Genomic DNA, 72089 nt, shown 5'->3' on the forward strand with positions numbered 1-72089 from the left:
GAAACCATCACCACAATCAAGATTATGTACACAAGTCACCCCCACAAGTTTCCTCCCTCCCCTTGGCAGTCTTCCTCTCCCCTCTCCGTTACTATCCCTCCGCCCACCCCAGGCAACCACTGATAGATCGCTATAGATGCATTTGCATTTCCTTTCTTTTTTTTTTGAGGAAGATTAGCCCTGAGCTAACTACTATCAGTCCTCCTCTTTTTGCTGAGGAAGCCTGACCCTGAGCTAACATCCGTGCCCGTCTTCCTCTACTTTATACATGGGACGCCTACCACAGCAAGGCATGCCAAGCGGTGCCATGTCCACACCTGGGATCCAAACCAGCGAACCCCGGGCTGCCAAGAAGCGGAATGTGCAAACTTAACCGTTGTGCCCCTGGGCCAGCGCCCTCCGCATTTGCATTTTCTAAAGTTTTACGTAAATGGAATCACACAGTAGGTACTCTTTTGTCCTCTAGCTTCTCACGTCAGTGTATTTTCAGATTCACCCATGTCGTTGCATGTATCAATGGTTTGCTCCTGTTTATTGCTGAGTAGTATTTTACTGTACAGATATTCCACATTTTGTTCATACATTCTCCTGTTGATGGACATCTGCGTTGTTTCCATTTGGGGCTCTTACAAATAAAGCTGCTATCAACATTCATGAACACGTCTGTGTGGACATGCTTTCACTTCTCTTGGGTGAATACAGAGAAGTGGAGTGACTGGGACAGAGGATACGATGTTTAACTTCTCAAAACCTGCCAAACCATTTCCCATCAGCAGTGTACAAGGGTTTGTTACCCCACACCTTTGCCAGTAATCGGTGTTGTCATTTTCAGTCATCCAATGGGTGTTTAGCAGTATTTTGTTGTGGTTTTAATTTGCTTTCCCTAATGATTATATTGAGTATCTTATCATGTATTTGTCAGTTTTTGGGTTTTTTTGGCAGTGCGTTCAAATATTTTGCCCTTTTAAGTGGGTCATCTAGTCTTCGTATTGATACATTTTGGGAGTTCTTCATATGTCTGGATACAAATCCTCTTCTTCCAGTCTGTGGTTTGTCTTTGTATTCTAACAATGTCTTTTAAGAAGTTCTTAATTTTAATAAAATCCAATTGTATCCATTTTTAGACTTTACATTTAGATCTATGATCCACTGTTTTTAATACGGTGTGAGTCTGGACCCAGGTTTGGTTGGTTGGCTTTTGTATATGGACGTCATATGGATGTTCCAGCTCCACATTACATTATCCTTTCTACCCTGAATTCTCTTTACACCTTTATCAGAAATCAACTAACCATATATGTAAGCGTGGGTCTATTTCTGGACTCCATCCTTCCATTGATCAAGTTCCCTATCTCTATGCCAATTGTAGGAAGCTGTTTTTTAAACTAATTTTTTCGATTTACTGACCAGCTCATGTCTGGGTTTGTCAGAGGGCTTTTACCGTATTCCAATGGTTCAGGAACTTGACACAACAGGAAAGCAGGAGAAAGGACAAGGTAGGAGAGAGACAGGCACAAGAGGTAAGAAAAGGATTAGAAAAAGCAGACACTTCTGAAAAATGGCCTTTCTCAACTCTGCCATCACCAAAGACCACCCCCACCTAATATGACTTAGGCTGTTTTTTGAAAGGCTGTCTATAAGATAAACAGCATTTATTAGGTAATAATTCGTGTTCTCATATACTATTCATCAAAGGCATATGCTACTGCCAGTGTTTCTGAGCAGTGTGAGATAACCAAGGTTGCTCTAACTCCTGCCCAAAGTAAACTGACCTTTTAAGTGTCCTGGGCAATGTTATGGTCTCCATTAAGCTTTCTGACGCAGTCACAATAGCTCCCAGCACTGCCACCATCCGCCTCTCTGCCCAAAGCCTCTCTATTTTTAGAGCCATGGGGTCCTGAATCCTCAAACCCTAGCCTGGGGGCTCACTTGCCCTTTTTTTTTGTTTTTTTTTTTTAAAGATTGGCACCTGAGCTAATGACTGTTGCCGATCTTTTTTTTTTTTTTCTGCCTTTTCTGCCCAAATCCTCCCAGTACATAGTTGTATATGCTTTAGTTGTGCGTCCTTCTAGTTGTGGCATGTGGGACGCCGCCTCAGCATGGCCTGACGAGTGGTGCCATGTCCCTGCCCAGGATCCAAACCAGTGAAACCCTGGGCTGCTGAAGAGGAGCCCTCGAACTTAACCACTCAGCCACGGGCCAGCCCAACCTTTACTTATCAACCACCTGCTGTGTCATCAGAGCTTCAAAAAATACGTGATTTGTTAATGTGATGAAAATAAAGTGTAAGGCATTGATTGCCAGTGCCTGGTTTTGCATTAACTTGGATTATCACTAATTATTAGCTCAAGAGATAGCCCCTAAACCATGAAAAATCTTAATTCTCTGAAAGAAACACATAACTAGCACCTTTTCCCCCTAAGGCTGTGTGGAATTCACATAACCAGTGATAGGGTTTAGCAACTCAAAAAGTCTGATATACCAGAGCTTTAGTCAAAATAGTGAGAAACTGAAAATGAAACACTCCAAGAGAAACTGTTTGAAGTTAGCCAAAAAGGAAAACCCTGTCCAAATTAGATGGACTGATACCATCAAATCTGACAGCTTGACGTGTCTGAAACCACAAACATCTCCAAGTTAGATCGCAAAGTGAATAAAATGATGGATTCTTAGCATAGACTGTTAAAAATGTCGCCTTACACTTAGGTCTCTTCAAGCAATGATCTCACTTAAAAGGGAACAGATGTCAAAAAATTAATGCATGAAAAATGAAATAAAATACAAAATTATTGGTTTCAAATATTATTTTCCCCTTTTAGAAAAGTGCTGTTTTTTTCCTGTCTAAAACTAGGGGATCCTTTAAAATCTGCTCGTCAACCCTACACACGGGTCCCAGCAGAGCCTCTCAGAAGGACTTCCATTTTAGCGCCTGTGCTGCTGCAGCGAGGGTCACTCTACCTTTTAACCCTACCGTCCTGTCAAAACCAACCCACAGCTTCCTCTCGGCTGAAAACAAAGTGCCCATCCACGGACCTCATTCTGAGCACTAGGAGAGCGAGTCCATCTAACTCCCAGTTAGCCATTAACTATGTGAACTTACTACGCAGATTTAAGTTCCCTGAGCCTCAGTTTGTTTCTAAAATGAGTACAGCAATCAACGCAATTTAACAAACATACTATGTGAATACAACGAAAAATGTGGTCCTTCCTCTAAATTCTGGCATTCCTAAATTCTGATTGTTATGGCTATGACTTTCCCACTTTCAGGTTTCTGAGGAATGTAATTAGAGAGTTCTAAACCTGATTTGAAGGTATGATCTACATTTCCAATCAGTACCTCAGAAGCACTTGGCACGGTGTCCATCCATCACCAGGAAACGGTGCCATGGTGGCCGATTTCATTTGAACACTGACAAATGTACTCAGTGTTGTTCTACTGAACTCCGTAAGACAAAGTGCTGTGTTTATTTTTATTTTTGCTGTCCCTGAGGCTTAGCAATACCAGATGAGGCTTATAAAGTCACCACCACAATGCTAAAGGTTGCCATTAGATGAAAAATATTCTGTAAAACTGTTATTTCAAACAGTACGTCTGGAAAGCGCTTTACTATCTTCACAGATATTTCACAAACATTAGATAAGGTTTATCCCAGGTGTGGTGAGCTGAGAGAACACAAGAACAAAAGCTCAAGACTAGCATTTTAATTCCAAAATTTAACTCTTTACTAGAGAAAACAGCCTACACAATTAGCAATTGCTGCTAAATTTAAGTCAAAACAATAATAAGATTTAAAGACATGGAAACCACTAAGAACAAATAAGATTTTTCTTTCAATAAACTTAATTCCTATCAATCACTGTTTAACTTTGGTTTTTCTCTTTCTACTAAAGTAGGAACTTTACTTTCCTTATAATTACAAAGGAGTTTTGTTGATATAAATTACAGTTGACAGAAATCACAATGTCCTGAGCCCTTAAGCCTTTAAATAAAATAAAATGTATGTGTCAGAGCCTGTAGTAAATAAGTGGCTTTGAATCTACTGGCAGACTGGACACACATCTCCACATCTTACCCCGTGTCTAATGTTTTGTCGATTTCAATCCATTGGCTGAGACTACCTGAAATAAAGGCGACACACAGATTTGAAAGATAAACTGTACTTGATCACAGTGCCTAAAGTCAGCAAGAAGCTTAATTACAACTCAGTTTTCATTTTGGTATAATGAAGCAGCATATAATCAAGTCTCATCATTATGAAAATTGTTATAGGTCTAGGAACCAAAGAAAACACTCGTAGAACAGCATTATCTATCTTTTCAACAGATTCCCCTATAACCAGCACGGTAACTCTGGACTCCCCACAGGGAAGCAGCCTGGTTCCACAGAATGCTCCTCTGGCTCGTCTGGCTGCAGGGGGTTTGCAGGGGTACGTCCCCCTCCAGCAGCACAAAAGCTCAGCTTTCATTAGCTGCTGCAGTGACTTTGGAACAGCTGCCTGAATGGTGATCAAAGCCTCAGAAACTCTGCTCTACTATCTTTTTGATCAAACAAGCCCAAGCTCAAAAACCTTGAATCCCAACAAAAAATAAAGTGACACAATAAAGAGAGTACAATGTTAGTTTCTGAAATTTTATTATTTTAATACAGACATTTCACAAACAGAAACCTTCTAACACCACACACAATTCCATAACCAAATGTTTCAATTTTATCAACATTCTTTAACTATTTACACTGTTTTCCCTCCACGAAAGTGCAATCCAAGACATCTCAACAAGAAATCTTTACTGACAAGAATATATTTTTGAGCTGGTTTTAATGACGTCCATCCATTTTCTTTTCTTTCAACTACCCGGAATAATAATAAAGTCAACAGGACATTGAGATGAGCTGGTTTAGGCAGCGTCCTAGCAGAGGAATCAAAACCCCGAAGAGCACTTTCTCCTCAGCTCCTCTCCAACCTCCAACGAAAACGACCAAGGCTGCTACCACGAGACCGAAGAGAAAAGCAAACTGGAGCCACCAACTGGGCTCAGGAGAACAGACGATGTCAAGCACTGGTCTCACAGGACAAAACCAAAGATTTCAGCAAGTTAGTTTCGGTGATCTACTAAGTTATGCATCAGTATATGTTTGTTTCAGGGTTTAAACACCTAATAATATTCTTTCCTGATGCGTTAACTTCCCCCAAACAGATATGAAAATACTTTTTACTCCAAAAACGAACTTCTTTTACAAAAACTGGAAATTAGAGACTATTTTGGGAAAGCTCTTTCTTAATTAGAATGGGATAATTCACCCCACTCCCCACTGTCATGGCCAATGTCTCTCTCTTAAGGGCTAAATCCAGTCTATCAACTGCTTCAGATGCAACCAGAAGAGTGGAGAGCTGAGCTGGTCTAAAGAGAAAATGACAAGACTGTCAGAAAGTCTTCTCACTAAACTAAAGCATATAGTTTTGTTTGTTCAAGTTATGTAACTCCTTAAAATAAATGATAAAAAAAGTTAGAGATGAAAAATCACATTGACATTACTAGTCACTTATGAGTGGTTCATATTATTGAACACTGCTCATCAGAAAATAGATCTCTTGGGTGACTAATATCCAAACCACATCACAAATAATTTTCTTTTTTGACATATTCCAATTCCCATTAAGGTACTCAGAGCTAAGTACTTTGAGAAAACCATGAGGAAAATATTAAGGTCATCAGATTTCCAAAATAAGATTTATTCTTCACATTGTTGCACACTCAACTATATTTTATTCTAAGATCAGCCAAATTATCCCTTTTAGATGAGAATGCAGTGCCTTAAAGGCAAAAGATATCCTCAGATATGATACCCAGGTCTCTCCTTTTACATAACTGCAGCATCCAGAGAATCCTAATTTTATCATTAAAATAAAGGCCAAAAGCAAATTTCACCCAATTACAGTGAAATCTCATCATATTTACTTTTCAGGGAATAGCAAACAATACAAGTAGAAAATACTAAACGCATCATACACAACACTCACAGCGGTTTTAGACTGAGGAGCTTGCTGAATGAGATCTTTGTGGAAACTTTAAGTATGAGGACAACAATATTAGCAGGCTTCTCTATAAAAATTTAGGCAGGTTAAAGAACAGCATTACAAATATTTTAATATTCATTTTAAATTCAGAAATAAAATCCTAATGGTACTCTGAAGACAAGAGAAACTTACCAATTTTTATACTTGGGTACATGAGAGAATCAACAGGGAAACAATTCAATTACAGCATTGTGTATTACAGACAAATGTGCAAGGGTCATGTCCATGGAGCTCTTTCAGTTGCATCAAATATTGTCAGACCAATAATGACTGTCTGCTTCTTCCAGGCACTGAGCATTGCCCTCACTGTGAAATATTTTTCAGATCATCAAACACCAAACTAGATGTGGTAAACTGAATTACAACCATCCAAACTGAAAGATGAAGCATATTAGTCAACAATACTGGTTCTTTAGTGCTGTGTTGCTTCAAACAAAACAGCTAACAGTTCATGTAGCAGAACTGAAACTCACGTGCAATAATGCCTAAACACTTCTGAGAGGAAAAACAACTGTTTTTCCCAGAAAAAAAATTACATAAACAAAATGAGCAATATAAAATGTTCACATAACCCCAAATTTGGCTACCCATAATTATATTTGCAGCATTCTTTTGGCACATATGCATATTATACTTGAAATTATCAAATTCATTTTTGAGAAATCATATTCCAACTCCAATTCTATAAGGTATGGGGTGTCAATCTATTAAAATCCTCAAGATCTAATGAACAGAAGGCTGTATTTTGGAAGCCCAATGCTCTGGCTAATACAGTTACATAAATTATCATCTTGTTTCACCAATGGTAACGTACCATGGGGATCTTTAAAATGATCTATTTTCAAACATATTGTTATACATTGCAATCAGTGATTTTCCAAAATGAATACACTTAAAAAGAAAATATTAAAATTATTCTTTTCTTCATATCCTCACAAACAATATTTTCCTTTCCTTCCCAGGGTCAAATCATAAGATTTTGGAAACTCAATATTAAATGGGTAAAATGTGGCTGTGAGCAATTTTGGGGAAGATAACGATGGCAATGACTGTTCTGAAACTCCCCAGTTAGGGTCTGTGCTGTGAGTACTGCCCGGGAGGAGTTCACAGGGCACTTCAACAGTGCAATCTATATAAATCAGTACCGCCCAAATCGAGTCATTCCCGATCTTCCTTAAGAGCTAAGGAGACCAACTTCAGACTCAATTCAAATGACGGGGGTCTGCGCTTTTGCCCTCTTGAGTCAGTGTCACCATTTCCACATTCATTTAGTATATTCTCTCTGTTCTAGGGTGGCTTAGCTACAGATATTTGCAACACCAATAGCTTTCGTATATCTTATAATTTGGATATTATTTTCAGTATGAAAACAGACAAACTACAACAGTGACAGAAACAGCACTCGTGTCCACTCAAATAACCTGTCTGTGAGGGTAAACTGCAGGACAGTGCGTGCGGCCGAACGCCACAACAGGCCAGACTAACACCGTCAGCTCTCCAGGCACAGGCTTACATTCATGTGTCACATGGTTTTCCAAGGCCCAGAGAAGATCTAGAAGTGGGTCTTCAGACGGTTAGCACTTCAGTAAAAGCTTCCTCGCACTCCTACCATGCTCTTAGTTTATAGCCACGTAATCCCTTCCTCAACTCACCCCATCCCCCCATCACCTTCAAAGCTGCCTGAGAGACTGACTCTCAGGGATACCGAACTGCTACCCCAGACTCACAGGGGACCCATTTGGGCTCTGGTCAGGACCACGGACTGACACTCAGGAGTCAAGAGAGGGCAAGGGGCAGCCCCATTTTAGTGGCACACACACAAAGGAACTCTCTGTTAAATTAGAAAAGAAATTAATGTCACAGAATGTTTCCCTATAAAAGATATGTAATAAAGTAATAATATCAATAAAATAGCTATTACTAAAGCAAAGCTTTCATCAATAAGCTTCAAGAACTTTGAAGGAAGAAAATGGCTTCACGAAATGGTAGTCCAGGTTCCCACAGTGTGGACACTGCTGGACGTTGCTGTACTCGGAGAAGTACTGCATCCCGATCCGCACGTCGATCACGGGCTTCCCGCAGTGCTTGCAGTTCAGGCGGGCCTGGGGGAACACGGACACCGTCAGCCACCACCCTTCTGCCCCACAACACTATCAAAGTCACCCCAACCAAAATGCCAGTCTGTCACTTCTGGAGAACTGATAAGAGTTTAGCGAAGAGTCCCCTTTATTACCAAAAACAGGGTATGCAAGGCACAAGATGTACATTCCAGGATGCAGGATGAGTCTGCAAGACTGACAACTCCTAATTTCTCTTCTGATACGTAGCTCCACTAGTAGTTTCATCTACTGGTAAGAAGAAAATTCTAAACTTGTAAACTTCTCCACTAAAGTCCCCCTAACAATTGGAAACCCCTTCCCCCTGGATTTTAAAGAGTGGCTGAAGCTGATGTCCCTCACCCAAACCTGCAGGAAACTTTTTTGAAGATTCTGAGGTTATTTTAAAAATTCATTTTTCACTCTACTCCTTACTACACTTGTGTTTTCTTTGATGTAAAAATAAAATTTGCCTAAAATATTCTAGTAAAATTAATAATCCAGGAAGAAGTGCTATGTTTACCCTGAGGCTTCTGGACCCACTAGCAGATTCTATCTTCATTCATGCCTGGCCTTTCTCTCACAGCACAATATTAAGCTTGGAGCAATAAGCCCCAAGACTGAAGTAAATAACCAGAAATTATAAATACAGCAGACTCTCAATTTAGATTCATTCTAAAAATGTATTGGGAAGTATAATCCCATTTCGTCCTCAAAACACTCCTCTGAGGTAGGCAGTAGCATGTGACTTTTAGATGATGAAACTGAGGCACCTGGTGAGAAAGGAGCATGCCCAAGACCACAGGTCAGGAAGCAGAAAGGCTGCAATTTGGACCAAAGGAGCTTCCCCAGGGCCAAACTCAGTTATTGCATGGACAACCTTTCTGTAACTGGAAAGAAACATCCTTTAACAGACTGATCTTTCTGAGCAAAGCTCTCTCTTTATCCTGTTATTCGTTTCTCCTAACTAACGACTGGTTATTGTAGACTCTTCTTATTCCTTGGTGGTGTCTAACCCTAACCCTACACAGTGAATATAGTTAAATGACTTTTTTTTTAAAACTAAACAGTAATCAAATATGTTTTCCATTTCAGTAGAGGATCAGAAAATAAAGGTCTGGGCTTCAACTGTTTTAAGGAAGAAATATACAGTATGGCAATAGGCTGAGTGTGGCAGGACGACATTCTGCTTTCCTACCTAAAGACAGCAAATAATCCCACCATCTGTCAGTGCCGTAGCAGAAAGAACACCAGACTGGGAGGCAACAGGCTTTACTCATGGCTGTGACACATCTGTGTGGACATGGTAAACACTGCAATGATTTAGGCCTCTGTTGTACGTGGGAAATAAGGAGCTGGACTAGATCTCCAGGGCCTTTCTGGTGCTCACAGTCTATGAGGGACAGACCCAAACATTCTCCTACTTCCTCATTTCTCTAAAAGATAACTGTTTGTGGTGTGTGTGCAAAGGGAGGGAACCATTTCGTTTCATTTCTCTCATCTCAAGAGCTGGCATTAAGGGACAGTGCATATTATAAAATGCTCCAGTGAGGGGGCTGGCCCCATGGCCGAGTGGTTAAGTTTGCATGCTTCGCTTCAGCAGCCCAGGGTTTCATCGGTTTGGATCCTGGGCGTGGACACGGCACCACTCATCAGGCCATGCTGAGGCAGTGTCCCACACAGCACAACCAGAAGGACCTACAACTAGAATATACAACTACATACTGGGGGGGCTTTGGGGAGAAGGAGGAGGAAAAGAAAAAAAGGAAGACTGGCAACAGATGTTAGCTCAAGTGCCAATCTAAAGAAAAAGAAAAATGCTACAGTGAGTAACTAAAAGACTATGATATCTCATTTCCAGGGCTAAGTTTAAAAAAGGGAATGTGGTCCATATATTAGAACAGCATAAAAGTTGTCAATCCTATAGCATTAAACGGCAGGCTACGAAGGACCACTGCAGGGTCTCGGGGCCATAATCCTCTTCTGAGATCATTAATATAGACGAAATAGAGCTGAAATACTGACTCTGCCCACCTTTTAATTCAACCGACAGTTATCTTCTGAATAAACTGCTAATAGAAGGATATTCTCTTTATAAAAGTCAAACCATAATGCTAAAGATACAAAACTGGAGTAACTAATGAAGTGTTTGTCAGTTACTTATATTAAAAGCCGGGCTTGGTCACTAAAGAGTGAAGGGAAATCTCTCTCTTACCCATGAAAATCAGGGAATTACAGAACAAGTGATTTCCTTTCCCCAAGCCGTGGAAATAAACCGAGACATTTCCAAGGATTTTGGTTTTTCTCCTGTGTTTCTGTGGACTTATGTGACATGCCTTCTCGCGTCACGCTTCCCTTGCCTCCTGAGGGCAGCTAGCATTCAGAGGCTCTCCTAGCATCGGAGAACGCCTCCTGTCACAGGGATTTGGGGACTGCACCTCTCTCGCGTCAATCACAAGCACCTCACACGGCAGGCCGTGCTGGGCAATTGCACTGTCCCTCAGAAAGGAAGCAAAAAGAAAATCCTGGCTATTAAAGAAAGTAAAACCTTATTCTTCCCTTTAAATAATAACTTTTTCTTACTAACAACTTAGTATATATTAACCATATAAAACATTAGAAAATATAAGCAAGCAAAAAGAAAACTAAAGGAGCCACTCAGCATCCCTCCATCCAGAAACCAGCTCTGGGAACAGCCTGGCAGGTCCCTTTCATGTCCACTTTTTACAAGCGGAAGCATACTATTACGCCATTTATAACCTAGTTTTTTGACTTAAAATGCTGAAAATAGTTCCAAAATAGTTATACATTCATTATTCTACACTACTTCTTTTTAAGGACTGCATAGTATTCCCATAACAGCTGCACCATCATTGCTAGACCCTGGGGGAGTTTTACGACTGATCCTTACTGCAGCATCTTCTCTGTGCCCTCATCCTCCCCACAGCAGGACCACAGTTCTGCCTCTAGCTCTTCCACACTCACTTGGGGACAGAAGCCAGGGATCACCCACTGCTCATTCCAGGGGGTCAATACCAACCTGACAGCATGGAGAGGCAGCCAGGATGTCATAGGTGTACATGGTGCCCAGCTGGTGCCAGCTGCCGTCCCACCGTGACTTACACTTGATGCAGATGATCTTGTGAACCCCTTCCAGGCAGTCCACGCACACCGCGTACAGGTGCATGAGTCTCCCTGTGCACAGAAGACACACGCTGAGAGTGCTCATCAAGGAAATCACCTTTCGTCTCCAAAGGCAATACAGAAATGGCTCATCTATCAATTCTAAGAAAACATTTTATCATTTGGATAAATACAAAAAGCAAAATAGATGATATTTATCACATATCCCCCACCTATCCTTTTAGAATAATGATGAATTACTAACTATTGTTAACAGGACGTGTACTCTAAGTTCAGTCTTACTAAACAATTCCCTCAGTTCACTTCTCTAACATGAGCAGCCAGGTTTATAGTGGGCGTCCAAGTGGCCAAGCCACAGGAGCTCAAAACCAGCCTGTGAGATGCCGGACTTCTGCTCAGAAGTCTCTGTGTGGTACAGTGAGACTGAAACAGCAATGCTGGTCCGCAGTCACCGGCTCTCAGCCACCGACAAGTCCCATCAAAAAGAAGTCAAAAGTCTGTCTTGGTATTGGTGGCCCAGAATTATACCACAGCCAAAACTACTAGGTTAACTGTCCTGGTCTCTAAAATTGCTCAGCCATTACCACATCTAATTTAGGAGCCAGAATTATAACTTACTTGTAAGTGGTTTTTTAAAAGGAGTTCAATGTCTTGTTATTTACTGCGCTCCTAAAAGTCATAACGCATTCCTCCATTATTTATCAAGATCTAATGCTTGTCAAGGAAAGATGTGTCCCTACTTTATATGGAAGGGTTAGGGTTCAAACAATCGGGAAAGAGTGGGAATGTACAGGATCAGCCTGGGCAATGCGTAACAGCAACAATGCCCTCTGTGCGGAGATCAGGGACCTCCACTGTGCTAACACCGTCGTCAGAACACACACTCCTCAGGGGCTTCTTACTCAGAAGGTGCTGTCCGCTGCCATTCGCCAGGCCATGGCTCTTTACCTTTCAGTGGTAAGGACCAGCCTGCTCCGTACAGTGAAAAGCGGTACACAGTACTTAGAGGGAAATCTTTTATTGCATTTGCTCACAAGACTCTCTCCCCATCCCTGAGGGCAGGAACCATGTCTTATTCATCCTCGTAGGCTGAGTGTCTAGCACAATGGCTGCCACATGGAAAGCACTCCATACTGTATGTTGGATGAATGGATGGGGCATGTTAACAGCCAAAGACACTGGGGGCCTCTATGTCAAAAATGGGATAGGTGACAAGAGCTTCTTGTGGTACTGCCCACCTCTGCTCTAGGGCACTGAAATAAAAAGGTCTCACATGCCAGGCCCACTCAGAGTGGCCGGGTGTGTTTCAGGATGTCAGCCCAAGCATCCAGGAGCCACGGGATTTCCAGGGGCTTCATTTCCTAGACTGACTTGCTGCAAATCTCAAACATTCAAAGACATCTGTGCGCCGGCTAGGAACGGCAGGGGCAGACACAGACACAGAGTGTCAGGTGTTGGCAGCAATGACCACGACGACGAAGTTGACAGGGAACTCTAACTGTGTGCTTGCCAAGGGTCTGGCACTGTGCTATGAGGCTACGTGAATCCCTTCAGGAACCCTCACAGTAACACTATGCAGGAGGCATTCTTGTTATTCCCATTGCAGCTAGGAGGAACTGAGGCTGAGGGAGCTGGAGTCGCTTGCCCAAGTTGAAAAAGACAGCAAGTACAAAATGCAGACGTAACTTCATGTCTGTCTGACTCTTCACCACCAGGCACACTCATGGGAACTCCTGGCCTGGACTGAGTCTCTAGACTGGTTTCATTACTATTACACAAGGTCCTAAACACAGAGATTTTTAAATTTATAAACTCTAGGGTTGTGAGTTCAAACAAAAAGTAGATTCCCAAGAGAATGGTCACCTGTGGTTCTAAGTGGTAAAGAAGCCTAATAAGAACTTCCCAATTAGATCAATCTTAACAAATTATTAAAACCAAACAAAAACATCTTCTCTGAGGAGGAGTCAGAGAGCAGAGGCTGGAAGTGGAGGCCGGGGAGGCTGTGAGGGGTGGACGGCAGGGCTGGGCGTAACCATCCCCACAGTCCACCACTGGAAGTCACTGGCTGTTCCAGCAGCAATGTGAGCAGCTTCAGCTGGGATGCTGGCCTGGAACACGGCCTTTCTACTGGAGCTGAAAATGCTTTACAGAAAACCTGGCTGGGACACTGTGATGAAAGAAATGATTTATACTGGCTTGCTAGAAAAAAGATTGCATGGACTTCTCTGAGCTGTGGCAATATAAACACTGATGCACGTCAAGGCCCTGCCTGTGGCACGCACTTGTCTGACACTCGATAAAACACTCTGATCTTCAGATTTTATCATCAACAGCTAAACTTCTCGAGACCTCCGCAGTGCATGCCTAACACATCCACTATCTCTTCAGGGATGCATATGCACTTGTGTACACACACAGTTCTCAGGCCCTTCCAACTTTCATCTCTCTCCACCTTCTCCAGCCATCCCTTCAAGATGTGGTCTTGGGCTCCGCCACACACTTCCTTTTCCTTCTCCTCTCCCCCCATTCAGGAGCTCTCCCACTCTCAAGATTTTAACCATCACTGCTATAAAACATGCTTTCAATGTTCATCCCAAATGCTCATCTCCAACAGCTTGCAAGACACCTCCACACAAAAGTCTCAACATCCTTCAAACCCAACACACATCAATGCCCTCATCTTTTGTGCCCTGAGATTAGGTCCCTTTCCCAACTTTCTCTACTCCAGTTTGTGACAGCATCATTTATCTATCTGGTCTAGAAGCAAGTGAGTCAACAAGGACACATCTCCATCCTGTACAGTCAAGCGGTCCCCAAGGCCGTAATCTTTCCTTTAAAATAATCTCTTGCAGATATTCCCATCTCTCAGTTCCCACTATTATCACACAGCAGTCTCTCACCTCCTTCTGTCTACATTAGGGATGTAAGTCCCAACTCTCTGTACGTAGGTTCCACCCCTTTCAAACAACTTTTCTCCCAAGTAATCATCTGCTTTAAAATGTTTTTAAAACCCTCCAATTCATAAAAAACATGGCAAAGCTCCTTATTATGGCTTGAGAAGACACCCACAGCCTGTTCTCACCTACCCTACTTCTCTTCCACCCTAGAGCTCTGCTCCACCACACGGTTCTCTCACTGTCTCCTGGCTTGTTTGAGCCACCATTCCTTTGCTCACATAGCTCCCTCCCCTCATCAATAAAGACCTGATGTGGCTCGACCTCTGCTTATCAAAATCTAGCCCACCTTTGGACATCTGCCTTCACGTTGCCTCCTTTGACCACCCAGGCCAAAGCGGCCCTTTCCTCTTTGGAAATTGTAGGATACAATTAATGTACATAATAATATCCAGGAGTTACTAATTCTATAGGTGGTACTAGTACTTTGGCCTGACAGTTACATTTGTATAAAAGCATCTTACATCCTAAAATTATAAACTGATGATAGGCAAGGAGTGATAGTACCCTGCACATGTACGAAATTCATAAGTTTGACTGGTTGATGAATAGATTGAATGAAAAGAATTTGTCCATCATGAATAGAAAAAGAACAGCACCACTCTTATGTAGCCGATACCCTTGTACACTCATTCATCTTCACAAAGAATATTTCCAGTCTTACAATGGTGAAGTAAAGGTGTTTCCACCTACTTCCCTTTAAAATGTCCCCAAACAGTATAAAGAACAAAAAACACACAACTCCATCTTTCATGAAACTATGAGGTACCTGCAACCCTGAACCAAAATACGAGGTCAGACATCAGATGGAGGAATGGTAAACGGTTTAGCTCTGAGACTGGACACAAGCACTGGACACAAGGGGAGAGTGAGATGAGGTGCTGAAAGTGAGATGGAGGCAGTACAAGTAACCCTATATTCTATGCAACTTTTCCATCAAGAAGCACAGTCTATCAATCGTCCCCTGAACCTGGGCTAGCTTTACAACTTATTCTGAAGAAGAGAATGTGAGAGAAGTGATGCTCCACAGTTCCAAACTTACACCTCTAGAGAGAGAGCATGCAGCTCCCACTCTCAGCCTCTTGCACAGTGTCCTGAGAATGCCATGTGAAAAAGCCCAGCTGGCCTCTAGGAAAATGAAAGACTATGAAGAACAGGAATGAGCCATTCCAGCTGAGGCTCCCAAGGCCAACCAGTCGACCGACTGTTAGACACATGTGAGAGGCCATCCCACAGAACTGTGAGAAATTATAAATCACCACTGTTTGAAACCACTAAGTTTTGGGTGGTTTATCTTATAACAAAGGCTAAGATATAAAGGACTAGGTGAAACTCCAGACAATGAATGAGACCACTCCCTGCACCTTTATAGCTCCCTTTCCCTGCTGAGAAAGGTAAGACAAGAGAGTGCAGCCCTGAAACAAGAACAGGACACTATGAAAAGGAGCTCTTGGAAATAATAAATATACGAGCAGAAAATCTTAAACTCAGTAAAAATACTAAACTGTAAACTCAAGGAAATCTTCCAGAAAGCAGAATAAAGATTAAGAGATGAACAATAGGGCCAATGAATAGTACAGTATATGTATACTATACAATATATATATAATATACAATGTATATGTAAAGTAAAGGATCCCCCCCACCTCAAAAAAAGTATTAATCTAAGAGGTCCAATATCTAACAGTTTCACAGAGTATGAAAATAAAAATGGGAGGAAATCATCAAAGAAATAAATCAGAAGAAAATTTCCCCAAACAGAAGACCCTAAGTATACAGTCATATAGCCAAGCAGGTGCCCTGCACAAAGAATCAAGGAAAAGACCCCCATCATGGTGGAACTTTGGAGGGCTGGGGGAGAGAGACAGTCTCCCAACCCACAGGGGATGGGAGCAGAGCAGGGGACAGGAAAAAGAGTAACATTAGACTCTGCAGCGGTGACACAGGAGGCACTGAGGAAATGCCTTCAAGATTCTAAGAGGAAATTATTTACAACTTGGAACACTAGACCCAGCCAAGTAGCAACCAAGTGTAAAGACAGAGTGAAGACATTATCAGACTTTCAAAGCCTCCAAACATCTACTCCCATGCTCCTTTTCTCAGAAAGCTCCTGGGGATGTTTCTTAACAAACTGAGGAAATAAACCAAGAAAAAAACAAAATATGGGATCTAGGAAACAGAAGATAAAAATCAGGAAAGCAATTCCAGAATTTCTAGAAGGGCAGCTATGGAGCAGCAGGTACTGAGTACACAGGACAGACAGCAGCACAAAGATGAAAGGCTCCATGAAGGAAATTTCTAGGGAAAAAATTCATAAAACGTCTGACAGGTATGTGGGAATGTTTCTGAAAGGTGGTTTGTAGAGATGCTGGAGAGTGAGAACCACCAAAGTTTTGAAAAAGGCTAAGCAAATGAAAATGCGAAGCAATTAACTTTAATGAAATCAAAAGACGTCCCAGAATATACTGTAGTCTATGTAGGAAATACATTCATACTTCTTGGCTCAACACTAAATATTTCCATAGTCAGAATAGTAAAAACATTAAGGATTTAACCAAGAAGTGTGATATATTATCCTGAGAGAAAGGGGAAGATGCAAGAAAGCATAAATAGCCATCCACCTTAAAAGTCAGTTAATAGGTAATATCTAACATTAGAGATGAAGAGAGCAGTTTTGAAATGACTGTAATTTCAAGTAGAAACTTGAAGAATCAGTGAAGATTTGAAAGTGCTTATCTCTGGGAACCAACACAGCAGGGTTGGTGGTAAGAAGACAGGTGGGGATGTATCATTTTTACTACAGGCTTTTTTACCACACTTTTAAAGTTATAAACATGCTATATATCATGTATCCCATCTTTATAAAAATTCAATAGTTTTATAAGAATTGACAGATTTCTCACTTATTCTGACCAACCCCCTGTAATTCAACTTACGGCTGAAACATCCCCAAGTCCTTGAATGTTCCCCACAGCATGCATCAGCTCCCCACACTTCAGCACCAGGGCAATGTCTGAGCTTTCAATAATCCTGCATTTCCCTTTTGCTGCTTATCAAGAAAGTCTCGTCTTTCATAAATTTCAAGATTAACAGCTTGGCCCTCTCTGACCCCTACTTTCTCTCACTCTGTTATGTTTACAAGGATCAAAGGGAATACACAGCTTGCTGGGCATACTGACACAGGTTTCAAAGACAACTATTTTACAGCAAGTGACAGATTTATGCAACTCCTTCTCTATATTTCCTCCCAATTATGGAAAACTATACACCAGGAATCCTCTCTTCAAATTACAGCAGAACAAAAACGTGAAATTACCCACCATGACAAATGTATTTGGTACAGCGACCTCAGTTAAAAACCCCACCACCACCTGCACAACTGCACTGGGCCAAGCTGAAATATTCAAGTGTCACCCAGCACCTGACTAGAACAAAAAGTGCTGGCGGTTAAAATTCAGCCAAAGCAGGGCCATGACGTTTTGTTCGCTATTCGGTTTTTAGCAAACAGAAAGCTGGCAAGGTGAATTAACACCTGTACCTTGAAGGTGACAAGGAACATCGTATTCAATCTCATCGTGTCTCGATGGGCTTAAGAACAGAGTTCCATCCACCAGTGGGAACTGTTCGAATACAGGGAGGGCCCGGTGGCACAGTGCACAGTTCACGACGTTCCTGTGGCTGGCACTGAGGGCCGCCAGGATGAACTTCCGCAGGTCCTCGCCCTGGCCCATCTGGGCGTCGTCCTCCATGCGCACGTGGAACGTGTTCAGCTTGTGCCTAGGGATGTGAGCGAGCAGCTCAGAGAGGTCCAGGCGCCGTAGAAACTGCACAGGTGCGTCAAAGTGGGCCCCCCTGTGAACCGACAACCCAGGCGGATTGTAATCAAAGTGGGCATTCCTGAACACGTGGCCCCCTGCCACCGCCTTCTTGTGTGGCTCCAGGTGGATAGCATTCTTTAAGAATTCCCCAAGGTACCTGGAAGCACGGGGGCCGCTGAAGTGGGCAGGGGAGAGGATGGAGTAGCCAGTGGGTGGCGACTGGCCTGGGGAGGCACAAGGGGAGCGGGCCCCATAGGCCGCGGTGGTACCCACCACCTTCTCTTGGGAGTTCTGCCGGTCCACGGAATGCCGGCGGGGGAGGTCGTGGTTCAGGCCTTTCTGGGGCTTGTTCAGTGGCCTGCACTTTTTTGCCTCCTCCACTGCCTCGCCGGGAGGCCTCCCCGTGTTCTTCTCTGCCCCAGACTTCTTCTTTTTCTCATCTTGCATCCGCTTCACCTGGTACCAGTCTGTGTCCTTCTTCAAGTGGCCCTGTCCACAGCGGCAGGAACAGAAGCGGAAGGCCAGGTCATAGCCCTTCTTTGTCCACATGTTCTGGCGGCACTGCTTCTCATTCCAGCTGCGAGCCCGGCCGATGCAGTTGAACTGGACCAAGATGCTGCTCTCCCACTCGTAGAAACACTGCAAGTGCATCCAGGTACTGTATGGGCACTGCTCATTATTGCACACCACCTTCTGGGAGTCATCCTTCTCCAAGTCGACCGGCCTCCCAAAGCTGCAGATCAGGGGCGTGGCACAAGGCGCTTCTGGAGAGGAACATAAAAAGAGAGATTCAGCACACAGGCTATGGGATTCCAGCTGACACTAAGTCAGAGATCAAAGCCATGATCTTGCATTAACTCATTCATGCCAAAGGTACAATTTTTCTGGTGTCAAGATTTGTGCCACTGGAAAAACACCAGACAGGATTAGACAATATTTACTATTTTTTCAGGTATGATGTTGTGCCAAGAGAATCTATTTTCTGATATTTGTTATCTGCTGAGAAACACACCATGAGCTCTGAAAAGTTCAAATCCCTCACAGTGCAATCAGCTGTACGGCAGTGCTTGAACGGGGTAGCAGGGGCTTTCCTAAGCCGTGGGCGCAGGACAGGCAGGTCCAGGCTCCTTTAAAAATGAATCACCCCAGTGAACTAGGAAGAGCAGGAAGGAACTTAACCAACCAGTTCAGTGGTAGCTCCAAAGGGCCCTCAGAGCCCTTTATCATGGGGTTTAGGTGATCCCGAATACCAGAGAGAAGCTGGTTTATCCCAAATTTTCTTCTAGAATGGTCTGATACCTAATGGCAGGGATCTTTGGTCAAACTACTTGTCAGTCTACACAGAATCACACTGCCAGGTCGTGAAGGAAAAAATCAGAACTCTCCTAAAGCTGTGAGGCTAGAATGCAGGAACACCGAGACATTTCTACCCTATTTAATGATGTGCCCACAGGGCATCCAAAAGGCCAAGCAGGTTCCCAGAAAGGAAGGAAAACTTGTCGACACAAAGTAGAACCCATTTCTTAAGAAGTAAATAGGATTTATGGAGGCTGGGATTCCACTGGATTCCTGTTGCTTCAACGTCCATAACATTTTCAAAACGCTCCTTGGAGGGTGATACAGCTGCCATTTGGGAACCACTGGGCTTGATCACAAAGGTTCCATACGCCATGCTCAGTTTAGACTTTATCTGTTGTAGCTGAGAAGCTAAATGAGGCCTGTAAGCCATAGAGGCCCTCAGAGTTCTGCTTTAGAAAGTTCACCCTGGTAGCAGCGTGGGACATGAGGCTGCAGGCAGGGAGGCCTGCAGAAATCCGGGAGAGAAATGACCAGTGGCTGAGCTCCAGTGGCAGTGTAAAATGACTCTCAGTGCCGGGGGTGGGTGATGCTGAGGGACAGTGAACATGGGAGGGGCAGGTTTGGACAGAAGACGACTTTGGACAGACTCTATTTTGGACCTGCTGAGTTAGAAGTGCCTGTGCACCACTGAGGTGGAGAAAGACAAGACTGGAGCTCAAGGGAGCCACAAATACAAATGTAGAGCCATAAAGCCAGAGACAGAGGTTAAACCCCTAGACTGATGAGCTAGCTGAAGAGGAATGTGAGGAGCAGAAAAGAATCCCAGGAAGCAACGTTAAAGGGCTGGAGGAGAGGAGTCCTCCACAGAAATCAGTAAGGAGTGAACTGAGAATTCACCGGGAGACAAGTCAGGAGAGAACTGTATCAAGACGGTCAGGAGAAAGCTGTAGAACAGAGGACTGTGAAATGTCCCCAAGTGCCAGGTAAGATCAGCATTTCTCGGCCCCTGCACTGCTGACTTTTTGGGCTAGAAAATTCTGTTGTGGGAGCTGTCTTGTGCACTGTAAGATGTTTAAAATGCCAGTAACACCAACCCCCTCGATAGTGAAACCCAAAAATGTCTCCATACATTGACAGATACCCCTTGGGGGACAGAACTCCTGGTTGGGCACCGCTGGGTAAGATAAAGACTGAAAGGTCCTCCCTAGAGGGAGCAGTGTCCAGTCATGGACACCTCAGCGAGGACCGTCCCCACGGGATGACAGGGACAGTCAGAGGCAGACGGGGAGGAATGGGTGGTGTTAAGAAGGTAGATGCAGTACAGATGACCCTCCAGAAAACTCTTTCCAGAAGTACAACTGCAGAGGGAAGGAAAAAGAACGGGCAGAGTACAAGGGCTGAGACCTGAGCATAGTCCTCGACTGAAGAATGCATGCCAAAACTCAGGGCAGCTTGAAGACGTAGGAGAGAGAACATGCAATGCAATTCCCCAACTCAAAAACCTGCACAACCCCACCACTGCCCACAGAATCACAAATACTACATTCCACCAAATGGAACAGCACAGGTGATGGGACCCTCAGAGTCTTTGCAACTATGAGTGATGACTTTTGTATGTCACAATCATCCCTTTTAGGGTGGGATTCCACGGCCTCAGCAAAATGGCCTTAACCGGCCTGTCCCCCTCCATGCCTTTGATCCCTGTGGCTTCCCCATTACCTCCTGGGAGTCCACAATCCTTAAGCTTCACTTATCCAAACTCCACTCACCTAGTGGAGAAATTCACAGCATGGACTCTGCAACCACATTGCCTGAGTTGGACTCCCAGCAGCCCCACTGATAAGCTGTGTATTCTTAGACAAGTTACTCAGTTTCTCTTTGTGTCAATTTCTTCTGTATAACATGTAGATAACTAACTGACTGTACCTAATATGGTTGCTATAAGGATGAAACACAGCAGGGCCTGGTACATAGAAAGCATGCTCCCCTTCCTCCCACTCCTTCAAAGCCCACCTCCAGACACCAATTTCACCAGGACGCCCTGCAGCATGGTCTGGTCTGAACCTTACTTGAGTCCCCATCGGGTCCCCACCAGTGATGACCCAGGAGAAGACGCCTCTAACTCACATCTTTGTTGCTGACACCACTGGGCCCACCTCCGGTGCTGAATAAAGTTGCATTAGAAAGACACTGGCACATGAAACCCACAAACAACAAGCGGAGCAGAAGGGAGAAAGCGTTGTACTCGAAGACAAAAGGACCTAAGGTACTGAGGCACACGGCAGAGAAGCAGAAAAGGAGAGTGATATGTAAACGCTGAGTAAATTAACGTAGTCACCTGGGCTGTGACATTCAGTGTTCCTTAAAATGTTAATTAGTCAATTAAACAAAGCTCAGCTACTTTTATCTTCAGTCCTTCAGAGGAATGGCCTTGAAAGGAAAGTCTCTGAAATGTAACGGCAATAACCAAAATCATATTAACTCAGGACTAATGAAACCAAATTAAAGAATGGTCTAACTATATCTTTGCAGTCACAATATCCAAAGTTTAAAACTTTAAATGCTGAGATTGATTTGGTATTTCTTTTAAAAGTACGTTCATATTAAAGAAAAGCAGGCTAACAAGGAAAAAATCCTATTTATATCTTTACAAGAAAGCTGTAAATGCATCATTTAACCAATTCTGAGCACTTCCTACGTACCCAGTCGTTGGAGCTGGAAAGATTGGCAAATCGTGCTAAGAGCTCTGATAGAAAGAAATGCGTGCCTGGATCACAGAGCAGGGCGCACAACTCCACATTCCTGGCCTCTGACATCACCCATAATGGGCACAGCCATTCTCACCTGCTCTCTCCCCTCAAGACTCTACAATGAAGAGGTCCCACTCCACCTTGCCAGTCCTGCTAGTTTACATTTCCAGCCACTTTGATGTGGCCTTGTGGTTGGGCCTCAAAAACAAGTACAAAGCCAAGGGCTTGTTTAATACCAAGTAATATGGGCAACAGACACCTCACACTATTACACACCTCCAGCTGGAGGGCGAGGCTTGAGGGAGTCGGCCACTCAGAAACAGGGTAACAAGGCGAGCTGTGGGAACAGGGAGGACTTCTGACAAGGCTTTTACATCTCACGTAGCCTTTGGAGCAGCTGGCAGGCTGGCCTCTACACTCAAAGACATGATGTCCTTCAAGGCCTGCTCAAACTCATCTCTCTCTCTGCTCACCCCCTCCCTCCTGCTGTCCACACTAGAAAGGCAGCTGGGAATAAGGAGCGAGGGGTCTGGGGGCCAGTTCTGCTAGTGACCAGTTATTTGAGACGGAGCAGTTTCCTCATCTGCAAAGAGAGGCTAAAAAGGCTTGCCTTCACATACCTCAAATATATGCGGAAGCACTTTGTAAAGTTCCATAAAACTCTCCAGGACCAGCTCTACCATAACTTTCTATCTGTGTGCTTAGCTCCCCAACTAAATGCAAGCTGCTCCAATATATTTCCTACATTTTCTATCTAATGTTTTGGACACACAATAGGTATTTAGAAAGTAAACAAATGGATAATGCCATGCCTCTTTTTCAATTTCCTAAGTCTAACAATAAACCAAAACACGTAGGAAGAGATTTTATAATCCAAAAAGACAGCACTGGTGGCGTTCAAAGTCACACCTATAACAAATGAGCAATCCAGTATCACAGAAACGTATTTGCTTCTGAAAGCTGTCCCTCAATATACAAAATCCCCAGCTCCTGAGAACAGCAGTCCCACGAAGGCACACACAGAATACAGACTGATGCAACTCAACCTTTAAGGGGCGCAGGGGGAATCGGAGTCCAGTCACTGGGGGCTTGTGTCCTTCAGGATCTTAGTCTGGGCCGTGATAGCTTGACTAACAAGCAACATGGGAAACCTTCCTTTATGTAGAGTCAGCATTGTTTTGAAAAATATATACAAGCCCTCCGCTGCCTGTTTTACAGCATCATCATGGAACATTCAACACTCAGTTTCTAGTTCTCCCTGCCCAAGTGAGAAGAGTCAGGGCTCCTCTCGTTCTGGGCAACAATCTCAAGCAGTTATCAAGTCTGGATAGCAGGATAACCAGGCTAAGCTGACTTCAGCAGTCTGTCACTCTACCCAGCTTCTCATCCTGTGTCCCTCCTCCCACTGAGGTCTCCACGCTGCCGAACTATTAAAGGGAAGGATCTCACAGGAGTCATTTACAAGGGCTGCCCAACAAACCCAAACCCCTCGAAAAATCCATTCACACTCACAGGAGCCCTGTAAATCAGGCACTGTCACTTTAACTGTGAAAGCACCTGCTTTTTAACTGTGAAATAAAATGTTTTCATCCCTCTTAAAAAACTCCCCAGCAGATAGGGAGTTAGGGAGTCTAGAAGTCATCCCAGGCTTTCTAGGCAAAGCCTCAGGCAGGGCCTGGTCATCTTTTTTTCTTTTTTTTTTTGAGTTAATGATAGGTTACAATCTTGTGAAATTTCAGTTGTACATTAATGTTTGTCAGTCGTGCTGTAGGTGCACCACTTCACCCTTTGTGCCCACCCCCCACCCCACTTTTCCCCTGGTAGCCACTAATCTGTTCTCTTTGTCCACATTTTTAAATTCCTCATATGAGTGGAGTCATACAGAGATTATCCTTCTCTAACTGGCTTATTTCACTTAACATAATTCCCTCAAGGTCCATCCATGTTACTGCAAATGGAATGATTTTGTTCTGTTTTACAGCTGAGTAGTATTCCATTGTATATATATACCACATCTTCTTTCTCCATTCATCTGTTGATGGGCACTTAGGTTTCTTCCATGTCTTGGCTATCGTAAATAATGCTGCAATAAACATTGGGGTGCATAGGACTTTTGGAATTGCTGACTTCAAGCTCTTTGGATAGATACCCAGTAGTGGAATAGCTGGGTCGTATAGTAGTTCTATTTTTAATTTTTTGAGGAATCTCCATACTGTTTTCCATAGTGGCTGCACCAGTTTGCATTCCCACCAGCAGTGTATGAGGGTTCCTTTTTCTCCACAACCTCTCCAACATTTGTTACTATTAGTTTTAGATATTTTTGTCATTCTAATGGGTGTAAGGTGATGTCTTAGTGTAGTTTTGATTTGCATTTCCCTGATGATCAGCGATGATGAACATCTTTTCATGGGGCCTGGCCATCTTCATCCTTTTAAACCTACTACTGTGCAAATCGTAGTGGGTGTTCAACAATGTCCTGTTGAAGGATGGCTCGATCACTCAGTACTGGGTGCAGACTGAGCGCTGGACGATGGAGAAGGGGTGACCCCTGGGGGCAGAGGCCCACTGCCCAGCTCTGGGGAGCTCTCCATAGTCTTTCAGACTCAGCCCAGGACCTTGTTCTCAGGGCAGGGCCCAGCCCCATCCTCACATCCTCAAACTTACCACAGCCTACTCTACCCTCCTTCAGCATCTGTTACCAAAAGCAAAGATGAGGGTTCTGAACAACGATTTTACCACACAGATCTCTTACATGCAATAACTCCTCTTACAGGGGAACACATCCCCTTGCTTGCAGAGCAAGTTCCCCTCAGGGCATGAAGTTTCTGACATAAGATCCTCATCTCCAGCCTCCTAAGAGGCCCCAGAGCATGGTGACTGAGAATGCAGATCTCTCAGTTCTGCAGCTTACCAATTTTAAGACCTCTGGCAAGTCACCTAACCTCCCTGTGCTTCTGTTTTCTTACCTGTGAAATGCCAGGAGTAATACGACCTACCTCAAAGGCTTGCCATGAGGGTACAAGGAGTTATTAAGGCAGTTTGAACAGTGCTTGTCACATAATAAGCACCATTTAAATACAAGCAATTGTTATTAAAAGTCCTATCACTTTCTGTCATGATGTAAAAAACAAAGGACTTTGAATGCGTTCAGAGCAAAGCTACAATGAGGTGACCATTCTCACTTCTCCAAACCTAAGCAGGTGGAAGAAGTGTATTTCTCCCCACAACAAACAAAGCAAGGGGCATGCATAAAATAATCCCCCAGGGGCTGGCCCCGGGGCCGAGTGGTTAAGTTCGCGCGCTCCGATGCAGGCGGCCCAGCGTTTCGTTGGTTCGAATCCTGGGCGCAGACATGGCACTGCTCATCAAACCACGCTGAGGCAGCGTCCCACATGCCACAACTAGAAGGACCCACAAGGAAGAATATACAACTATGTACTGGGGAGCTTTGGGGAGAAAAAGTTAAAAATAAAATCTTTAAAAAAAAAAATAATCCACCAAATATTTACTGACAAGTTCTAAAGAAGTAGAAGGAGTGACCTTCAAAATTCTCTTCTTCGAAGCCCTTACAGATGTTCTCCTCAATGTCAGACAAATAAGAACCTTGTTGTGTCTTTCTCAACCTAAGCAATCTTTTCCGAGGCACGTGACAGGGATTCACGAAGCACGGCTGCACGTGATTCACAGATGTGTTCCTGCAGACCTTACCTAACTCAAGACCAGCTATCCCCCGGCTGGGGCAGGATGCGGGAACGCATCCTGAGAACACCTAAGTCTGAAGTATAGTGCTGTATTTTTGTTTTACTGGTGCTTTCTAATACCAGCATTATGTCTAACATTTCTCAGTTGCATCTCATAAATTGACAGTGTGGCATATCACAGTGTTTTATCACATTTCTGTTTCAAAGTTACTGATTTTCAGCATGTTTTTCAGCATCAGTATTAGCACACTTGGATGTTATTTTGAAAGCCATAATATGGATTTAAGTTATAACAGATAATGTTAAAATAATAACACAAATGTCACCAAAATCCTTGAAGAAGTTCTATAAAGAACAGGAGCTCACATAGTATTGCCAAGGGTTAGTAGGCATTTCTAAGAAAAGGTGATGCCACTGGGTAACAAAGCATTTCTATAATTCAGCTGACGTACTAGCTTTAAAAATATGAGATGGCTTGATGCATAATTTGGGGGAAGGTGTCCAGGGAAATTTTGCACGTACTGTGAAGCTTTCATTAATATTATGTCATTAGTTGAAACCTGCATAATACAACTTGCATATAATGGGATCATACTGTACTAGGAAATAAACTGAAGGGCTGTCTTTTTTCTTGCTTAGAGATTTAGATTTTAAGGGTGCTGGGTCACTGAGAGCTACACAACACCCTCGCATCACAGGCACTGCAACCACTCACCCTGAAGGCAAGGGAGGTCCAGGAGCTCTCAGAACCAAGTCACAATACTTGAAGGTACGAACAGAACTCCAGACCAGGGGTGTGTGTGTGCATATGTGCAAGTGCATGTACATAACTGCAGAGGAACTGCCTGGACAGCTGTTCAGCCATGCCGTGTGAAAGCCCCGGAAGAAGATGCGAGCTCGCCCTCTGGTGCCACACCTCAGCTTTAAACCCTTCTCCTTGCTGCTTCTGAAACACTACAGAACTTGATTTCGATCATCCTTGTCAATATCCTCCCTCGCCAGCACAAATATTCAAAATGTGGCCATAATCAAAACTCCCAAATCATATTCTTTACATGTGATTCACATTTATCATCTAAGTTCTAGCACAGTGTCCCCAAAATGTTGGCCTGCTTCCCTCTTCGTGAGCCCAAAATGGTACCTGGAGACCCAAGGCCAGAGCACAGCTGGCCTCTCCCCTCCCCTCTGGATTCCCAACGGCTGAAAAGACGAGTGACTTTACCTCCTCCCTAGTCTGTCCAACAGGTAAAGCATATGGCTGCGTGTTAACTGGCAGCATGGGTCACCTGCAGACCAGGTACCTGTCAGAGAACATAACCCGTGACTCACTGTTCTTCAACATCTTCCAAAAGTTCAACTGAAACAATTTTTAAGAGACTTCACGGATGGTGTGCACACATTCCTCTAGATCAGAGTTCCAGTGGGGCTGTGTGGCCTGCAGCGTCTTATTAAACCAGTACAGGGTTTTTCCGTTACAAAATGTAAACCCAAATGCCTTTTAGGTACATCATGCATTCTCCGGTCAGCCAGGGCTCCGCCCCAGCCCCACCCAGATACTTACTATGGGCCAGGACCCTGGAGGAGTCTGGGTGTGTGACTCTGGTGCTAGATAAAATCTACCCCTCAGTTACGCCAGGCATCACAGAGCCGGTCACCTGCACCACTGTTTCATTCCCTGGACAGACTGCTTTTAATGACATGAGCAGACCTAATAAATCTGTCTTATTTATGAAAGGATATTGCCATGGACATTGCTCAGTATTTTACAATGTCTTACAAATGGCTAAGTGACTGGTTTGGGGTTTTTTTTTTTTAATCTGATGGAGACTGTCGAGCACACCACTACTTCTGTCTGCCTCTGTGTGCAACAAATCTGAAAGCCAAATTTGTGAGTTACCTCTTGTAATGATGCAGGACGTCCATTATTTTTCCTAGCAGTATTGTCCCTACTAATAATATCGTCACTTATTTACTATTTATCTTATACTATTATATGTATTTTGGAAAGCCACTTTATTTTTGGAACAAGGAGCGTATAAATGATGAAAACATAACCCATCCACTACCTCTTCGCATAACTTGCAAGTCAGTTTTACCCAGTACATATTAAAGTCTACACCTGACAGGTGCCAACATGCCCCTTCCTCGTGACTTTCAAAGTCAGCCAGAGAGGGGAGTGAAGTGAGAGGGATGCCGGTGCTGACCTACTGCCCCCAGGGGCCCTACAAACATGGCTCCTTTCAGGAAGGGCTCCTCTCTCTGCCACACCCCTGCTCTGCTTCTGAGAGGCACCTGTGGCACAAGCACAGGAGCGCTCGGTCCTGGAGCCGCTCGCCTCACCCATTCCACACTTCTCATCCACCTCCCCGTGGCTCCTCCCTCAGCTTCAGATTTGGCTATTCACAGCACCACAGCCTCTACCTGTTCCCATCTCACTGGTTTCTCACTCAGCTCCTCTCAGACATCTCAGGCCGGCTCCTGTTGCTCAGTGCTCTGCCAGCCAACCCAGTCCTCAGTCCGCCTTGCCCCTCTGGTCCACGCAGGTGCCTCCCCTGCATCCCCCCGTCCCCAGCTCACTGTGAAACAGTGACACAGTGAGCTGGGCTGGGATTCCTCCCAACTCTTCCTGCCTTGTCTTCTCCTAAGGGGTCCTTTCTGCTTGGCTCTAACCTACAAAGCCTAGATTCCTCCGGGCACTGTCACCCTCATGTGGGCCCAGCTTTGTCTCTCTGTAGCTCTTCTCAACAGCAAATCTCCTTCCTCACCTATCAAACTTGGGAATTCATTTCTGGCAAATACAAAAATGAGAGTCCCATATTTACCTCAGAGACTAGATGTATGCGGAGAGGCAGAGAAAAGAGCAATGAACTAAGAAACAACAAGTGACAAAGATGCAGTCACATAATCTGAACCTGCTGCTGGATCACATCACCACGGACAACTACAAGAGTCCAAGTGATTCCATCTTCTTGGGATGGCTCCTTAAGAAACGTCAATGTGGGGAACAGCCCCATGGTCTAGTGGTTTAGTTTGACACGCTCTGTTTCAACGGCCGAAGTTCCCAGGTTCAGATCCAAGGCGTGGACCTACACCACTCGTCAGCCATGCTGTGGTGGCAACCCACATATAGAGAAAGACTGGCACAGATGTTAGCTCAGGGCTAATCTTCCTCAAGCACAAAAGGAGGAAGACTGGCAACAGACGTTATTCAGGACTAATAATCTTCAGCAAAAAAAAGAAAGAAAGAAACGTCAGTGTAACAACTTAATAGCAACAATAACAGATTATTGTAGTTATCTAGCCTTTATTAATGGCATTAACAACTATAATGGTAACTTGTTTTAATAAGAAAAAGTCATGTTCATGGGTAATCAGATACACGAACTTCATATATAAGAATTATAAGAAAAAATGTTTATAACAGGTGCCAAGTGAAATGAGACACACACTCATGTACGTACAAGAGCTTATCTATGAGTAACCAGATACACGCCTTACCCATGTAATTTTATACACATGCAAACACATCTACTCCAGAAGCAACAGTATTATTTCCACAGTGAACAAGAAAAACCTGCATTTTACTTTCACGTACTCTACAGAAAACCCAAAATGCTCTTTCAAAGGAAATTGCTTATTATGTTCTTATACATTTGCAAACAGAAATCGATGAAACACAAAGTAGAAAAGACAAGGGGCTCTGATTTCTTATAAACCCAAACTAGGCCTTAAAAGGGAGTTATGGTTTTGCTAACCAAGTCCTTTCACAGTTAAATTTTAACCTCACGACCCATGTGAACCCAGTCAGTTTCTGGCCTTGTTCACAACACCCAGCACACACTGTTTACTTTATGGGTTGCCCTTTCTCGTGTCACTCTTGAGTGCTGGCTTGCTCAGCGCAGGCTACTGCAGGAACCTCACCATGGGGATTCTGACCACGCTCCCTACGATCCTCATCAGCCCCTGCCTCCCTGCATGGCATCAGCGTGGACCCAGCGAACCTCTTCTCCTGCAGCAACATGACTGTGAAGCCACCAGCGTGGCAGGGTTACTTCATCTTTCTTCAGACACTGCAGTAAAAGAGAATGATGGGGAATACAGAAAAATATACACAAATGAGTATGTAGAAATAGGAAATATTGATAACACACTGTGCACAGGTGTGATGACGTCAGCATTTCCAGTTTCCTCTTTTCGGCTCCTGGAATAAATCAGGGAACATCAAAACAGAACATGACAACCCTGAACTTCTTCCATCATGATGATGGATGATGAAAATGGTGAAAGTCTGTCATCTGCAAACAGGATGGACTTGAGGCCAGACTTTTTTAATCAACATGCGCTGATGAGCAGACTTTACACCAACTAATTAAGTCTGACACACCAAACTCCTCTGAGTTGTTACAACAAAGAAGTCAAATACAGGAGATTGTGAGTACTTGACTGTAGGTCACTAGAGATCTGGACATCTGCAAAAATGTGTAATAGTTGTATTCTGAAAATGCTTTAAAATCTCAAGCTATAAAGATAAACTTCCTACAGGAAACACTTCAAAGTGATCTGGTCTCTGAATAGGTCAGTTTTCTTAGTAAGTTTATTGTATGTAACTGCCTAAAGAACAAGCCTTCAAATTTTCCAGGACACTAATAAACACTCATTTGAGCAAACCTACAGCTTTCTTTTTAGTAGCTATGGTTTACTAAGGACAGTGTTCTAGGAGGCATAATAAAAACACCAGGTTTGCCTCAGGATTAAACACTTCCTACAGAAGAAAATACATGGAGTCTCTGAAAATCAGCTAATTATGACCAGCTGCTATTCAATGCAAGTCACTTCAAATAATGTTTCTGAACACCTGTTAGGTGCCTGGTGCAGAGTGCAACACAGGGGATGCAAACAATAAATAACATCATAAGCCATACTTTCCTACTTCTTTGAGTATCTTATACTTTTTTGTTGAAAACTGGATCTTTTAAATAACATAAGGTGGCAACTCTGAAAATCAGATTCCCTCTCCTTGCAGGATACAGTGTTGCTGCTGCTATTTGTTTGTTTGTTTAGTGTCTTTCCTGCACTAATACTGCAAAGTCTGTATTTTTTTGTCATGTGCAGGCAATGAAGTCTTTGCCGAATTAGCTTAGTGGTCAATTAATGACTAGACAGAGACGTCCTTAAATGCTTTGAACTCACAGGTCTCCCAGCCTTTGCCAAGGGCCTCTGTGTGTGTTTGGGCATGCCTTCAATGTTTTACCAGTTTACAACCCTGTTTCAGCCTTTACTTTCTGCTTGTGCAGAGCCTCAAGGTCAGTCAGAGGTGAGAATGACGGCCTCCTCAGGTCTTCCCTGAGCACACATGGTCTCCTAGAGCACCAGGAATATATCAGAGCTTTTCAAAGCCCTCTGTGGCAACCTCATTCCCAAGATATTCTTTTTAAGTTTTTTGGCCCACTTCTTATTTGCCCCAACTGGTATCACTGCTACAGGGGAACTGAAATCTTAAACAACTGCTGCTGACTGTTTTCAAGAGATGCCCTAGAACACGGCTTTCACCACTAGGCCATCTGTGAACCAGGCCAAGTAAGAACAAGCCCTGTGAATAAGGCTCTACCAGGGGCTTCCACACAAGTCAGACAGTGACACTTCTCTGGGGCCAGGGCTTTTGGGGGAGCTCCAGATCTGTTCTCCCCCTCCAGTGTTGACTAGGCTGTTTGTTTTAAAGCTACCACAGAGCTAGGGAGAGGAAGTGGGAAACTGAAGACAAGTGCAAACGACAAAATTCACCATTCTTACTACGATTCAGTCATTTCCCCTGAATAAACTCTCCTAGGATTATTGCAAGCCTTTGGTTAATTTCTAGAGTTCTGAAAAAGTTGATTTTCATCATTTTTGCCAGTGTTCTCATCCCTTTTATGGAGAAGGAAATTTCTTGAGTCCTTATTCTGCCATTCTGGAAGTGCTTAACATAAATTTAAGTTTATATACATATTTTGTTATAGCAAAACATGATAGGATGATCATAAAAGAATTTCAAGCAGGACAATACTCTTAGGATCAAATTCTGGGTAAAAATGAATAGAAATAAAGAAAAATGTAAAAATTTCTGTTTTTTTTAAATGGCTGATAATGGTTAATAAGTTACCATATCTGGATTCTGTTTAAATACATTTAAATGACACTGTTTACAATAAACTGTAAACTGTATTCCTCTGCATTTATTTATACCTTTAAAAAACTGGGTGTGACAATGTTAAATGTGCAAGGACTCTGTTTTTGTAAATTCTTTTAGGGGATACACAAGCAAAAATGTTTGATAACCACTTTCCAATCAGCCTCCTGAAAATTGCACTATGATTACATCATACATACATTCAGGAACCTCAGAAGCTCCCAGACTGAGGTCCCAAGTCCTTTAGATATGTTCAAGGAGCTCCACAATTAGGCCTTTCCCCCTGACTGCCCACCAGCCGACATGCAGAGCCTCTGCATCAGGTTCGTGCTCCCTCCCCATGGCTGCAGCACGGAGTGTGGATTACAGGGAGGGGGGGACACAGGTGATCAGAAGGCTAACTGCAGCCCCCTGGTGCCCACACAATGCCTCAAGTTCTCCGAGTGTTTAAAATCACTTCTTGATTAACTGGTGGGTATGTGTTTGAGTGAAAACTCAAAAGGTCTTTAAAGAAATTTTCTCAAATATTTTGAAACCCTTTCTCTACTACAAAATTTCAAACGACACTAAGTCCTATACAAAAAGGGAAGCTAATACTTACAAAAATATTTTGTCAACTTGTTTTAATTAGTCCAGGAGCTATAGTGAGCTCACTCAGCATGTCTGACTGACCTTCTGATTGAGTCTATCCTCGCTCATGTTATTTCAGCATGTGAGCCTGCTCCAAAGTGGGCAGCACGTCGAGCACATGGTGATTACATTCAGTCAAACATGTTTTTACTCTCAGAGTTTAAACACAAGGCTTTCTCTCAAACCACTCTATCCAAATAAACGTGGGTGCTTCACATACCCCCCTCCTCAAAAACACGAGCTCTTCAACTACATTTAACAACCTGGGCTTTTAATATTCTCAATATGTTCAGTTTCTTCTCCTAGTCCACTCTTTTCTTACTTTCAATTAAAACCCACAAGCCTACCCAGCCTTGAGGTCAAACTAAACAAAGCTACAGGCTTCTATTTTATCTATTTTTGATTTCCATTCTGGTTCCAAAACTCTAATATTGGTAAGAAATTTATATCAATAATGACTGTAACGTAGAAAATTCTTATTTTCTTTGTCTAACAGAGCCCATGTCAAGACCCAAAAGGACATGGACCCAAAATATGCCTGGTTTAGGCTGAATGTCAGGATGAAGATGGTGGTTTCATAGTTTTTCTGAGTGTTTCCTAAAAATACCAAAGTTCCAGACAACAGAAATAAGGCAATTCCTTGGTTCAGAGTCTACAAATGCTCCCTGAGCCCACAAAGGGTCCTGCAGCGACCTGCCCCGGGTCAGCCAGCTGGTAAGCGGCTTCCCTCTTCCATTCCCACCCATATGCACACAAATAAAGAGCACAGGGCCAGTCTACACAGAGAGGCAGTGACCAACAGCTTTATGTAACAAGATCATAGTAAGTAGGTCTACAATTTGGAATAGTATCTTACTCAAAATTATAGAACCACTTAATACGATCTGGTTACACAAAAGCCTATTTCAAAACATTCAATACCCACAATAATCCTCAGAATTACTTAAAAACTAGGCACAAGGAAAACCAAGTTAAAGAAGCAAGTGCTCAAGCCTGATTACAATATAAAGGTTTCCTGACCCCAATCTTTGCACTCCTCAAAAACACAGACAGACAGACAAGAAGGTAAAGCTACTCTAGTTAACAGAATCGCTAAACTCAAAAAAAAAGAAAAAAAAATTAGCAAAGGCTTACTTGTCATTCAATGAGAATAAAGCAATTTTCCTTGGAAAGAATGTGAAGAAACACCATTCTATCAGTATGGAGACTACCGACTCAGGCAGCAAAAAGAGCCCTGACAGTGAGAAACAGCTCAGCCTGCCTCGCCTCACCCTGTGTGGGTCGACACACTGGGTCAACATAACCAACTCCCAAGACCATTTTAAGATTACTGTATTTAAACGAATAAAACCTCAGCACGATGTAGCTAAATTCATCTCCCCACCCTCTCCATAACCCAGACTGCACTAAATCCTTATACTTCCTTTGTTTTCCATGTGACTCTTCTGCTATGCTGAACTCCCTGAAAAAAACACTTTCTGCTGCCTTGCCTTCCCTTTAACAGAAACCTGGGAAACGCTTTATGAGCAACCCTTCCACCCTGGCAGACACTCTGCTGGGATCTGGGGAGAAAAGACAAAGCTTTTGCCCGGGGGCCACACTGCTCAGCCTATTTCTGAAACACCGCATCAGCAACCAAAAAGCAGGTTACAAAATCTGTTGCAACAAGGAAAGACTTGTCAAAGGAGAGGGTGTAAGTCTTACACATACCTCAGTGGAAATGAAAACTAGACTCAAGAACCAGTCACATCATGGCCCAGCAGTTCACCCCACACACACACTCAACACAGCTTACTATTATGATGACTTGTTTTCAAGAGAGTATTTCATAAAATTTCCTGCCGCAAAGGAAACTCAAAGTTTACACCCCAGTGATAGTAAGCCAGTGATGTCATTATAACTAGACAATGATTCCTTTTCCAATTACTAACTTCTATGGAACATAGATATGGCCATTCTCAAAGACTCAAAACTGTTCATTTCTAAACTAGATGGAAAAAATAATATACCATTTAAAAACGTTACCAAAAATATCTAGAAATTTCTTTTTGCCATAAGAGAATTTGTCGTAATAACTATAATTAAAATATATACATATATACATATGTATATATGACTATACTCCAAATGAATTCTAAATTGTATTTCCAAATCTGTCAAGAGAAAAACATTTCAAATTAATTCATTAAAAATTCTTAGAAGTCATCTTTAGATCACATATTTCATGGAACATTAAAAAATAAGTTATGAGGTAAAACTGATTTATTCCAAAGTCAAATTTCAAATTCGAATCTCTCAAAGATGAAGCTTACAAACTGTTTTTAATTAACCGAATCTCAAGAAAAACAATGATGCGATATAAACACATTAAAACATTTATAGATATACACTAATACATATACATACTATCATATGCCTATACAAGTTATTTTGATAAAATTCATAATACAGTTTGAAATATTCATAATTCTCTAAGCTATTTTAAAATGTGAAATCTAAAAGGGAGGTAAGGAAACAAAAGAAAGTCATATGCAAGCATTTCAAGTGCTTCTACCACACTCACACTCCCTGCACAGGACCCCGGAGGCAGGTAAAGGGCGGGAAGGCCTAAAGCGCGAATCAAGATACACACGCTGTGAGTCGTGATGACAAGCAGAGGCACCCATAAATCCTGCAGTACAGCAGGCCATGCGCAAGGCTCTGCTCACTCTGGGCTAAAATCACAGTGGGATCTGCTGTGACAATGAAACCTGGGGACAGGGTGATTCACAGATCACAACAAAACCATCTCCAATCTCTCTCCTCACCCTGGTGAAAGCACCCTCCCCAAGGCTTCAGCTCCACAGAGCCTCCCCACAGTGGGGTCAGAAAGGCCTTCTGCAGACACTCCAGAGGAGCTCCCTCCAGGAGCCGGGCTCGCCCTGAGACCAGCAAGCAAGCACTGCAGATTCTCTGGCAAAATCCCCACAGCAAGAGACGCCAGATCTGAACTTGCAGAGAAACTAAAGGCTCCCCACTCCTCCAGGGAAGTGGAACAATTCTGGAAGAGTACCGTTCACGGCCAGCTTTGTGAGGGAAAGCCAAGGTCTGCCCTGGGTTCTCCAAAGTGGAACACGCACTCATCAGGAGTTGGGAAGCAGCCACACGACCACACGAAAAACTAGGAACCAAAACCTGAACCAGAAAACACCAAAAATCCCAAATCATGACACAACTGTTGGCTTTTTCAAACAGTTGTACAGTTTGTTTGCAGAGTTAGTCACAAACAATATCATGTTATCCTCACTTTCTGCAGGTAAGAACATCCGGGCTTAGAAAACTTCACTGACCTTGGAAAGTGGTAGATGTCAGGCTACGACCTGCGTCTCTCACATCTCAAGGCCCTTTAGCAGAAGCAACGAGTCTGGAAACCTCTTCGCCATCACAGACACTTGAGAAGGCACAAGGGCTGACTGGATCAGCATGATGCACGGGGTGCAAATAAACTCTTGTTTCAAGTGAGTGCTGTGTCTTCGTTTTATTAATATACAAATGTAATTTCAATCCAAGTGCCAGAATGAGAAAAATGAGAACTTTCTTATGACTCGGCATTTAAGTTTGTTATTACAAGGAAGTTATGCACGATTTAGCCTTAAGAGACCTCATGTTGCAGCTTGGTTCTCGAGAGGAAGCAATAAATAACGGGCCTTTATCTACAAGTTTCCAAGTCCTATGCAGCTGGACTAAAAACTGCAGGGGATTTTAGAAATGTGCAAGAAGCGGCAGGTGCTGGACATGCAGCTCAGCTGTCAACTGGAAAGCAGTGGTCAGGGAAGCCCAGGGTCAGGGAGCACAGCAGGAGTTGCAACCAAGCCTGTAAAACAGAGCCTCGCAAATTTAGAACAAAAACAAAACAGAAGCTCACAAGATGCCAGCATCGCTGTGCACTGGCATGCACAGAAACTCAGTCACCAGCCTTCTGTCCAAGCTGCTCCTCCTACAGGCAGTTCCACAGAAGACTTTCCCCACTCTCGCCTCTCTTCCTCCTGAGGTTCTGTCTCTACGCGGATGTTCTGTGACCACACAAAACTAACATTTCTAACCAACAGAACATCCTACACAGAGCGAAAAGACAAACAATAAACCAGGGAAAACGTAGATCAAAACGTATCCTGAATAGGGGCTGGCCCAGTGGTGTAGCAGTTAAGTTCATGTGCTCCACTTTGGCAGCCCTGGCCCGGGGTTTGTGGGTTCAGATCCTGGGCGCGGATCTATACACTGCTCATCAGGCCATGCTGAGGCTGCATCCCACACACAAAATAGAGGAAGATTGGCACAGATGTTAGCTCAGCAACAATCTTCCTCAAAAAAAAAAAAGTATCCTGAATATACAAAGACTTTGTGTAAATCAATAAGAACACAAATATCCTATTAGTAAAATGGACAAAAAGCACAAATAGGAAAAAAAATATAAAATGACCAATACACACATGAATACACATGAAAAGACATTCACTCACTGACAATCCAACAAATGCAAACAAAAATAACAATGAGCTGTGATTTCTCATCTATCTGATTGGCAGAACTGAAAGCGGCTCTCAAGCACACTGAGGAGTGACAGGACTGAGCATGCTGCGGGCAGGGTGGCGCTGCAAGCGGGAGCCGGGAACCCCCCTGGAGAGCAGTCTGGACACACATCAGAGCCTCAGAACCAAGTGCCTGTGGCCGCAACTCCATTTCTAGGACTTCAGCTAAAGATGATCACAGCTCAGTCACGAACTGTGGTCCCCCCAGAATAGGCAGCGCCACTTCAGATGTGTAGTCTCCACAGCTCCAAGACCAGGAAGTCCTGTCATGAGGAGGAGTCAGATCAACTGAGTTTACAACGCGTGAGCGAAGTGCTCCTTGGTCAAATGTTTTCCTGTCTGACAAACTTAATTCCAGTTCAAGTACCACAATGATAAGCATGAGGCCGTTGAGAAGTAATTTAAATGGCTCTATTGCTTCCTTGATGTTTTTATACTGAATTTAAGTCCTCTACTTAAAAACTTGTTCATTACGTACGTGTGTGTGTTGGTCAAGATGGACCCAACAGCAAGCAGGACTTAACTGTGGCATCTCCCTAACCCAAGAGTGCCTTTTCTGCAAAAAGGGAAGGAGGCCATCTCTGGAGCTCACTGTCCTCATCCTCAAATGCAGACTGTGGACTGCTGGGTGTCACACCTGGCTCCTGGTGAGCACTCAATAAAGGGCAGCTGCGCTATCACTGGCTCCCGTCTCTGGGAAGGGATGCTTCTCCTTTCTGTGGATTCTATGAGTTCTGCAGTCCCAACACACCTACCAGGAGCCTTACCTAATTTACTTTTGCTGCAAGGCATCACTTGCACTTCTAAAACTAAATGCCTGATGCAGTTGAGCTGCATCATCCCAAGGCTAACCTTTGTGCAACACGTAAGTATGCCCAGCAGGAGCAAGTCTGAGGAGGGGGAAACCGTCTGGAAGAATTCTTGGAGCTGCCCCATGGGTCAGACATGCAGGTTTCTCCCTCCACCACTGAAGGGCGCTTTCTGTTTCTCAACGCCAGGCTCCCTCCATGGCTTCTGGCAGCACAGTGTCTGTCCATTAACAAGGGTCACAAACCACCCCAGGCCCAGACTCTCAGATTACAGACTCACCTGCTGCCAATCAAAAACAGCCACAACTTGACTCTGTACACTCTCCAGTTTCCACTTCTGCCCAGACAGTGAGCTTTGCCAGGTGTAACAAATAGTGTGTCACTTTAATAATGTTTTGTTTGAATAGAATTCTACTAAATGTTATACTGAGATAATCCTTACATTCAGGAGTGCTCATTTAGAAACCCAAAATAGAGTTTGTGATTCAGTTTCAACACTAGTGTCCAAAGACTCTCCTGAGATGCTTTTATAACTTGAAGAGACATGATCTAAAGTATCACCAAACTTACGCTTACCTCCAGGGAAAAATATACATTTTAAATTTGGCAAATATCTCCCTTACTTATACGATCAATTTGATCCCCTGCTAACTTTTGCCTAAATTCATCCACTTTATCAGTTTTGTAAAGATATATGCCTTAAGGCCATCTATTTCTAATAAATTACCAATAAAATGAAAAACAGAAAACCTGAATTATGACACTGTCTTTTGCCAACTGACTATCTGTAATTGCTATTATGGGGTGATGTGATTTGATCTGCAACATATTTTGAAGGGGTCCAGGATATGCCACTGTGGCCTTAAAATTATTTTGAGCTGAAGGCATCTGAGTTCATGAAATCTCTTATCTGCCTAAAAGCAGAGCCTCTCAAAAGAACTCAATTGTCACAAATCCCCTCCCCAGGAGGAACCAGGGAAGACCGACTCTCACCAGCAAAGATAAGTCTCCACACCACACCTAAACAGGTATTGTCACTAAACTATCGTTTCTCCCATCTATTCTCTAAGGGCTCATTTATCTTCCAAAAAAGTTGTTTTCCTTTAAGTACCTTTCTCCCTTCCTCCTCTAGTAAAATGGTATCTATGCCACAAATTCTAACCTCCCCTTTGAGTCACATTTTTTCTGTGATTAAATCTGTCTTTTCTCTTGCTTATCTTTTATCAGTTTAATTTGCAGGCCCCTAATACTGAAGTTACGAGTGTAGAGGAAAAGCTTCCCTCCCTGACAATTTAAATCTATGAAATACACTGTATTATAAGTGCATATGAGAACCACACTGACATTCTTATTAACTCCAGTCTAAGGAATTATCTGATCAACACTTCACACTTCCTCTTCAAGTCTTCCACTTTTCTCATTTTCCTTTAAACTTCTAAATATCCTTCTTGCTTCTCTTACACTGTTTTCAAGCATAATCCTCCTAATTTAGCAGAAATAATTTGTTTTCCTTTTATACTTTTGATAAATCAGAATAATTTTTAAGTATTAGAAATGCTACTCACTTTTTGCCAGTTTATAAAAACCTCTCAAGTACAATCAAGATAAAACACCATGTTGATTAAATAAAGCAAGTTGCTATTTCACCAACCACTGAGAACTGGCAGCTTTCTGAAATAGACAGAATTAAAACACACACAGTCACTTTGTACAAAACAATGACACACCCCTCACCAGAGTTTACTGTTTTAAAAACTGATTTGAGGATGATAAAAATAAAATGACAAACCAAGATAATTAGTTCAACCTGGCAGAGAGATACATACTTTGTACCAACGTATGAAAGCAAACCACAGGGACGGCCCCTCCCTCAGAGAAAACCCTTCTGCTCGGATGGCCCCTCCCTTGGCGTTTGGTTCTCTGTTAACCTCAATTAGCTCACCTCCCATGGCTCGGAAGCACAGGGATGCTGTGCCCACAATTAAGACAGACTCTCCACACAGCAGGCTTGGGCACCGCGACACTAACATCCTGATGCACAGGAAAGCAGCATGTGCAGTGTGCCCAATGCCCTATCGAAAAATCACAACTGAGGGTCCATGGCAGGCTGGATGTTGACTAGCTGTATCTATAGAAAAACTGCCAAAAGATACTGATTCTGTGAAAATATACGATAATTTCACAAGCTTGTCAATAACCTGTGATTATCCCCTTTTGCAGGTTTGGCTGAGCAGGTCCCAGCTTACAAACCTCAGGGATGGTTCTGCATTGGCTACAAAACATCTAGATTTGACTGTCTGGCTCCACTCCCTTTCCAGCCTTGAGTCCTTGCACTGTATCTCAAACCAGCCACAAACTCCTGGCAGCCACCAGAACTCAAGGCTGTTTCCCACCTCCCACTGCTTGAAACAGCCTTCCTCTGCTTTCAGAGCTAACTGCTTCTCTTCCTGCAGGACTCAGCTCAAAAGTCCCCTCCTCCAGGAAACAAATCACTTTTCCCACCAGGCATCCACAGCACATGATCATTGCTCCTGGTGTTTCCATGTCTCTGTCTGAGAGCTTCACCACGAGCCTGTGAGGGTGTAGATTCCGATGCCTCTACGTAGAGTCCAACACTACTTCCAGCCATAGAAGGCAGTAAGCACATAATAAACACTGAGTAGATGGATGAGTGCATAGATGTACAAAATAACAAATAAGCAAACAAATGAACGAATGAGCTAGTACAACCCTTCTAGCTGCTGCCTGGGCAACGGAGGGTCTTTGTTCAATTTTCAGTAATATGAAGCCCTGGCTGCTCCCCAGAGAACACCCTGAGCTCCTCACCTCCTTTCAGCTACTCTTCATCCCCCCATGCTTATTTGACTTCCCCAGATCTTCAAATCCAATCCCCAAATTTAATCCAACCTTTTACCACCTCACATCTCCTGCTCTTTCTTTCATAGCTGCCCTCGTGTACAACAGGTAATAACCTACTTGCACTTGTTTCTAGAAAGGCTCCCAACTAGACCATAAGCCCCTTGGGCCCAATTCTTTTGTCTGTGTAATTCCAGAACCTAACAGAGTGCCTGACAAACAGCAGGCACTCAACACATAGGAGATGGAGAAATGAATGAAGGCAGGAAGATGTAACAGTTGTCACACTTTACTTTTTACTTTCTCTTTTTCTCATTTTTTGCTAAATCATGTGATTTAAACTATAGTCAGAGAGAGACAATGAGGAAAGATCATTGTAACAAATCAGTGCTTGAATAAAAAGCTGTATGACAGTGATCTTTTTCCATATTAATACTCACAGACCCTTGCCCACCATCTTATTGTCTCAGTGTCTGTTCTCAACAGCATAATGGTGTAACAAGTTTTGTAATTGGATAAGGTGGAACAAATCACAAAGCTACTGTGGATGGTACCCATATCTGCCAGGCACTGTGCCAAGATCTTTCACATATGTTTTTCTTAATCTTTGAACACACTCCAAAGGGCTGCATCTAGAAAACAGGAGGCTGAGAAAGGTTAAATAACTTGCCCCCAAAGTCACTTTGCTAGTAAGTTATGGTGCCCAGGTTTATACCCAGTTCTGTTCAAACCTCAAGCTTTTTGACTAAAACTCTAAAAATTCTAGGCCTTAATTCTTAAGAGTAGAATAATGGTGCAGACAGAATTTCAAAGGCCAATGCTTTCATCTTCACTATCACCGGTTGCTAAAATACCATTCACCATTATCAGGTACTTTGTTGAATCCTTGTTAGCCACCAAATCACTAAAGATCACAGAGGTCCCCAGTAGAAATAAGTGCAGGAATGCAAAGTTCCCTTAAGTGTGGCAGCGTCTGCTCCAGGCTCTCAATCCAAACAGGGCCCTCCTACTGATGAGACATGGGGTACCAGCGATTCTCAAGCACACTTTTCAAACAACATCACTAGGGACTGGCAAGGCCACTGTGAAGAGCCCTCCAATCACAGCAGGGTCTCACTGGCACACCTCCTTTCCTATAGGGCAGTCTGTCAGCATGTCTCAAAAGCCAAAAATACACATATCCCTTGACACAGCAAGTCCACAGGTAAGAATTTATCCTAAGGAAGTAACTGGATAATGCCCAGAGATGCATTAATAAGAACCTAAGGACCAAACAGATCTTTTTGCAGAATGATCAAATTATGCAAGATGCAGACATATGATGGCAGGCTATGCAATCATTAAAAATGGTAATGCATCTGCATATTTACTGCTCTGGTAAAATGTCCATAAAACAATGCACATGTGAAAAGCAGATTATAAAATACACGATCCTCTTTTTCCAAAAACTGTATACATACTTTTAAAAGTTTGTAAGAAAACACCTTAAAAGGCTCCAAGAATATACTGTATTTCAAAATGCTAACAATGGTGACCTAAGTGATGGGATTATGTGTTTGACTAGAAAGGCAAAGAGAACTTTGCCTATTTTCTTGATTTTAAAAAGATTTTTTTCCCACAATGCCTATTTTATTACTGATAAAGAAAAAATATTTTTAATTAAATATATCCCTTAAAAATGCCAAAGAGCTGGTGATCAAAATCAGGACAGATTTCTTTTTCCTAAAGTCTTCCTTCCAATACCTTCTAGTTCTTTAAATTGCTCACAGCTAAAAGCCTGAAGTAAAGTCATAGGAGGGTTAAGCTGCCAAGAGTTTTCCCAGTTTTAGCTCCTGTTTTCAATTTGGTACAAAATGACATACATTTTCAGACTTACAGAAGAGCTGACATTGAAGGTTTAGTTTCCAGAATTTTAGCTCAGGTCCTCTAACAAGTGAAGAAAGCGTAAGGACTGTGCATGAAACAGCGTGAGCAGAGCGTAGTTTGACTGTAATATACAAAGTGCACACGGGGAATCTCTGAGGGAATTGGCAACAACTCTATCAATCCCCATCACAAAGGCTGATTTCAAAAGACAAGGTCCACAAGTAGCAGATATTTTTAAGGCCTGACAAAAGTAACTTCTAGATAAGGCAAGAAAATGTCTTCCATGATGACAACAGGGCTCTACATACCTTAAATCCCCAATAAATATTCCTTGATTTGAAAATAAACAGCAGATAAACACACTTCATATTCCTTCCAATGAATACAGGTAATTTAAATGTAGTAAGAATTTAAGTAAACACCTAAAAAGAGAAACTACTTAAAGTATACTATAAACCTGGGGTTATAGAAAGTGTGTTCGGTGGCCCAAGCATGTTGAAAAATACGAATCTTGTTTATAGGGAATAGGTGACACTCCAAAAATCTATTTGTAAACAGATGTATGGAACTCAGAACACATTTTCCCATCAAGACAAAGCTACAATGGTGGTTAGCTGCCAGCCTGGTCCACGAAGCCTACTGAGTCGTTAGAGAAAACCACTGAGCCCACACCTGCAGTTCGATGAACGTAGCAGGAGTCTAATGAAGAAACCACAATGCCAGAGGAACAGCTCCCCTCCACGCGGAGGCGAAGGCTTTCAGCCGAGTCCCTCTCCACAGAGCTTCTCCAGCTAAGAGATGCCACCCCCTGGGTCACACCGTTTTCCTGGTATGTCCAGCCCATGTTCATATGAACAGTCGGGGGGCGGGGGTGGGGGGGGGCAGGTTAAAGACCCTGCCTCCAGGTGAGATAACTCTTCAGGGCCGTCTCAGCTGTAGCACTCTCAGCTACAACTGCATCACAGCCAGTTCCTCCCTCTGCCCAATCCTGCTTCCCTCACCCCCACTAGTACTGATGCCAGGACACCTCCTGTACATCAACGTCTGTCTCAAAGCCTATTTCCAGAATCTAAGACAAATAGCTAACACTTAGTAAGTTCATATTACAAGTCAGGCTACAGACAGGTATCTTACGACATATATATGGGTAGGTACTACAATCCCATTCTAAATATGCAGCAACTGAAGCTCAGAGAAGTCAAGCGACTTGCCCAAGGTCATATGGCAAGTAATTTGAAGAGCCAGCACGTGAATCTAGGTCTACCAAACGCAAAGCCAATCATTCTGTAAACTAACTCTGCCTACGACAAAGAGTTGTTGAATAAACTAAAGGAGACTCGGGGCCAGGGATTCCGGTGGCAATGAAGAAGGAGCAGAGTGGTGAAACATAGTCACCCATAAAACAGGAATTTCTGAAAGGACTTGGGATTTAGGCCCATTAAAAACTAGACACTATGAAGAAAGGTTCAGATATTTTTAAGCCTTAAGCAAAAAAAGCAGTGGCCTAATGGAACCAGAATTCCAGAATGAGACTACACAGTTATAATATACTGCATTACTAGACCCTAACAATACTGGTTAGCAAATCCTGTCCACCTGCAAACAAAATGCTACAACGTGTGCAGACAGATGTTTACTATGTAGGAGGAGGATGGTGCTTCCCCATCTTTCACTCCAATCCCTGCAGAAAACTTCATAAACTAGTATCTAAAAAAGTACTAATAAATTTCTTACTAGGAGTACAAAGTCCTTAGAATTAATATTTAACCTACCCAAGATGCACAACTACAACTAGTTCAATTTCTTCAACTACAACCATACCATAGCTTCCCCAAGTTCTCCCTAGCGGCAATCTTCTGTTATAGAATGAGTAGTTATTGACACCTATTGACAAACAGCAAGCAACTAAGAACTAACAGTACCCTGCCCTCGTGGCCACACTGCCCAAGAACTATAAGACCATTGTAGTTCTAAAACCATTCTACAAATTCCAAACAACCACAAATACTACTAACTTTAAGTGAAGTGATTAAGTGTGCATGCCTGCAGATGGAGATCACAACTGACTTGAACAGTGAGAACCAACCATTTAAAAGTTTAGTAGAATGTAGATTTACTACATCCTTGGAATGATGTTTGACTTGTAATATTTATAATCGCAAAATCTAATGTCACAGCTAAGTAAAAAATTGAAATATACTTAAAAATACTATAATGGTCCAATTAATGTCATTTTAAAATTTCAAAGTAATTGGTTATCAGTTGATTCTAAGAGTTTGCACATATCTATTGCCTCTTCTTTTACAAAGTTACCAATGCCACCTCTCCCACCCTGACAGTATAAAGCACAGCTTTAAAGGGCAGGGGGGGTAAAAGCATGTGTTACTTCCTTATTTACCAATATTGCACACAGGAGGCTTCAGCATCCATGTTCAGTTATCAACTGCAGTGACAGGTTCTTGATATTGAGGTGGATCATTCACTGAAACTTCACACTATGTCAGAACCAAGACTTTGTATCATCAAATTCAGCTCACTGCTCTAACAGAAGTTTGTACCTCCTCGAACCCTGATCACAGCAATGTTTGGCCAATTCTTCCTCCCCCGCCTCCCATTCATTTAACAAAACAAGCTTCAAATCAGAAATACATAGTTTCACACAGATACATACAGAACTGCTAAATATACCTGATTGCCACTTCAGAGGAGAGGAATAGTAGGGACATCATAACCAGGTTGATGTTTACGAACAAAGGGATACCACCAGCCTAAGAAAAAATTTCCTCATGCCACCTTAAAGTGGTCTAATCCTTTGGAGAAAGAAGAAAATCAGACAGACAACTTGAAGCTTCCAGACACACAAAAGACAGCAGGGTAAGCCAAAACCACCACCAGAACAAGAATTCAAGCTTCCTGAGGACCATGATGTGCTCTCCTGACTACGCAGCATCCTTTAAAACTCAATACAGTCCCTGCAACACTGTTAAGTGCTTAGTATTTTTAGAGTGAATGAATGATTCACTGATCACTTACTTTTCTTGAGGAACTTTACTAAGCTTATTACAAATGTACTAAGCCTTTAAAACAACAACTGGGCACTAGGCAGGGAAAGGACACACTGAGCCTCACAATAACCCTATTGGGGGGCTAATAAAAATCAGCACAATTCTTTTTTTCAATTTCATAGGCAAGGAAATTGAGGCTCAGAAAGACTGACCTTCCCAAGATGACAAAGCTCTAAATGGCTGAGCCAGGAGTCTTTTTTTTTTTTTTTTTTTAGATTTTACTTTTTTCCTTTTTCTCCCAAAGCCCCCTGGTACACAGCTGTGTATTTTTTAGTTGTGGGTCCTTCCAACTGTAGCATATGGGACGCCGCCTCAGCATGGCCTAATGAGCAGTGCCATGTCTGCGCCCAGGATTCGAACTGGGGAAACCCTGGGCCACCTAAGCAGAGCGCACAAACTTAACCACTTGGCCACGGGGCTGGCCCCCACAAGTCTGTCTTCCTTTCCCTCTGCCACATCAAAACCAAAACGAAGTTTAGAGCTGGGAAAACAGAAGAACTTGGAGAAGACAGTCTGGCCAAAAGCTGTACTATCATTCGCAAATGGGATAAATTTGTTCCTGGAAAAAAAAAATCTTTGATTTCAGTATTGCAGAGAGACAGCCAAAGGGACCCACGGTTGTAACAGGCTACACTTCAGTCTCCTGCGCCCAGAGCACTGTGGGGTTCTTCCCAGCACAGGTGCCCTGTTTAGGAACTGACTGGTATACAATAAAAAATGGGCTTTGGGGGCTGGGCCCTTGGCCAAGTGGTTGGGTTCACACGCTCCACTTCAACGGCCCAGGGTTTCACCAGTCCAGGGCCTGGGCACGGACATGGCACCACTCATCAGGCCACAGTGAGGCGGGGTCCCACATAGCACAACTAGAAGGACCCACAATTAAAATATACAACTATGTACTGGAGAAACTTGGGGAGAAAAAGCAGGGAAAAAAAACATTGGCAACAGTTGTTAGCTCAGGTACCAATCTTTCAAAAAAAAATGGGGGGGAGGGGCGCTTCAAAAGCTGAAAGCTGGGGCCAGCCCTGTGGCCCAGGAGTTAAGTTCACACGTTTTGCTTCGGTGGCCCGGGGTTCACCGATTTGGATCCCAGGTCGGACCTACACACCGCTTGACAAGCCATGCTGTGGCAGGCGTCCCACATATAAAGTAGAGAAAGATGGGCACCGATGCTAGCTCAGGGCCAGTCTTGCTCAGCAAAAAGAGGAGGATTGGTGGCAGATGTTAGCTCAGGGCCAATCTTCCTCAAAAAAAAGATGAAAGCTATAAGTTAAAAGCCAGATATAAGATCCTAAACTCCCTTCATTAAAATATACCTATATTCACTTCCCTGAAAAACTGCCCAAGGAAGCAAAAAGTGTTTGCCCAGCACCCTAGAGTGAAAACATGTCTCTGCAATGACACTGGCCATCTGTCACATGGTCACTGTTCCCTGAGTGCCCCCTCCAAAGGTGCATCCACGCACCGCCTAAGATTACTGGGCTTCCTTCTGAAGACATGAGGCAGAATTGTATAGGGCACGATTTTTTTTCCCTCCAGGCTGAGAACGGAAGTCAAGTTCAGATTCTCTTCCTTCCTCCAGCAAGCAAGAGAATTCAAGAGCACTCCCCCTACACACACACACTCCCGCTACCACACATTCTCCCCCTACACCCTACACACACACCCCGTCTACACACACACTCCCCCCCAAACACACACTCCACCTACACACACTCACTCCCCCTACACCACATATTCTCCCCCTAAACACACACACACTCCCCCTACATACACACATTCTCCCCGTACACTCATTCCCCCTACACACACACACACTCCCCCTACAACACACACAGTCCCCCACACACACACTCCCCCTACAACACTCACTCCCTCTACACACACACGCTCCCTCTACGTATACACACTCCGCCTACACACACTCCCCCTACACATACACTGCCTCTACAACACTCACTCCCTCTACACACACACTCCCTCTACAACACACACTCCGCCTACACACACACACACTCCCCCTACAACACACACTCCACCTATACACACACGCTCCCCCTACAACACACACTCCACCTATACACACACGCTCCCCGTACAACACACATTCTTCCCCCACAACACACACACACTCCCTCCACACACACAGTCTCACTCCCCCTACAGACACGCGCGCGCGCCCCACAGGAAGCACGCCACCTGTGGCATCGGACCGGAGAGCCCTCCCCGCCGGGGAAGGAAGGCCGGCGCGAGAGGAGCGCAGGAGCAGGGCCCCGGCCCGTCCCCCTCGGCCGCCCCCGCCCCGCCGCGCAGCCCGCCTCACCGTTCCTGGCGTCGCCCGCTGCCGCGGCCCCCGCGGCGTGGGCGGGGTGGGCGGCGCCCGAGCTCGCGGCCCCTGGGCCGCCGGCTCCCCCGGGGCCCGGCGCTCCCGCCGCCGCCGCGCCACCCGCCGCCACGCCGCCCGCCGCAAGGGCCGCGGCCCCATTCTCCTGCTCGTCCCCGCTGCTGTTGGCGCGCTTGTTCTTGCGGCCGCCCTTGCCGCTCCGGGGGTTGGGCATGGCGCGGCGCCCCGCCGTGCGGCCGCGGCCCGAGGCTCGCGGGCGGGCGGGCGGGCGGGCCGCCGCGGGCGGCGGGCGCGGCTTGTTTTGATTCGGCTCCGCAGACTCGCTCGGCCCCGCCCGGCGGCGCGGGCGCCCGGCCTGGCCGCGCCCACCGCTGCCCTCGCGGCCGCCGGCCCGCGCGTGACGTCACGCGGCGCCTCGAGTGACGCCGCGGCGCCTCGCCGGAAGCGGCGTCCCCACCGGAAGCGGCCCTCGCGGCTCCTGGTCCCATGTATGGGCGGCGCCGCGGCAGTGGCGGCCGGGACGGCGGCCGGGTTGGCGGCTGAGGGCGGCCGCGCCGCAGGGCGTGTTGTGCGCTCTCTTTCCTGCAGCGCCGTTCTGCCTCTCTCGATTTCAGTGTCAGCAGCGTTGCTTTGTGGAGCCCATGTCTTCTGCCTCTTTGCTAACCCGCTCCTCCCGCCGCCCGGCCGGCTCGGACGCGCTCTTCCTCAGGAGGCCGCCGCGCGACGCGCCCCGGAGCAGCTGTCGCCAGCGCCGCCCGCCCGTCACCTCGTGGTGCCGGCGCGCGTGGTCCCCCGCGGCTGCGGGAGATCGTACCTGCCCTGGGCGCCTCAGGGAACAGCTAGCTTACTACTGCTGCATGTTGAAATTAGCTTCTTTTCCCATGAACTACGGAGGAAATCTGTTAGCTGACACTTTACGGTCTTCCTAACTAACGCAGCTGTTCAGTAGAGGCTCTGTGGCTGCGTCGTGAAGCAGAAACAGACGGAACAGCAGAGAAGGGCGCCCTTCGCGTGCCCACCTAGTGGGGGCTTCTGATCGGGAGCTCCGCGTTCGTAGCGGAGGGCCCAGCCACGGGGGAGCCTGGATGTTCCGGAGCGAGTGCTGGTTGGACTTTTCGGTAGGAAAGTGGTGAACCTTTTAGTTCTCTCCTATTTGTTATATTGGATGGATGGACAGATAGATAGACATTTTGTCCCTGCATGTCATTTGTTTCTCCCCCACCCCGACACCCTCTAAGCACTGGGAGAGCAAGGACTGACACTATCTTTCCGGCCAGCTGCAGAGCCGCGCCGAAGGCCCGAGCCACAGTAGGTGTTCAGTAACCATGTGTTGCATGGAGGATGCCTAACGCTCTTCTTCTGGCTACATGTTTCTGAACCTTAAAGTCTCAGCTAAGTCATCAGTTCTCTAGGAAGTCGTCTCTGACAGCCCAGAGCTAGACTCGTCGTCCTCACATGCTCCCTGTACCTTCCCTACCACAACAGCTTGCTCACACGGTATTGAAATTGCCTGTTTACTTGTCTCTTGTCCAGTCCCCAGTAGACCATCAGCTCTGTGATGGCAGAAACTGTGTCGGTCACAGTCCTCATTGTATCCTTGGTGCTTAGCAGAGTGCATGGTACACAGTAGGTGTTTAATAAGTGCATGACAAATACCTGAATAAATAAATAAATGTTTTGAAGGCAGGTGCAGCAGGATTTCATGGCCACTTGGATGTGAGGTGAAGGGGAGAGAGAAATCAAGAAATTTTGGAAACTGGAGGAAATGATGATGGTAGTTAATTAAATGGGAACTTCGGAGGGAGGACCGTGCAGCTGCGGAGGAAGATGGGTTAACTCGGCCCTTTCTGACAGCGCTTAATTTCATTACTGATATCGCTCACTAGAGCCGACTGAGAGATCTCAAAATATTTTGGTGACCTGGGCTTTGGCTTTTCTTTTTTCTTCTTGTTTTTTTTTTGAAAGTGGTGAGAATGAAGAAGCTTTGTGTTAGAGTACAAGAAAATTGAGGTGATTATTTTCTTGAATAAGCAATTTGTTGCCATGCCATATTGGATCAGAATAATCGTGCGTGTGCCCTGCCGACAGACCTTTACACTGGCTGCGCTCTACCTCCACATAACTGAGACTTAGGAATTGGAAGCTTTCCCACAAAAATATCCTAATTGGCTCAAAGCACACACACGTCCAGCCGCTGCTGTTCTTGTTAATTGTGTGAGCCACCTCCTCATTCAAAGTGAAACAAAATGAAAAGGAGGAAGGAGAAGTTGGGCCACTTCTTCCATGCTCAACCTTGATCATCTGTTTTCATCCTTAGTCAAATCCGATGCAGAAGTTATAGTTCCAATTTTATTGCTACCAAAAAAAGATGTGCTAAAAACAAGATGTTAGAAAGAAAATTCAGGTGAGGTTAAAAGACTCCATTTCCTACTTCCGTACGACGTGGAATTTCACAGGAATCCTGGCCCTTTTATCTTTCCCTTTCCCGCACCGTTTCTGAAGGAGCCAGAGAGAGAACCTACCTAAAGAGCAAAAGATGGATGATGACCCAAAGCCCTCCCCACAGATGCTTCCAGAAGGGACTGTGAAGAGTTCTGGGAAATGGAGGATGCCACTGTGCTCTGTAATCCACACCTGGCTTCTCTTCCTTCAGTTTCTCTGATGAACTCATGTGCTCTGAAATAAACTTCAGAAAAATTAGAGCTCTGCCCAAGGTCTCCATCACCTAGGTCTTTGCAAAATTAATAAAACACAGCAACAGATCAAGATCATCAAAGGTAAACAATTCACACCCTTGAGAAAAGGGCAAGCTAACCTTCAGGGCTGCAGTGGAACAAGTGATCATTGTCTCAGTGCTCTAGTTTTATTTGTTTTTTTGCTTGACATTTGTGCCTGTTTTCTGAACTCTTGGAGTCAACTAAGTCATCTGGGCTAGAATTAGCCTGATCTGCTAAAGTCCCTGCGAGTGGGAATACCTGAACAGTGTGTGTTAGCTCCATGCGTCAGTTTCATCTTCTAGAAATAGCCTCTCCTGTGCCCACAGGTTTCCTTTGAGCATTATGGAATACTAATTCAAATAATATAGATTACTAAATGCCATAGATCTGCTCTCCCATTAGGCTATTCTCAGTTATGCATATTAATATTTTTCTCAAATATGTACCCTCAAAATCTCTTTCCAGGCCTTCAATTACATTATTTTCATAATCTATAGAAGCAGTCTCATAAATGATGAGAATTCGGATCTCAGTGACGCTGAACTGGCTGCTTACTCCAACCTCCATGCCTTCTTTGCTTGTACTGTTGTCCCAACTCAGTGTCAACGCTGTCCTGGGTCCCAGTGATCTAAACAGGGAGCTCCTTTCAAGAGAGAGACAGAGTATAGTCTTTTTCAAGACAGGCTTCCCTATGCTCAACTACTCTATTCTCTCTTACTTCCCACCTCCTTGTGCTCACCACCCGGCTACACTGATGTTTTCCACACTATGGGACATACTCCCTTGGCAGGTTGTAAAATCAGTTCAGAGGGTTTCTATTAGCAATTTTTGAAAACTCAAACAATACAAAATATCAGAATTCATTACATACAGAAATTAAGTATTGAATGTAAAACACATTATTTTGTAAAATTTAGTGCACACACAACGCGCGCACATTTATACTAAGTCATAATGTAAAGTCCATCTCTCATTGTGGGTGCAAGCCAAAAAAGATCCAAGAGCCACTGGCTATACCATGTCATGAAGTGTTTGATGTATATAGGCTGTCTTCCCACTGTCTTCTCACCTCAGGGAGAGCATTTTATCTCCCCAAGTATATTTTAAATTCTCCGAAGACAGGGAGCATATCTTTCATCTTTTATATTTCATTCTAGGAACCTACTGTCAAGAGTGCTTTGCTTGCAGCTTTCATGTATATGTGAAAACAAACAAGCCAAACTTCAAGACCTGGAATTCTAATGAGGGAGGGTAACAACAAACTCGTCTGAAACAAAAATTAATCAACTATTAACCTGAAAATAAAAGAAACAAAAAGATGACGGGTTGTATTTTGTTTTGTTTTGTTTCCTTTGGGGGTGGCTGGAAGGCTCCCCTCAGATCCCCAGAAGATGGAGGAATTGGTAGAGGCTGGAGCTGTCAGAGAAGGCTTCATGGGAAAGCCTTGAAGACCAGCCTTTTGAAAAGGCATGAAAGCCAGAACGAAGACGGAGCATACAGAGGGAGAAGGGACCACAGAGACACTGGTGTTTGTCTGGTAGAGCTGGAATCAGATCAGGATGGACACAGTGCAGCAGGAGACACACAGCAGGTTACAGGCAGATGGTGAGGACAGGCGAGGAAGCCAGAACTCACCACACCTTCCCCATCTGTCTTCCTTGCCTTTTTCCTTGAAAAAAGTACTTAATTACGTAGTACTTAATTACTAAGCCGTATACTTTTTATGTTTATTATTATAAGATGTATTTTATTTTTGTCTATTTACTTTGTTTACTATCTTTCCCCATTAGAATGTAAGTTTCAAGAGGGTGAGAATTTCTCTGTTGAATCCTCAGTGCCTAAAATAGCGCCAAGCATACATTGTGTTCAATACGTATTTGTGGAAGAAAAGAACATATAGAGGACACCTAAAACCAGACCTGAAGACAAAGAAAGGAGCCTCTAAAAGCACATTACTATGTTTTTGGTAGATCTCACATCCTTCCCCTATAGTTAGCATGGTATTTAAACCAAAAAGTGTGGCTCTATTCGAGATCAGCTTTGTGTAACAAGGGGCCATAAGACAGCAATAGCTTCTTGAGCAATTTCAGTGGCCATGCAATTATCAACTTCTACACCTTGTGTTTCTGATATCTCCTCTGGAAGCGGCACCAAAAGTTCAGACTTATCACCTAGATTTCATCTTCAAGATCTCCGGTGTTTCTTCCCAATTTTTCTATGCTGCCATTCTAAAGCACAAGTTAACCACAGTGCATTGGTCCTTCCTTCCCCTGTCTGCAAGATTTCACTGAAACAATACAGCATTGGCCTTCTCTGAATTCCTGTTTTGACGCTGCACTAGTTATCTATTGCTGCCTAACAAATTACCCCACAGTTGAGTGGTTGAGAACAACAAACGTTTATCTCACAGTTTTTGTGAATCAGGAATCTAAGCAAGGCTTAGCTGGATCCTCAAGCTTAAGACCTCACACAAGGCCACAGTCAAGGCATCACCCAGGGGCAGAGCCACTTCCAAACTCAGGATTCCGTTCCTCAGGACTGCTGGCCAGAGGCCTCCCTCTCTTCCCTACCAGGCAAGGCTCTGCAAGGTCAGCTGGCTTCAGCTGAGTGAGTCAGCCCAAGAGCAGGACAGGGTAAGCAAGCCAGTCTTCCTGTAACCTCATCTCAGAAGTGACATTCATCACATTTGCTGCACTCTACTCCTTAGAAGCAAGCCACCAGGTTCAGTCCACGCTCAAGGGGAGAAGATTATGCATGGGCGTGAATATCAGGGGATGGGATCATTGAAAACTATCTCAGATGCTACCTACCACAAGTGTGTTAACATATGGCTTGCAATCCACATTCTAATTCCTAAGGGCTTCGGGTGTAGTTTATAAGACAAGAAAGTGGATTGTGGTAATCATTTCAGAACATATACAATGTATGATATACATACATTCAGAATGTATATCAAAACATCTGTCTTTGTACCTCATAAATATATACAGTTTTTATTTGTCAATTATACCTCAATAAAACTGTGGGGAAAAAATAAGACAAGAAGAATGAGAAAAGGTATAAACTTATTTTAGTTCTTTCTTTGTAAATTACTGTTTTAACTAATCAATCTTGGATGATCTTGGATGATTAAATTTCATAAATTTAAAATAACTTGCAAAATGATCTTTATTTAAACTGTTCAATCTTCTGTGTTCAAAACACCATTGATTTTTAGAACAAGCATAATCAGGGTAGTATGTTATCAGACCTGAAGGCCTGCTTCAAGGATACCTATTTTTTTAAGTACTAAAGCTACTTCTATGCCTGTTTCTGGAGTTAATTTTGATTGATGTTGAATATATTTCTCTCTCAAGATCCCTCCTTCTCCTTTATTTCCACTTAGAACGATTTCTACCAAGAGTATCCTGAGGAACAGTTATATAAGATGTGCCTCTATTTCTGTGGTTAAATATCTAGGAAACGCTGTATATTTTATGAGTCATAATATAAATTAGCATAGTAACGATCCTAAGAAGTTTAGCAGTAAAGAAACCTGCTTACTCTCAACTTGGAATTTCCTAAGTCTGTGCAACCTATAAATCCCTTTGCACATAATGCCCATTAGTATCCTGTGATTAATTAGTTCTGCTAAACTAGGAAACTGGGTTTCCCTAGTTTTGGGAAATAGTGCCTTAGAGCAAAAAGTACCTACTTCTAGCATTAGCATTCAAGTCAGTTGATGCAATAGTGAAAATTCACTTGAAAAGGTAGAAATTGGATCCGTCTTGTAAACATTACCAGTTCTTTTGAAAACATCTTGGGAAAACCTTTAAAACTCCATAAACTCCAACTGTTATAATGATATAAATGCATTAAGTACTAATTATAAATGATGTTAGGCAGCTGAATATATATGATACTACTTCCATTTTCAGAAACATCAATTATGCCAGCGTCGTTCTGTTGAACAAAAAAGAAGTGTCGACAACCTAGTAAGGACTACTTTTTATAAAATGGGAAGACATCTTTACCAGTGTTAGAACCAGAAGCAACTTCCAACTTTTGTTCAGAACCCTTAATATAGTAAGTACTATAGAATCTAGAAATATGCTGCCTTATACCCTCTGAATATGATAACGGTTCTTTTCTTTACAGCCCCATGAATAATCAGTTTCACCTTTAGTCCAGTAATAACAGCTGTGATGTCTGTTTCTGGAGCTAATTTTGGTTTATCTTGAATAGAATTCTCTCTCCAGATTTCCCTTGCTCCTGTGGAGTATTCATTCTGAGCCCTCAAATGCAAACATGGTGCCGCATGGATTAAAGATGGCCACAAACTGGCCACTTGTCTTCAACAGATAGTCTGCCTCCTCTCCCCTCGAATCTGATCTGGCCGTGGACGTGCTTTGACCAACTAGAGATGCAGCAAAAGTGATGTTGATCTAGTTTGGATCCCAGCTTCTGTTTGTACTCTCTTCAGAGCCACCACTGTACCTTAAAGGGACTTGAGCTTGACTGTGGAATGAGGAGAGGCCATAACTTATGTGATGAGAGGTGACAAAGCCTCTCTCCTTGACCAAACTTGATTTGGGCTCCTCTGAGTCCTCTTTTTGACTGGACCCTGACCTTGGACTCTGTCCTTGGCCTGCCGAGTCCAGTTTTAGAAAGAACTCTGCTGTCAGTTCTGCTGACTCAGTTTATTGAAAATCCCTCACTCTTGGGATCTGATCACCCTCATGTCTTATCCCCATGGCCTGCCTTCAGCAAGAATCCTGTAAGTTGCATTAGCCAGAATCTCCCTACTCCTGATGTGTCCTCTTAGTAATCTTCTATCCACTGACCCCCCCCCAACCAGCTCCTTGGCTATAAATTCCCACTTTTCCTTGTATTTGGAGTTAAGCCTGATCTCTCTTCTCTACTACAAAACCCTGCTGGAGTAATCCAACTAAGTAAAGTCTGCCTTAACACCTTTTTTCCCCCCAGTCCAGCCCTCTCTCATTTTATTTTATTTATTTATTTATTTTACTTTATTGAGGTCATATTGGCTTATAATACAGTAAGTTCAGGTGTACGTTATTATATTTCAGTTTCAGTGTAGACTGCATCATGTTCACCACCAAAAGTCCAGTTTCCATCCATCACCATGTATATGTGCCCCTTTACTCCTTTCGCCCTCCCCTGGCCCCTTTCTCCTCTGGTAACCACAGTCTGTTCTCCACATCTATGTGCTTGTTTGTTTATTTATCTTCCACATATGAGTGAAATCATACAGTATTTGTCTGTCTCTGTCTGGCTTATTCCACTTAGCATAATATCCTCAAGGTCCATCCACATTGTTGCAAATGGCACAATTTCATCTTTTTAAGGCTGACTAATATTCCATTGTATAAATGTATACACACCACATTTTCTTTATCCAATCATCCATTGATAGGCACTTAAGTTGTTTCCAAGTCTTGGCTATTGTGAAATTGTGAATAATGTTGCAGTGAACATAAGGGTGCATCTATCTTTTTGAATTAATGTTTTCATTTTCTTTGAATAAATATGCAGAAGTAGAATAGCTGGATCATACGGTATTTCTATTTTTGATTTTTTGAGAAATCTCTATACTGTTTTCCATAGTGGCTGCAGAAGTTTGCATTCTCACCAGCAGTGTATAAAGGTTCCCTTTTCTCCACATCCTCTCCAACACTCGTTATTTCTTGTCTTTTTAATAATAGCCATTCTGACAGGCATGAGATGATCTCTCTTTGTAGATTTGATTTGCATTTCCCTAATAATTAGTGACATTGAACATCTTTTCATGTGCCTATTGACCATCTGTATATCTTTGGAAAAATGTCTGTTCCAATCTTCTGCCCATTTTTGATCAGGTTGTTAATTTTTTTCTTTGAATCGTATGAGTTCTTTAAATATTTTTGAAATTAATCTCTTATCAGATACATGACTTGCAAATATCTTCTCCCAGTTGGTGGATTGTCTTTTTGCTTTGTTCATGGTTTCCTTTGCTGTGCAGAAACTTTTTAGTTTGATGTAGTCCCACTTGTTTGTTTTTCTTTTGTTTCCCTTGCCTGAGGAGACATGGTATTCAAAAAGATGCTGCTAAGACTGATGCCGTAGAGTGTTCTGCCTATGTTTTCTTCTAGGATTTTATGGTTTTAGGTCTTATGTTCAAGTCCTTAATTCATTTTGAGTTAATTTTTGTGTATGGTGTAAGATAGTGTTCTACTTTCATTCCTTTGCGTGTGCCTGTTCAGTTTTCCCAACACCATTTATGGAAGAGACTTTGCTTTTTCAAAACATTGTTTGTTCTTGGCCCTTTGTTGAAAATTAGCTGTCCATAGACGTGTGGGTTTGTTTCTGGGCTATCAGTTCTGTTCCATAAAGCTATGTGTTTATTTGTCTGCCAGTACCATGCCATTTTGATGACTGTAGCTTTGTAGTATATTTTGAAGTCAGGGATTGTGATGCCTCCAGCTTTGTTCTTTTTTCTCAAGATTGCTTTGGCCAGTTGGGGTCTTTTGTTGTGCCATATAAATTTTAGGATTATTTGTTCTGTTTCCATGAAAAATGTCATTGGGATTCTGAGTGGGATTGCATTGAATCTGTAGATTGCTTTAGGTAATATGGACATTTTAACTATGTTTATTCTTCCAATCCATGAGCATGGTATATCTTTCCATTTCCGTATATCTTCTTTGATTTCTTTGAATACTGTCTTTATAGTTTTCATTGTATAGGTCTTTCATGTCCTTGTTTAAATTTATTCCTAGATATTTTATTCTTTTCGTTGTGATTGTAAATGGGATTGTATTCTTGATTTCTCTTCTGCTAGTTAGTTGTCAGTGTATAGAAGAGCAACTGACTTTTGTATGTTGATTTTGTATCCTGAAACTTTACTGTATTAGTTAGTTATTTCTAGTAGTTTTTTTGGTGTATTCTTTAGGGTTTTCTATATATAAAATCATATCATCTTCAAATAGTGACAGTTTTACCTCTTCCTTTCCAATTTGGAGCCCTTTCAGTCCTTTTTCTTGCCTAATTGCTCTGGCTAGACTGGCAAGAGTGGACATCCTTGTTTTGTGCCTGTTCTCGGAGGTATAACTTTCAGTTTTTCACTGTTGAGTATGATATTGGGTGTGGATTTGTCATATATGAGCTTTATTATGTTGAGGTACTTTCCTTCTACACCCATTTTATTGAGAGTTTTCATCATCAATGAATGTTGGATCTTGTTGAATGCTTTCTCTGCATCTATTGAGATGATCATGTGATTTTTACTCCTTATTTTGTTAATGCGGTGTATCATGTTGATTGATTTGCATATGTTGAACCATCCCTTCTTCCCTGGTATAAATCCCATTTGATCATGTTGTATGATCCTTTTAAAGTATTGCTACATTCGGTTTGCCAATATTTTGATGAGGATTTTTGCATGTATGTTTGTCAGTGATAGCGGCCTGTAGTTTTCTTTCTTTGTGTTGTCCCTGCCTGGTTTTGGTATCACGGTAATTTCGCCTTGTAAAATGATTTAGGAAGCATCCTATTCTCTTCAATTTTTTGGAATAATTTGAGAAGGATAGGTATTAAACCTGTTTTAATTTTTGGTAGAATTCAACAGAGAAGCCGTCTGGTTCTGGACGTCTTCTATTTGGGAAGTTTTCATTACTCTTTCAATCTCTTGTGATTGTTCTATTCAGATTCTCTATTTCTTCTTGATTCAGTTTGTATGATTCTAAGAATTTGTCTATTTCTTCTAGGTTATCCAGCTTGTTGATGTATAGCTTTTCATAGTATTCTTTTATAATTTTCTGTGTTTCTGTGGTTTCTGTTGTAATTTCTCCTCTTTCATTTCTGATTCTATTTCTTTGAGCCTCTTCTCTTTTTTCTTGGTGAGTCTAGCTGAAGGTTTGTCAATTTTATTTACCCTTTCAAAGAACCAGCTCTTAGTTTCATTCATCTTTTTTATTGTCTTTTTAGTCTCTATTTAATTTGTTTCTGCTCTGATTGTTTTTTTTAGGAAGACTAGCCTTGAGCTAACTACTGCCAATCCTCCTCTTTTTGCTGAGGAAGACTAGCCCTGAGCTAGTGCCCATCTTCCTCTACTTTATACGTGGGATGCCTACCACAGCATGGCTTTTGCCAAGCAGTGGCATGTCCACTCCCGGGATCCGAACCAATGAAACCCGGGCCACCAAGAAGCAGAATGTGTGAAGTTAACTGCTGCACCACCAGGCTGGCCCCCTGATTTTTATTATTTCCTTCCTTATGCTGTTCTTGGGCTTTCTTTTTTCTTTTTCTGGTTCCTTTAGGTATAGTGTTAGATTGTTTATTTCAAAGTTTTCTTGCTTTTTCAGGTAGGTCTGTATTGCTATATACTTTCCTCTTAGTACTGTTTTTGCTGCATCCCATAAGTTTTGGTATGTTGTGTTTTCATTTTTATTTGTATCCAGGTAATTTCTGATTTCTCCTTTGATTTCTTCATTGATTCAATAATTGTTCAGTAGCATGTTGTTTAGTCTCCACATATTTATGCCTTTTCCAGCTTTCTTCCTGTAGTTGATTTCTATTTTCATACTATTGTGATTATAAAAGATGCTTGATATGATTTAAATCTTCTTAAATTTATTGAGGCTTGTTTTGTTTCCTAATATATGGTCTACCTTTGAGAATATTCCATGTGTACTTGAGAAGAATGTATATCCTGCTACTTTTGGATGGACTGTTCTCTCTATATTTATTAAGTCCATCAGGCCTAGTGTTTCATTAAAGCCCAATGTTTCCTTGTTGATATTCTGTCTGCATGATCTATCCATTGATGTAAGTGAGGTGTTAAAGTCCCCTACTGTTATTGTGTTGCTGTTAATTTCTCCCTTTAGGTCTGGTAATGGTTCCTTTATATACTTTGGTGCTCCTATGTTAGGTTCATATATATTAATAAGTGTTATGTCTTCTTGGTGGAATGTCCCTTTTATCATTATATCAGTTTATCATTATCTCATTATATCATCTTTGTCTCTTGTTGTCTTATTTTGACTTGAAATCTACTTTGTCTGATATAAGTATGGCTCCACATGCTTTCTTTTGTTTGCTGTTTGCTTGGACTATCATCTTCCCTCCCTTCACTCTGAGCCTATGTTTTTCTTTAGGGCTGAGATATGTTTCCTGGAGGCAGCATATTGTTGGGTCTTGTTGTTTGATGCATCCAGTCACTCTGTCTTTTGATTGATGAATTCAATCCATTTACATTTGGAGTGATTATGGACATATGAGGCCTAATACTGCCATTTTATCTTTTGTTTTCAGGTTGTTCTACACGTCCACTGTTTCTTTTTCCTTGTATTTCTGTCTGCCATTTCAATTTGGTGGTTTTCTGTGAGGGTTTTCTCAATTTCTTCTTCATTTATGATTTGTGACTCTGCTCCAGTTTTTTGTTTTGTGGTTACCATGAGGTTCGTATAAAAGATCTTGTAGATGAGATAGCCCTTTCTCTGCACATACCATCTTATCTCCATTAGCCTACGGAGGTTCCGTCCTTTTCCTCTTCCCCTTCTAAGTTTTTGTTGTGACAAATTATCCTTTTTAGTGTTGTGAGTTTGTTACCAAATTGAAGTGGTTATAGTTATTTTTGATGCTTTCTTTCCCTTTATCCTTTATGTTATAATTAAGTGTTTACAAACCTAGTCTGATCTAGAGTTGCAGTTTTCTGACTCTGTCTGTCTCTTTGCTCAAAGTTTTGTAAACTTTTGCCTTTTTGTTTCAGGTAGGAGGGCCTCTTTCAACATTTCTTGTAAGGCAGGTCTAGTGCAATGAACTCCCTCAGTTTTTGTTTGTCTGGGAAAGCCTTTATTTCTCTGTCATAGCTGAAGGATAGTTTCACTGGATAGAGTATTCTTGACTGATAGTTCTTGTCTTTCAATATTTTGAATATATCATTCTACTCTCTTCTAGCCTGTGGAGGTTCTGCTGAGAAATCCATTGATAACTTGATGGGAGTTCCTTTGTAAGTTATTTTCTTCTCTCTGGCTGCCCTTAATAATCGTTTTTTGTCATTGACTTTTGATAGTTTTAATATATATGCCTTGGAGGTCTCTTTGCATTGAGATAATTAGGAGTTCTATTAGTTTCATGTGCTTGTAAGTCCAGTTCTTTCCCCAGGTTTGAGAAGTTCTCAGCTATTATTTCTTTAAATAAGCTCTCTGCTCCTTTCTCCCTCTTGGATACCTATAATCCTTATGTTACTTCTCCTAATTGAGTCAGATACTTCTTGTAGAATTTCTTCACTTTTAAAACATCTTAGTTCTCTCTCCTCCTCCACCTGAATCATTTCTAGACTTCTGTCTTCAAGTTGGCTAATTCTCTCTTCCATATAGTCTGCTCTATTTCCAATGCTTTCTACTTTACTTTTTATCTCATTAATTGTGTTCTTCATCTCCAAAACTTCTGTTTGTTTTTTTAGGGTTTTGATGTCTTTGGTGAAGTACTCTTTCTGTTCAAGCTCATTAAACTGTCTTTTTGAGTCTTCTTGTAACTCATTGAGTTTCTTCATAACAGCTATTTTGAATTCTCTGTCTGTTAAATTGTAATCTTTTATGACTTCAAGTTTGATTTCTGGAGAGTTGTCATTTTCTTTCTGTTCTGCCGTGTTACTGTAGTTTCACAGTGCTTGCTGAGTTGCTCGTCTACTGGTGCATTTGTGGTAATAAATGCCTTTCTTATTTGGATAAGGCTTTGGTTACTTTGGTTCTGAGCTGCTTCTGATTGTATTTGAGAGCCTGCACTTTCCACCCTCCACTGCCTCTGCCAGAAGGATCGTCAGTGCCCTCCTTGTTTGGCTTCTGCCTCTGAGGTTGCTGGTGCCTTGCTGCTTACAGTGTCACTGCAGTCTCAGGTGACACCACCAGGCTCACCAGGCTGTGAGCACTCCTGCTTCTTCCAGGATTGTCTGAGTCTTGTGTTCTCCCACTGGCTCTCTGTAGGCTCTCTATGGGCTCAGGTGCTGCAGCCCCATGCACCACCTATGCTGCTGCTCCCTGGTTATCTGGGGTGCTGGTTGCACTGCTGCCAGGGGCACTTGGTTCATGGGTCTTGCTGTCACTGCTGTGGGCCTGGGGTCTTGTATCCAGCCCTCATTGCTGGTAGAGCCAGTAGTTGGGGTGCTGCCACCAGGGGCTGGTTCACAGGTTCTGCTCTGGCTCCCGAAGCCTCAGATCACATGTGCCACCTGCCTCTGCTGGCTGAGGGGCAAGGGCTAAGCTGCGATTGCTGTTGCTGCACCTGGAGTCTCTGGTCACTGGTACACACTGGTGTTCTTTTTGAAACCCCAGGTCAGGCACCACTGCCCCTGCCAGTGGTGTCCATGTTTTGGACACAGTCCTTGCTGCTGTAAAGACCAGTGGCACTTCTGAGGGAGGTGGAGGGGGTTGGATTGCCAGCACCTCTCTGTGTCCTGAAGCCTCAGGAGATGTGTGCCCCCCTTCACCAGTGGGAACAGGGGCAGGGGCTGAGCCCTGAGTGTCATTGCTGCTCATGCAGCCTCTGGGGGCTGGTGTGTGCTAGTGTACTTTTTAAAACATTGGGTCAGGGCACCTCTGCTGCCTTACCATGTTTAACAAGTGTCATGAATAGATTTTTCTCTAGCAAAGCATCCTGGGTACCTGGAAGATAAGAAGCCATCAGTGATGTTTCAGCCTCAGTCAAGCTTCTAGCTCAATGGTTCTCAACAGGGCAATTCTGCCCCCACAGGACATTTTTGATTGTCACTTCTAGCATCTAGTAGGCAGAGGCCAAAGGTGCTGCTAAACATCCTACAATGTACAGGACAGCCCCTACAACAAAGCATTATCCAGCCCCAAATGTAGCACCAAGGTTAAGAAATCCTATCCTGGCTGAATGCAGCTGTATGTGTCAGCATGGCTTCACCACATGGAGCAGACTGCCTGGACGGGCCCCGTCAATATAAATAATTGTGAGGAATAATACAAGCTGCTGTTTTAAGCAACTATTGAGGTAGTTTCAATGGTGTGGTATTATTAAACCATTCAGGAGGGGGAAAGAGAAGAGGGAGCCCTGATTCATAGCATTTGCATTTGCTCATGGTATTAAATACTCCTACAATGGCCAATTTTAGGCTACTAATGTGAGCCACTGAACTCAAGACTTGAACAAAGTGTGTCCAGCCAGCTCCGTGAGCCAGTAGGACTTGGTTACTCTGTAACAGGCAAGTGAGGCAACATCTCATACACAGGGTCTCTTTATGTTTGAGTTCCAGGCACGGGCACGTCTAATGTCTGGTTGACCATGCAGTCAGGGCTCTCTACTTGTCTATGTGGTCACATTTCTATCAAGAGATTCTGCAGGCTTTCTGGTTTGCACCATTAAAATGGTCAAACTGGGTTTAGTCAAGAGGCTTCCACAGAGGATCACGGCACGGACTCCACTCTGAAGTAACCCCACAGCATCCTCAAATCTGCAGCACTGAAGCAAGTGGGCTGGTATGGGATAAAACATCACCCTAGCTAAACTGTGGGTTTTCTTTGATTTCATTTCAGAAACTCAGCGATAACTTTAGGGGCTGGGTAGACGTAAGAGCAGGGTGGGGAGAGGACCACCCGTGCCAGCGTTGGGCCCGTGCTGGAGCATGTTTTGCTCAGGAAAAGTTTTTTTCTTTAATATGGAGGGAATTTCTTCTAACAACTATGCCCAAAACATTCTTTGTTATTTCCCGCAGCAGCCATTTCTCAGGTTTCAGGGCGGACACTGGACTTAGGTTCTATTAAGAGTTATTACAGGGGGCTGGCCCAGTGGCACAGCAGTTAAGTGCAAATGTTCTGCTTCGGTGGCCCAGGATTCACTTGTTTGGATCCCGGGTGCAGACGTGGCACCACTTGGCAAGCCATGCTGTGGTAGGCGTCCCACATATAAAGTAGAGGAAGATGGACACAGATGTTAGCTCAGGGCCAGTCCTCCTCAGCAAAAAGAGAAGGATTGTCAGCAGATGTTAGCTCAGGGCTAATCTTCCTCAAGAAAAAAAAAAAAAAGAGTTATTACAGTTTTGTGGTTAGGAGACAACACACGGAACCAAACTTCCTGGATTCCAGCCTTAGTTTACTAGCTGTGTGACTTTGGGCAAGATATTTGTGAAATAGAAATAATAATGATATCTATTTCCAAGGTAAGATAGATAGTGTTGTGCAGTGCCTAGTGCATAGTAAGCTCTCAATAAATGGTGGCCATTATTATTATTAGCAGGAGCATTTAAAGTTTATATTCACTGTTGCTATTCAACTTTCTACTTTTTAACTGTAAACAAGATTTTTTTGCAAAGCAGTGCTAGTTCTAGGTCAAGGATAAACTGTTTTCAGCACACAACTTTAGTCTCATCCAAGAACAAACCACATCCTACTTCCTGTTGCTTGCAAATATGGTGCCTTAAAGGAACAGTCAGAAGCAGGGGCCCACGCAGGATGCTACGATTGCAACAGAGCGCACTCTGGTGGCACAGCTGGAAGCCACAATGGGAGGAGATTATGAGAAGCAATGCTTTGCCCAAGAGTTTCAAGTTGATTTGCAAGGATATAAGAAGTTATTGCAAGTTACTAGAAAAAAAACAATATGATTAAAATAGTACTTTTGGAAGAACAGTCTGACGGTAACATTCAGGATTGATTTGCTAGAAAAGTGGTAACAGGGAAGCCAGATGAAAATGTATTGTGTCATTGCTGGGAGCAGGTCATGAGAGTTTGGGAGTAGGAGGCTAACAGGGGACCCAGAGGAAAGGATGTATATGATGGACATTTTGAAGGAAGAAATTATAGGATTTAAAGGCAAACGTCTTTGATCTTAAAGAAAGGCAATCTCATCAACGTCTTATTTTGTTTAGATCTATACCATGAATTTCAATACCCACAAATACATTGGTAGCATCTTTCATTCTAGGAAGCCCATAGGATAAAAAAGAACTCAATATTATTATGTTAGTTTGTTTGCTTTTAAAGAACAAAATTAATTTACTATTAATCAAGACTTGAAAGTCTAGATAAATTTGGACATTTTGTCATTAAAAGACCTTGTCCAGGGGCCGGCCCCGTGACCGAGTGGTCAAGTTTGAGCACTCCGCTGCAGTGGCCTGGGGTTTTGCTGGTTTGGATCTTGGGTGCGGACATGGCACTGCTCGTCAGGCCACGTTGAGGTGGCGTCCCACATGCCACAACTAGAAGGACCCACAACTAAAGTATACCACTATGTACTGGGGGATTTGGGGAGAAAAAGCAGAAGAAAAATGAAAAAGACATTATCCAGTGAGCCAGATGTCTTTTGTTCTGACTCTGAATTAAGTCAACAATCTTGAGTTCAATTGTTTCCCAAGACATTTTTAGGTTTCAATCTGAGATAAAAAGAAGTGCCAGACATTTCTTGCCAAATGGTCTAGATGACTCTGTTCCCAACCCAGTACCCAGAGCGGTAGACTTAATTCAGCACGTATTTGTCTAGTACTGATGATGGGCAAAGCTCTGGAATGGACAGCACGCACCTTTCATTTTCTTTGACTTATAAGCCATGAAAATGACAAGACCACAGCATCACTAGGTTAAGAAAAGGAACTTTAGTCCATCTACTCATCCTTGACTCACACAACGATTATCTTCTTCTGTCTTGTTTGTCAGTGACAATTTGATTTAGTCTTTTCCCTTTGTCTTACCATAGATGAGAAAACGCATTGCTCAAATTACCAGATGCTTCCTTTCCATTTTATAATGGCAACTTCATTTGGTTTATTTTCAAAAATATTTGCTGAGTATGTAATGAAGGTCTGTGCCAGATCCAAGTGCAAAGTGATAAAGAAATAATCCCAGCCCATTCTCAAGGAGCTCATAGTCTGGGGAGAGAAAGCTGCAGACATGTCTTTATCTTCCTGCCTCAGATGTTAGCTGAGAGACGATCTTGCTCACCGAAAAAAAAAATCAGCTTCAAATAATCCTGATGCCAAAGAGGCACATTTTGGGGTGGCAGACTTTGTTCTCCTACGCAAGATTTGTCTTGAAGGGAAAGAAAAGCAGAAAGAATATAATATGCTTCCGTGGTTGGTTTTGTGAAGGTAGTATTTTTCTTCAGTGTTCAGCTAGGTGTGAAAGGGAAGTAGCATTTTCCAGTTTCTTTCTACCATAACTAGCTTCATCATCATCAGGGGAACCATGCAAGTGAGTGGCAGAAGGGCCTCTCTAACACTATGATTGGAACTAAGACCAGACAGTGCAGGATAATGCTAAGTCTGCCAAGACGGAAATGCACAACAAGCGAACGATCGGCACAGATGAGAAACCAGCAACCATCTGCTGGCCGCCAGCCAGGCGAAGAGTGCTGGGAGCGTTCGCATTGCCTGCTCTGTCTCGGAGCACACGTGATTAACTGCTGAGATTACAAAACAATATTTAAAATCTTCACCCAGCAGTGCCTTAGATACTAAGGTTCACAATATTTTTGTGTGTGACAGAAATAAAAACCGAGTATTTAAAGTCCATCTGCCACTCTGTAAAGAGGGTGGATCTTTCAGCTTAAGAATCTTGTATTTGCTGAGCACAAAGTCATCCTCAGAATTACAGACGCTTGAAAACAGTGTTAAGTGATGGATGAGGAGGAGTTGGAAAGTGATGGGTAAGATGGGGTGAGACACTTCTGTGCATAAGAGAGTGGAAAGGGAGGTTCAGAGGGGACCAAGAAGGGGAGGAAGCTGGAGGTTTTACGAAAAGGAGGAAGGAGGAAAGACAGGGAGTAAGAGACTCATCAACTGGGGGGACGGGCAGTGGGGGAAAAAGAGATTAGGGGAAAAAGAGATGGGGGGAGGAGACCAGCCTCATACAATGAAATGTCTTGCCCTGTTAGCACCCGCCCCAGTCCACACACTCACGTCTCCACATACAAAACTGCAGGTAGAATACCAGCCTCTCAACGCTGGCTCATGGGTGGGTTTCCTTTGGGGGAATCAATCATAGTGTTCCATCTACTTCACGGCTGGAGTGGAGCAAGAACAGAGGCTGCCGTGAGAGGACCGGCACGTTCATCCGTGATGCTGTCCCAGCTCCGTGAGGAACCAGCAAAAGTCCCTGAAAGCCTCAGCCCGGGGAGGAGGGCCCTTGCCTCCCCCGCGCTCTTGCCCACCTTACCCATCAAGTTTCCAGATCCTGTGGACTCTGCCCCCACAGTCTCTCACAGGTCCACGCCTTCCATTCTGTTTCTCCTGCCGCTTCCCCTGTGTGACCTTCCCTGAATTCTGGCAGAGCACAATCTCTCCCAGCCCTCCATACCCATCCCCCTTTCCCATACTTCACTCACCCCGTTGGGCCCACCCTTTTATTTGAATTATTCACAAAGACACTGTATCCCCGAGGACAGCAGCAGCCATATGTGGGCCTCTTCTCTGCTTTGTAGATTTGACAGAGCCTTCCACACGAATAGTTTGGGAAATCTTGGTGAAAGCAGAGAGAAGGAAAGGGGAAGGAGATGAGAGTAGAAAGCGATGGACAGGAAAGGAAGGGAGGAGAGGAAGGAGTTCTGTGGCTCCTTCACATGTAGGTGTATAACAGGTCTTCAGTACCAGGCTAAGTTTATTTCCTCTCAAAATAAGCTTTTCATGCTCCTTTTTTTCCCTGACCAGATCCTTATTTTATTTGAAGTGGGTGTCTTAGTTGTACCTTCTAAGAACTTGAATCACACAGCATTTATTCATATTCAATACCAGGGTTTAGCCTCACATTTTTTCTCTTACTCAAATACCTCTTCTCTTTTGTTTTTCTTTACAATGAATGTTCTTTATTCTTAAGATAATACAAAAGTAGACTAAATAGTTTGGAGACTGTTCAAAATAATTGTATTTTACTGTGCACTTCATTTGTCCTTCCTGAGTATTGGAGGTACTCATGAAGGCTAGTATGTTATATATTTCTAAAATGATTATTTTTCTCATTTTTGTGGCTCAGAAGAATCTGACAAGAATGTCTGCAGCTGCACTGGTTATCCCCAGCCAGGTACAAGGACATGGCTGTCTATTAATATCCCCCACACCAGCTGTTATCCCAACATGTGCAATGCCCAGCACTGGAGAGGAGGACTCCAATTTATTGGCAGCCCACCCCCCTTTTGGCAGGGAATAAACTTTGCTGTCAGCTTTGAAATAGGTTCTAATGAGTTAAAAGAATCAATTATGTTTTATACAGTATATTTTTCATCCAAAGCACCAATAATAGACCCTTCCGGGCATTCCTAATGTCTGAGGTATATACAGAGCACAGGACTCCAGGCTGCAGAGGTCACTGGTGAAATGATGGATGTGATTTCGCTGGAGTCTGCAATGGAAACCAATCCGCCATGAAGTACCCTGTAATTGGGTGTAATTGACATAATGAATAGGTAAAGCATGAAGCAGAAGAACATACTGCAGGTAAGATGTGAGAGGGGCCAAGGGAATACATATGAAAGGAATCCAGACCACAAAGCTGGGTGGTGTTTCCGTTTTTACAAGTACAAAGCTGTCTAAGGAACCCCCCAATACAGTGTGAGGGGCTCCAGCTTACAAATAGGCATACTCTTCATGCTCTCCCTTTTAAGATAGTACCTTATTCATAAATACTTAGTGAACGGAACTATCATCTAAATGCAGAAAGGTGGCAGAAACCAAAGTATTCTGTATCAGATTTATTTTATCCTAAGCCATATCATGTTGCGTTGGGGAGACCTTGCAATCCAACCTCCTGTTGAGCCTGGAATTCCTTCCACAACATCCTAGAGCAGATGATCATTTAGTCTTAGTGACCCAAGACTTGCTTGACCATTTAGACTTAGCCTGAACTCCTCCCATGACGGTGAGCTTACCCTCTGGAAGGCAGGCTACTCCATTATTGGACATTTTTGGTTCCCAGAAAGTTCCTTTGTATGTTGAGGTGGATCTTTCATCTTTACAATTTCTACCCACTGACCATAGTTTTGCTATCTAGAAGATGCTATGTTACAATTTGTGAAGCCCTTAGGTAGATAGAGTGACAGTTTAAGATATCCTAGGTCCAAAGAGTAGGGAATTAAGATAGGTGAAATAAGACATACTTTCATAGCCAACAATACTTTTTGGATCAAAGTAAATAGCATAACTTATTATTCTAACTTATGTTCAAGGTATAATCAAAGAGTATATATAGTTAAGATTTAAAAGTATGTCACCCTAAATACAACGTGAGACATTTTCTAACTAGACTCAACTGTCATCCTACAATTCCTCCTGTTCTAACTTCTGTAATCTCTCAGCCTAAGATCAAGCAGGTCAAAGGCTTTCGGAGTAGGAGACAGAGGAAAACAATTTTTTCAAGAATTTTTTCCCTGAACATGTTAGAGGATGACATTTCATTCTGTTCTATATTTAGCCCAATAAACCCGATGCTGAAATGGTGGCTAACAATCAGAGGCCTTGGGAGCCGTCCGCATTGCTCCAGCCTCGGGCAGAACCTCAGACTTTGCAGACAACGTGAAACTCTGCCACTTTCCCTGGGCCTGAGGTTAAAAGCAGGTGCTCGTCCCTGTTACTCTAGTTCGATGTTATCTTCCCTTGTTTTCCCCCTCAGACGGGCCGCCCTGGCACTTCTTCTCCTGGGCAGAGGAGAAGAGCGCCTGAGCAAGTCTGCTTTCCTGGAGGAGCCACGGGAGTAGCGTTCGCCTGCGGCCTGGAGGCGCGCAGCCGTGCCGTTCTAAGCCTCCTGCCTTGTCTGTGATGATAAATCACCACGTCCTCCCTGTGCTGTGGGGTTTTCGTAACCATCAGTTCATAAAAGAGGTTTGTTTACTTCGAGTAATTATTTCTTGTTTCTTCCTCTAAACAGATTTTGAAGGGGACACATTTTAAACGTTATAGATTAGTTCTCTCTTAGGTTACTAATAGGCTAAATTCCTTTTGAACAACAATGGAACTTATATTTATTTCACATGCTTCAAAGACTGTAACAGAATAACATCTAGGAAGCCCTACAGATACATTTTTTGAATCCAAATGGCCAAATTAAGCCAGATTATGCTGGGAATCTTTGAGATATTTAAAAATCATTAGAACTGATAGAATAAAGAAATACCTATTCAAATGCCGAATACTTTCTCTTTGCCTTTTAAGGTCAGTGAAAGAAGGTTCTCATAATTTTGCAACTATTTAAAAAAATGAAACTATATATCACCCACTTTTATAAGTATTTCTCCAATTTAATCCTCAAAACAACCCTGGAGGCGTTAATCAGCATTTTTGCCAGTAAGGAAACTGGCTTAAAGAGGAAGAGCTGAGAGACATCACCAGCATCCCAGGAGCCAAACTCGAAAGAGTCCCCTGCCGCCAGAGCCCAGGCAGGGCCACCGGGGCACGGCCACTCCTGCCACAGGCTTCCTCCGAGCTTCCAAGTAAAAGACAGTCTGGCATTTGCTTTCTAAATAGTTATCTTCCAAACAGCTTCACCCTAGCAAGTCTTGAAATTTTTCAAACGATTTGCTGTCTTTGGGCGAGTAAGCCAGGTCCTTTGCAGGAGATTTCCACAAATAAATTATGAGATGACCTCTAAGACATGTTTTAACTCTAAATCTCACGATTCTATGAAATTACATATATTAAAAAAAGCAGAGAAAAACATGTACTTAAATTTTTGTTTAAAGATTGGCATCTGAGCTAACATCTGTTGCCAATCTTTTTTTTTTTTCTGCTTTTTCTCCCCCAATCCCCCCAGTACATAGTTGTATACTTTAGTTGTGGGTCCTTCTAGTTGTGGCATGTGGGACACCGCCTCAACGTGGCCTGACAAGTGGTGCCATGTCCACACCCAGGATCCAAACCAGCGAGCGAAACCCTGGGCCGCCGAAGCAGAGTGTGCGAACTTAACCACTTGGCCACGAGGCTGGCCCAACATATACTTAAATATAGACATATTAGGGTATGTGAGAGTCCTGCTTTGTGTAAGACAGTCTCACCCTTGGACAAACATAAAATGACCTGGAAATTCAAACAAAAACAAAAAAAATCTGTGATAGCCTTACCCTCAGAGATTATGATTTAATTAGTCTGGCAAAGAGCCCCCAAATTAAAACTTCTTAAACTTCTTAAAAAGAACTTCTTTTAAGTTCCCCAACTAAAGTGCAGCTAGGACTGAGTCAGTAATTTGGGGTGTACTGGGGATGTCTGTGGGGAGTTTGGAGAATGGAAACTGGGCAGAGTTCAGTAACTTTCTCTTCCTGTGAGTCTGCCTCTGCGTGAGTTAAAGAGAGTTTGGAAATAAATACAGCAGGCTTCCATTGGTATCAGTCTAGGACAGCTTTTAAAGGAGATGAAGCTTATGCAGAGTTTTGTCAGAGAACAGAGTATAATTTTATTATAAGAATGGAGAAGCCAAGACGAGGTCAGGGACTTAGAAAAGTTAGAGTGAATTATGTTCAGAGCTGGAACAGAACTTCAAACTGAGGACACTTAAGGAAGACCAAGAAACCCATGATCAAAATTTTGTTTCCTCTAGGTACTCAATACATAGTCATTACATTTCATGGTAATTGAATTGAAATGATCTTAATGGAACACCATTAAATGGCTCAGATTAAGTTTGTACTTATCACTGTATCTATTTAATCCTGGGTCTGCTCTCAAAGATTTAGAAATATTAAGACCCAAGAATCATTCTGTTCACTCTTCCTTCCCACTACATCTTGTCTTTGCAGCAGCACATTGAATGGAAATGCAGACCGTTAGCAACTCGTACTGTGTATTTCCAGCAGACAAAATTCAACAAAAGATAACTTTGAGATCTTATAAAATTTCCCAATATCCACAAACGTAGTGGATAGCTCTTAAGGGTCCTATGATGATGGTCCCATGATCATGGGAAAAAATATTATATTTTAATGAAAAATTTCCACTGAACTTTAGAATCTAAAAGTACCTTAAGCATTATACCTAGTTCCTTTAAAAAAATTGTAAAATATTTCTCATTCTGTTTTAAAAATTAATTTTGGGGGGTGGGGCCAGTCCCATGGCATAGTGATTAAGTCTGGCACATTCCACTTTGGTGGCCCAGGTTCATGGGTTCAGATCCCAGGTGCGGATGTATACCACTCATCAGCCATGCTATGTCAGTGACCCACATATAAAGTAGAGGAAGACTGGCAATAGATGTTAGCTCAGGGCTAATCTTCCTCAGTCAAAAAAAGAAAAAATTGCTTTTGTTTCCAAGAGAGGACA

The 72089-nt window shown here is 43.1% G+C and overlaps 1 protein-coding gene and 1 long non-coding RNA gene across 5 annotated transcripts; one reads left to right on the forward strand and one right to left on the reverse strand.

Annotated features, from left to right (window-relative positions):
* Nucleotides 1-4616: 4616 nt before the first annotated feature.
* Nucleotides 4617-48458, reverse strand: HECA (hdc homolog, cell cycle regulator). 4 transcript variants are annotated; one of them, XM_023633032.2, is made up of 4 exons: nt 48123-48458; nt 17810-18853; nt 11214-11458; nt 4617-8179 (listed from the first exon to the last, which is right to left on the reverse strand). In XM_023633032.2, exons 1-4 carry the CDS (start codon nt 48355-48357, stop codon nt 8015-8017), a joined length of 1689 nt encoding a protein of 562 aa, XP_023488800.1. In that variant the 5' UTR covers nt 48358-48458; the 3' UTR covers nt 4617-8014. The 4 variants fall into 4 exon arrangements, with proteins under 4 accessions (XP_023488800.1, XP_023488801.1, XP_070112573.1 ...); XM_023633033.2 differs by having other exon boundaries at nt 11214-11368; nt 48123-48443; XM_070256472.1 differs by lacking the exon at nt 48123-48458 and adding an exon at nt 33770-34108 and having other exon boundaries at nt 11214-11368.
* Nucleotides 48459-48620: 162 nt separating this feature from the next.
* On the forward strand, nt 48621-51968 carry LOC138921674 (uncharacterized). The gene is made up of 2 exons (XR_011434452.1): nt 48621-49261; nt 49827-51968. It is a non-coding gene; the product is annotated as an uncharacterized lncRNA (long non-coding RNA).
* The last annotated feature ends 20121 nt before the right edge of the window (nt 51969-72089 follow it).

The sequence above is a fragment of the Equus caballus genome, chromosome 31 (assembly GCF_041296265.1).
Source record: "Equus caballus isolate H_3958 breed thoroughbred chromosome 31, TB-T2T, whole genome shotgun sequence".
Taxonomy (NCBI): domain Eukaryota; kingdom Metazoa; phylum Chordata; class Mammalia; order Perissodactyla; family Equidae; genus Equus; species Equus caballus.

What these genes read in the sequence shown, in the direction of transcription:
- HECA (XM_023633032.2), bottom strand. Translation starts at nt 48,357, where the DNA reads ATGCCCAACCCCCGGAGCGGCAAGGGCGGCCGCAAGAACAAGCGCGCC. An exon ending in AGCGGGCGACGCCAGGAACG is followed by an intron (nt 18,854 to 48,122) that starts GTGAGGCGGGCT and finishes GTTCCTCTCCAG; the next exon opens with AAGCGCCTTGTGCCACGCCC. An exon ending in TGTTCCTTGTCACCTTCAAG is followed by an intron (nt 11,459 to 17,809) that starts GTACAGGTGTTA and finishes ATGTTTTCTTAG; the next exon opens with AATTGATAGATGAGCCATTT.